This window comes from Pogoniulus pusillus, chromosome 4 (assembly GCF_015220805.1).
Source record: "Pogoniulus pusillus isolate bPogPus1 chromosome 4, bPogPus1.pri, whole genome shotgun sequence".
Taxonomy (NCBI): domain Eukaryota; kingdom Metazoa; phylum Chordata; class Aves; order Piciformes; family Lybiidae; genus Pogoniulus; species Pogoniulus pusillus.
The window spans coordinates 8542791-8614879 of NC_087267.1; the positions used below are offsets into that span (position 1 = coordinate 8542791).

General features: G+C 40.9%; 2 long non-coding RNA genes across 3 annotated transcripts; one reads left to right on the top strand and one right to left on the bottom strand.

The window, feature by feature from the left end:
* The first annotated feature begins 10362 nt into the window (after nucleotides 1–10362).
* Nucleotides 10363–12121, top strand: LOC135175077 (uncharacterized). 2 transcript variants are annotated; one of them, XR_010302216.1, is made up of 3 exons: nucleotides 10363–10431; nucleotides 11045–11251; nucleotides 11460–12121. It is a non-coding gene; the product is annotated as an uncharacterized LOC135175077 (long non-coding RNA). The 2 variants fall into 2 exon arrangements; XR_010302217.1 differs by having other exon boundaries at nucleotides 10426–10448.
* Nucleotides 12122–31957: 19836 nt separating this feature from the next.
* Nucleotides 31958–50956, bottom strand: LOC135175078 (uncharacterized). Its single transcript, XR_010302218.1, has 4 exons — nucleotides 50871–50956; nucleotides 49118–49416; nucleotides 47914–47985; nucleotides 31958–32140 (listed from the first exon to the last, which is right to left on the bottom strand). It is a non-coding gene; the product is annotated as an uncharacterized LOC135175078 (long non-coding RNA).
* Between the last annotated feature and the right edge of the window lie 21133 nt (nucleotides 50957–72089).

A 72089-nucleotide genomic window follows, 5' to 3' on the forward strand; every position in this document is an offset into this window, starting at 1 on the left:
GAGATTGGCAATGAGAATGAGAAGCTGGAGAGCAGATCATCCAAATCATGGTGAAAGTGTTCACTCAAACAGTTGGCATTCTTTTAACGAAGGGATACAAAAATTTCTGTCTTCTATAGTACTGAAATGGCAGGTATTAAAAAAGAAAACAAACCCAAAGTTACGTGGTTACTGCTTGGTAGGAGAGTTGGATTTGTAGTATTTCAGGACAAAAATAATCTAAAAAATTAATTTACTACTTAAGAAACTGATCTTAAGTTTGCACAAGACTACTAGAACAAACAGACAGATGTAAAAGACATGTGAGTAATAAGAAAATGTAACATGATTGTGCTGGTTTAAGGCTAACTGGAATATTTTACTGAGAGAAATTAAATCCTTAGCTGTGAGAAGAAAGAAAAAACTAACAACGAACTACATCACTCATTCTTCTGCTGAGAAACACAACTAGTCAAAATATAGATAAGACACTCACTTCTCACACACTTCCCAGTTAGTTCTCACTTCTTCCCCTTCTCTCTGGTGGTCTGTGTGGTTGCATCTGCCTTAAATCTTTAATCCTACCTAACTCTTTTTTTTTCCTCTAACCTTCTTGTCATCTTTTTGATATCTCACCTCAGATCTCTCCACATTTATCACGTGAGATATACAGGGACTGATCTGGTTATTTCTGAAGGGAGGGAAAGACATAGGAGCGGGGAGGAGGCTTGGGTCAGGAGCCTTCTGGCAGTCCGACTGCTTTAGGAAGTGTTTTGTATTTCTGTATTACTTTTAACTTGTATATTACTGTAAATATTTGTGTCTATTGTGTATACATATATATGCTTGTAAGTTGTGCTAAGCTGTAAATACAGCTTCCTTAACTTCCAGCTGACTGAGTCTAGTCTGGTGAATTTGGAGAGGAGGTGCAGTGATGTAACTCCCAAACCATCACAATGATGCAATATGGATTTTCCAGGACCATCACAATAGAAAAGCCTGATATCTTATTTTGATCAGATAATTGGTTTTATAAACAAAAGAAACATAATGGAGGTGTTCTATGAGGAGGTTATAAGTTAAGCACTATATCTGGTAAAAGTTGTTAGCTAAGACATAGAAGGTGAACATTAGCACCAAAGCCATAGAGCCAACAGGGAAATGGTTGAGCTATTCTTGGGTCATTGCTAAGAGGAAGTCTTAGCAAGGTGGGCTGGGAAAATGTTGCTTCTGAGTTCCTCCAGGTTATGCTGATAAATCTGGATTAATCTTCAATATAGAATCATAGAAACATAGAATCAGCCAAGATCATCCAGTCCAACCTATCACCCAGCCCTATCCAGTCAACTAGACCATGGCACCGAGTGCCTCATCCAGGCTTTTCTTGAAGACCTCAATATAGACATTTTTACATACATATATATATATATATATCTATATATATATATATATATATATATATAAATATATATATAAAATACAGGATTCTCAGGGATCCCAGACTGATAAGTACCCTGGAGCCGAGACTTTCAGCATCTACCAGTGTTATAGGTGTCCATGTAAAACAGCTACTAATTAGCACACAGACCTCAGCTGATTTCCTAGGCAATGTATAACCAAGCTATGGTCATTTCCTGTGAGTCAATGAATATTGGTTAAAACCAACATTTGCTGCCAATTAGTCCCCACAGCTGCTACCCTGCTTGTTGGCAGTGGGTTATTCCATGTCTGCTGGCTTACATCTCTCATGTGCCATTCAAATCTGGAGGCAAATTGATCACAATATAGGGCACATACAGGCAGGACATTACAACACTTGGTGCTGTGTTCCCTTTGTCCTTTTGAGCATTTAATCTCCAACACCTGTACATCATATAAAGAAATGGGCAAATCAGAGGTTTTATTACTGCAAGTTTGCAGATTTTCTGTCAGTGTCAGGTTAGGTATGAAAACAAATGCTGCATTGTATTTTCATTCAGAAATGGTTTGTTTGCAATTTTGTATACAACTTAATAGTTTAACTGTGGTATATCTACTTTTATCTACTTTTTTGCATGTAGCTTGGCCCTTTCCTCATCCATGTCCACCTTCTCTTCTGAAAGTAAATGAAGTTTCCAAATGTGCAGTGAAGAGGTAATATATTCAAGCATCACTAACTGCAATGATCCTCTGGGTTATGTCAAATCTAGCCTATGCCACCAGATTCACACTGAAGATTTCTCACCTGTGTTGTTGTCATTATGTTACTATTTCCCATCCTGTGAGACATATGGGCTGATCTTGTAAACCTGGCAGGGACAGATCTCACCTTGACTTCAGTCTTTGCAGACTCCAGCCATTGCTTTGCTAATCTGAAAAGGAGTAACAGAAAGGAGCATTGTGGTCCGACGTGATTGTCTTTAGACACAGTGTGTGTTCAGGGTTTGCAAACTTCTCTTGAACTCCAAGAGGACATGCAGAAAGAGTTTCTGACAACATATCTATCAGCAAAGAAATTATTATTATTCCTCTCCCCTCACCTTAGAATAGGGTTTCTCAGACACAGTGCCACGAGTTGTGTCCACATGTGCAGAGAATGACAATGATCTTCCTATTCTCTACCCTTCTTTCCAATAGTTCTTTTCAGTTTTACTCTTCTTAGTATGACTTTAATAATATTACTCTATAAATCACCTATAAACAACATCTGGTGTGGTGATGCTCATTTGAATCATCAGGGGATCTGATACCAGGCTTATGAAATGTATGTTGCTCATTCACCTTAAGACATGCATTGAGCACTGTCATTACATAGCAGTGATACTTAGTAGGGCATATATTCCTTGAGTATTGTTTAACATTACAGCAAAACCCAACTAAGGGCTTCCTTCCAGTAAAAGCAGTAGGTGTCAGTCCTTCTCCTGCCTACTCTTCTCCTTTCACCTCTTGTATCTGCTCCCAGATGCTTGATCTACTCCTTCTTTGTGTTGTTCTGGTACTCATCTGATCACACGGTAAGCTGGGTCCATCCACTAACCTTGCAAGGCAATAAATATTTTTGCTGGTTTGTTTGATTGGTGACTTACCTCGATTTTTTCTGCTGTTTTGCTAAATTAAATCGACCTGCCATGGCATCCACTGAGCATTGGCTTGGGCTGGTGGGAGGCCATAACTTCAGCATATGCTGTGTGTGCAGGCAGAGCAGAGGTGCAATGGAGGGCAGTAGGCTTCCCTAAGGAGGTATCAGGGAGACAGTATCTCCACCTTCCCTAACTTACATGAACCTGAAGGAAGAAATTTTACCACATTTGACATTGTGCTAAACTTGGCTTTCATTCTCTCCCCTTGAGATCCCCTTGAACTTGCTTGCTGATGCCTCCATCTTTTCATTCCAAGAGAGGGCTGATTGGATGACAACTAGAAATGCAGCACGTACATTTGGTGAACGAGGGAGGCTCATAAACAGTTTGCCTTTCATATTTTTCTAAGATAGTCATAAGTCTATCCAAGACCTCAGAAACCCTAGCATGCAACACAGCTCAAGACTCAGATGTCTCTGGCTCTAGTGTGTGCAAACACTCTGTGAAGTGCAACTTTTTGATCTGTGAACTTAAAACCAAACAAACAAACAAAAATTCAGGCAGGTTCACACTACCTGACTAAAATTGCCAAGGATGATATCAAACTGCAAGCAGACTCACTTAATATATGTGCCCAGTAGCTATTGACAAAGATATTATTCACTGTTCCTGTCTTTTCTTTTTTTCTTTTTCTTTTTTTTTGGGGGGGAGAAATCTTTCTTATTCTCTTGTGTCTTGCACAAATGTTACTTTCCATAATCCATGAGATTTAATATTGCCAGATGATGTATGCTCAAATTTCCTTCTCTGCTTAGTGATATGCAAACACTAGAGACCTCAGCCAGAAGTATATGATACAGGAAGTGACAGGATCTCTTTGATAAAGCTAAGCAAGTCCAAAGTGTTAGTCTTCTGGAGGATGTAGGCTAAAATTAGCAGTCAGGAGCAGTTCTCCACCAGTGGCACAGTACATACACAGAATGATTTACCCTTACAGCCAGCGTGTAAACCCAGAGGGGATTCTGAGGGCTCCAAGTTAAATGACCTGTTCAAAATCTAAACTTAATGTCTGTCAAGAATTTTACTCCAGATCTGAGAGCTTCCTGAATTGTTCTGTGGGATTATGTCACCACATAGTAGATGTAACTCAAAATAGTGACTCACTGTGTCCTCCTTATTTCTGAGCAGAATTCTAGCTGACTTTGTGCGTGCATACATAACACATTAAAAAATAAATGCAGATAGGGTGTCATTAATAAATACAGAGAGTATATTGGAATTATTTGCAAGTTTAAATGTCCACTTGGAATTTGCAGTTATTTCAATAATTGCTTTGGAACTAGAGACAGTTATGGCCTTGCTGAGGATGAGAATACAAATTACAGATCTGCGGTTCTAGCAGTGGCAGCCTCCTAGTTATAATGGTGGGAATTTAATCTCTAAGCACTTCATTACTGAACATGTGAGAAGTACTGCATCATCTGCACATCACTAGGCTCAGCACTCCTGAGTACTGTACTGTAGGTTTACTGACAGCATTATTGCAGATAAGCAGTAAAACATCCAGAGGATGGTATTACAGCATATTGCCATTGTTATGCATACTGTTATTGCCATACAGCTGCTACTATCCCTTCAGATTGAGTCATCCAACTGTTTGCCTGGCATCCACTCCTGCTGTGGTGCAAGTTTTCTAATACCACATGCAACTGTTTGGCAAAGTGACTGAAAACAGACCTTGAAATGGTTCTGTATTGATTTTGAGTTCTGATTTGAAACATATATGATCACCTGCTCTTGATTTTATGGTGTGGTAATGTGTTTTATAATACAACTAAATCTATTTTTAAATGCAAACAGTTTATAGCACCACAAAAGCAATTTATCATAATGATACTTAGAAAGTTTACTTTTCTTTGAAATAGACTTGAAGAACACCATTAGAAATCCCCAGATCCTAGGTTACAAAATCCCAGAAGCTACGGGAATTGTAGGAAAGGGTGAAAAAAATACTCTCCTTTTGTAGTATATTCTGAGCCCATCAGATTGGTCTGCATGTCTGCATGCAACAGAGCTTAGAAAGTCTCAGATTTGGCCATCTGGGAATCCCTGCTATATGTCCATATGTTTTAACAGGTGGAAGGGTTGCTCAGTTCTTTGCTCTTATGCTTGGAAGTAGATGGTATTTGAAGGAGCCCAAGGGTTGCCTACTGGGCTGGACCAGTTCCAGCACTCCAGCACTCTGAAACTGCAACAAATAGGGTAAGACTAAGACATTCTTCAAATCAATGTTTAACACCTTTGCAGTGAAAAGTAAGTTTCCTTCAGAAGGCATAAAGAGCAGTTACACTAAGCTCCTGCTCGCGATTGCTTTCCAATAACTGCTATGAACTCAAGGAAATAGCTTAATTGGACCTCTCTGCTCCTTTACTATAAATAATAACAACATTTGTGCTCATTTGCTGTATAGTTTCAGATTAGAAATCTATCAAAATGCACACATATTATATTATATTATATTATATTATATTATATTATATTATATTATATTATATTTTCATTATTCATGCCCAGTTTGCTGAGTAAAAGGTATAGAGAGAGGGAGAGGGAGAGGGAGAGAGAAAAATGGAAATTAGTACTGAGCAAATGTGTCAGGTAAGGTCTTTGCAAAATCTCGAGGTCAAAACCAGGAAGAAGTTCTCAGGAAACTTAGCAAGCAAGGAAGTAAAAATGACCTCAGTATTTATGAGAATCTAAACAGGAAAATATGGGTTGGTGTTTTTCTATAATTTCTGAGCATGTCTTCCTGGGCTTTTGGGTTCTTGCTGCATACTAAGGACTTGAGAACCTCCGGTTGTAGAGATGTTAAACAAGATTCCTTAGACAGGTAGGAATATCACTGCTCTCTATACAGAACTTGTAACCCTTGATCTCCTTATGCAAAAAACTCACTAGCTTTCTCTAGTCCTCAGCAACCTCCAAGACTAACTGCTAGGAGACAAGGCAGGAGATGGAAAACTTCACAGTATTTCAGATGAGGTTTACTCAAATATACATGCTCCTATCAAGCAATTTTTTTTGTTGTTGTTGTTTAAAAGCAGCTTTCAGGAGAGAAGAAAATTCTAAAAGTACTAACCAGCTCTTGACAGACTCATGCCACTGCGTTTAGTTGGACTCCTCTGAAACAGTGACAGAGCAGTCAGGGATAAAAATAAACCCATGGCTCACATTTCATTCATACTCACAAAACAAGACTCAGGATGTCCTGAGTAAGCAGTGTTTGAATGCTTGAAGTTATTTTTTATGAACTACTTTGCTGGTAGCTTATATGGCTATTAAATGAATGTCAGAAACTGCAGTTGTTTGGGTTTAGGCTAATATTCCTAAGTTATGTGAGTTTTGTGCCTCTCATGTTTCTTGTTCCTTTTACTCTCCAGGGAACAGGAAGAACTGTTCCAGTTACAATACTGTATCATTTTATCTGATTCCCAGATTCATTTCCAACTAGTTGTTCTGCCGTGCTTAGTATGCTTATTTTGTTGACATACTTTGATGCTGGACTGCAATCAGGTGCTCATGCCAGTTTCATTAGTTTTTTTGGCAGTCATTTGTGCAGATAATTATAAACTGAGGCTAATTCATTCACAGAGTCCAGCACCAGGGGCAAGAATTCTTTTTAAGGAGCATATTTTACTCTTTCTAGTGAGACAGAAAACAGCAGTTGTACCCCATTGCTCATGCAGCTTAAGGACACCCTAACACGCTTGAGGATTTTTTTTGCTGTTGTCTCCTTCTCAGCACATTAGGTCTTCAGAGAAAAGTAAGGAACATTGTGACTTGGTAATCTCTGCTTTTAATGATATTATCAGACCTGTGTTTGAGTGGTCAGTGTTAGCAACAATGAAGACTCACATATCTCTCTAGACAGATGACAATTGCCACTTCCAGCTCTGATTAGGCCAGTGGTGCGTGGGTAAATGCCCAGAGCTATGCAAGATGAGTTTAAGGTGCTCTCATCATGGTGTTCAATGAGAAACACAGAGCCTCTGGCTTCGATTACTCTTATTCTCTCTTTTTAGACCATCTCCTCTAGGTTTCCTTTTCAGACAGACACCTGAGAAATCTCAAGTTTTGGCATCCTTAACACCTAATGGCATGTACCAAAGGGTTAACTAAGTTGAAAGTCTTAAGTGTGTATGATAAATAAAGTCAAGAGTAGTTAGCATGTTTTTTTCTAGGTAATACCCACATGAAGTATCGATGGAATTTACAAGCTACTTGCCTAAGCATCAACATACTCATCAGCCCAATGTAGACACTCAGAAGGTCAGACTGTCTCCTGGCCAGGCAGTCATCAGTCAAGCAAGAGATACCAGAATAAGCCATTCCTTTATCTTTCTGAGGTTTTCTAGTACAAATCACAGTTTAAATCTCAGTGACATTACTCTTTTGAGTCCTGGAGCTACTAACTTCTAGCACGTACATTTCATTTCTATCAGTGGTTTTGTTACCTTTCACATCTTTCACAGATATCTCACAGATCAATTGTTTGTTTTCAGCATGGGCAAGTCAGTGTCACACAGTTTTGCTGCACAGAAGTGGGTGGTGGTTTACAGACAATTCCAGCACAGGATGTTTCACTTCTGCTACCCAGCAGCTATTTTCACTCCTGGTCAGGCAGCTTCCAGGCTGACCTTTTATTCAGAAAAACATTGCTGATGTTGATGTCCTTCAGACTCATCCCATTCAGTCCTACATGCCCATCTGGAGTCTTTAGGCAAGAAAAAATAAGCAATGATTGATGTGGCCAACTTTAGGGGCATATGATTGAGGCTCAGATGAGGCACCTTAGGTGCTGGTGGCATGGTGAAAAGTGCTGGAAAGCTTCCATATATACTGTCCTCAGGAGATGACCATACCATGGTTTGGATTTTAGGGCAGAACTAGTGATTTCACCTTCTAACACAAAGTGAGCAATTATAACAGTCTGCTCTCCAGATGAATTCTAGAGAACACTTTGAAAATTCAACTTATCTAAAGGAGTTCTTTTGTGTGGTGGTGGCTGACATGAACACACACACTCTGTGCCATGCGTTTTTGTTTCTGCATAGTATCTGAAATGTAATATATTACTGATCTTTTCTGTCAGCAATTTTCTTCTGGGGAAGAAATAACATTTCTCGTGGAAAGTCCTTGGCACAGGAATTATCTTCTCCTCCATAGCTCAGATTTGTAGCTTAGATAAAAAGTAACAGGTTTTCCTCAGCCTGGGCAAATGGCCCAAGAAGAAAGAATGACAGCAATAGGATGATTTGGTTTGTGCTAGTTTTTGATAGTGGTTATTCTAAAGTCTTGATAACTGTAGAAATCATAACCAGCAGAATGGTCAGCATGACAGTAAAAATAAACTAAAATTGAAAGCCTATTTTTAGGGAGCACTTGGAGCTCACTTCAGAACAAAAACGAGCTGGGAATCGCTCTACATCAACAAATGTTGTGTGATTGCACCAGTTGCAAAAAGGCTTTTAAGTGTAAATCTCTTTAAAGACTTTCCATATGGGGGAAATGTCAGCTGGGAGGACCTGGGCAAGTGTCATGGACTCTGTGGAATGTAGTCATGGACTTTGTTTGGTGAACTGGACAGCTTCCCAACTATCAGCAATCCCAATGTGGCATGAGACAAGAAATGTAATACAGAAGTTTCTATATTTGGTATAAGCCAAATGTAATCTGAGCCCTTAGAACAAGAAGGGACTCTTTACAAGGCTGATTTCTGTGGCTCCCAGACAAATAATGTGCTCATTATTCACACAGAAGTTTTACTTCTAAGGGTCTCATCCTCCCAGTCATGCATGCTTCTAAAAATTGATCTAACAGATAGGCTGGAATACCTGTCTCTTCCAAAAACAGATGGGCAGTCAAAAGCTGTTGGCCAGCCAGTCACAGAATCACAGAATCAACCAGGTTGGAAAAGATCTCTAGGATCATCGAGTCCAACCTACCACCAAACCCTTCTAATTAACTAACACATGGCACTAAGTGCCTCATCCACTCTCCTCTTAAACACCTCCAGGGATGGTGACTCCACCACCTCCCTGGGCAGCCCATTCCAATGCCAGTCACTCTTTTGGTGAATAATATAAGCTTTGCTCTTTTCCCACCCCACATTTCCCCCTTTTATCCCCCAAACCCACAGCACCTGGGTGCTGTTGCAGTCTCCTCCCACCCCAGGTGTGACCACTTTGCCCTCCCTGCTTGCTCCCCTTTATAATCAGCCCCAGAAGAGGCAGTGGCCCTAAGCTTGCCCAACTGGGCAGAGGATCCTCCTCCAGTCGCCACTGGTGAGTCTCCTACCTTGGTGTGTGCACACTGGGTGAGTGGTGGAGGTGATCAAAAAGGCCGGGGGGCCTGCTGGCCCCCCGGCTATGTAGGGCTAGGCTTGACGATTGCTCTAACATCAGCCACGGGTGCTGCCTGAGCTCCTCTGTGTTTAGCTGCTGCCTTCTGCTCTCTTATCACACTGTAGAAAGGGCAGGACTGAATCTGTGAAGCATTGAATGAGCATGGAGGGAATGTCTGAGGGTCCCTGCCAAGGTAAGTGGAACAAAACTCCAATCTCATTGGCACTCCTTTGTGTCAGAGTAGCTAAAATTCTGTTTTGTTTTGTAACAAAGCTAGAACTGGCTTTATTCACAGACTCACAGAATCAGCCAGGTTGGAAGAGACCTCCAAGCTCAGCCAGCCCAACCTAGCACCCAGCCCTGCCCAATCAGCCACACCATGGCACTAAGTGCCCCAGCCAGGCTTGGCTTCAACACCTCCAGCCACAGAGACTCCACCACCTCCCTGGGCAGCCCATTCCAATGCCAATCACTCTCTCTGCCAACAACTTCCTCCTAACATCCAGCCCAGACCTCACCTGGCACAGCTTGAGGCTGTGTCCCCTTGTTCTGTTGCTGCTTGCCTAGCAGCAGAGCCCAACCCCACCTGTCTACAGCCTCCCTGCAGGTAGCTGCAGGCAGCAATGAGCTCTGCCCTGAGCCTCCTCTTCTGCAGGCTAAACAATCCCATAGTCTTCTGGCAGAAAAGAAGGATATACAAACTGTGGCTCAGAAATTGTTAAATAAAGTATGGGTTTCAGTAATTATCACAGAAGAGGACAGAGAATTAAAAGCTAGAATCACAATTCAAGCTTAAAGAGCTATCAGATACCCAAATAACTAATGATTAGTTTCAACTTTATTCCTTTCCATTGAAACAATTTGAATTATTGTATCCACTGAATTGTACCTGTAAGGTTCTTTACTAACATTTTGATATGGCAACCAGGTACAATTCTATGTGATGATCAAATCTTCTCACCAACCACCTCTCAGGACCTATGAAGAATAAGGTATTGGGATATAATATGTGAGAGTCTTTTCATATTAAACACAGAAATTATCCACTTGTGAGTTGGGAAATAACACAGCTTAGAAACCAAATTTATATGCAGTTCATAATAGGTTTTGGCTATTATAGATCAACATATACCAGTGAAGCAAATGGAGCTACTCCAGCTGGTAGTTGTTAGGGAATGTATTTCTCCTGAATTGGACCTTTCTTCTTTAAGTATTGCATGCTGTGATAAAACCACTTAGCTTACTGTGGGACAGGAAGGTAAGTTGATTTAGAATGCTCCAAGGCCAAGATGATTTATAATCAGCATGTATTTGTGTTAAATGAAGATCTGCAAACATGGCCTGCTAATGGCCAAAGGAGGAAGTCTTGTCAAGATAGCTCTGCTTTTGCTAAAGCTGATGCTAAAGTAAAAAAACTAAACACCCACTTCCAAATCAGAGTTTTATGACCAGAGTGCCCAAGCAAAATCCTTTGTCAAATTGACTGCAATTTCAACATTAAAGTCAACTCTCTGCAGTATGTTAATGAGCCAAACTGAGTGCATGTTAAATATATATGACTATGTTGTTCAACTCTTGACTCTACTCATGCTAAACATCACCTAGAGAGCATTGACAGCTGGAGCCAGGGTATAAAACCCACAAGAAGATTTCTCAGGTCGTCAGGGTACCAGAACTGGTACCATCGCTGGTACCAGCACCTGCAGAGGCACAGCATGACCAGCACCAGCAGTTGGGTGAAAAACAAAGAGATGAAGATGGTTGATGGGCTGTGCTGCGTTTCCTCCACCCAAGGCAGAGACACTGTTCTTGGTAAGAATTACACCTTCAATATACAACTTTTGCTGCATTTCTATATTGAAGCTATTGCAAAGATTTGCATCTCTGGCTTTGTCAAATGTTACCCAAGATTTGTTAATCCTGAGATCATACTACAGGCAGTGCAATTATCACCTATTGCATCTGTTGTTTTAATAAATTAAACTATTGGATTTTCTTTAACTTTCTGGACTTGTTTCAGAGCAAGCCCTTATTGGGACGCTGGACAAAAGAAGCAAATGTTAATTTTGTGAAATAGTTCTGGTAAGAGTCCTGGGACTCTGAGAGAGGCAGAAACATGGCACATGCATCATGATTCAACAACCTGTGCATCCCCTGCCACTCATGTAGCCCCATGTGCCATCTAGTGGAAAAGGTCAAGCTTTAAAGGTAGTCAACCTGAGCTAAGAGGGTTTACAACGGGAAGGAAAAAAGGAAGAAGGGAATCTTTTATCTGAAGATCAGAACATTGCTAAGTGCAGATGTCTGGTAAATTAGTGTCAGTTTGGAACTAATAGGAAAATTATTGCTGTTATAAATAAACACCTTTGAATATTTAGTTGTATACAGAGCAATACTGTCTGAGGTGCAGAAGAACTTGTTATTCTAATTCTTGTGACTGGTCTTGATTATATAAAGGTAATATGGAGAAGGAAAAGGGTGTGAAGGAAAAGAAAAAGTAAAATTGTGAGAGAAGCTCACAGTTTGAAAGATCTTAAAGGAAGTAGTAAAAGCAATTTTTAACAACAATGTCAAGTTCCCTATTGTCTGAAATGTGCATGTAAAAGAAGATACTAAAATATAAATGTAACAAACTGTGCTAAGTATTTCAAATTGTTATGAATAAAAGAATTTTGTTTAATATTTTTCTTTTCAATTCCATTTTGTTTCCTCTCTCCAACTAGCCTGCTCCAGAGATCTATTTTCTTTCTGTTTCCCCATCACTATCAAATGCATCTCCTAAATCTTCCTTCTCTCTTCAGAGTCTTTCCTCTCTTCTGGAGTTACTTACAGATGTTCTTCTCAATCCACTCTTCCTATCTGTCTCTCTTAGGGTAAGACTGTCATTGTAGCAGTAGTTTAACTGTATCATCTACCACATAATTCCTACAGAATTCATCTTTACAGACAATTTTCTCAACCAACTTTCTCTTGACATGTAAGTTGTAGTAGAGATACATGAGATACTAGTAAATATAGGCCAGTCAGGCAAGCCTTCTCCATAGAGCCAGGATATGGTAGCAGAACCCAGAGCATCACATGCTGGGAGGAAACTTTTACCTCTCAGAAGCATTTGTGTTAACAAAAGCTTTTGTTCTGCCACCAGGCAAGCAAAATTTATTGTTACTTCAAGTAGAATAAACTAAGATCCCTCAAAAAAGAAATTTTGGACAAGACACTAATGTGTCAAAGTTCAGCACACTATTTGCTTGCATACGTGAGTCTTAGATATAAGCCATTGGCATGTGGAAGTAGTAGAATTGGCCCCATAAATGAGACATGTTTCCCCTCTTGTTAAATAATCTCAAACCATTTAAATTACTCAGAGAAAATAAAATAAAATAAAAAAGAAATATAGAGAGAAAAGTATCAAGAAATCATCTGGCCCTGACTCTATTCCCACATTTAACACCTGTGTATATTCACTGCAAATGTGTTGCTTCTGCAACTTCAGTAGTAAGGTCTGATTCATTACTTTTAACACACTAGAATAGTTGACCTGGGAAATGTAGGCAAATCCAGGAAGAAGTGATTGCTAGCAAATCCTGTATCTGCAAATACATAGAGATTTTTCCTGAGATACAGAATATGTACTCCCTATGCTGCACTACAAACAGCATATCCCTATCAAGTAAGTCTCGGCATCACTGACAGCCTCAGAGGTGTGGGAACTTCTTAAAGGATATTGTGCTAGTTTGAAGCAGGCTAGAATGTGTTGGTGAGAAAATGTAGATTATAGGCTGTGAAAGGAAAACAATGGTGATGTCTGCTTCTCTCACAATCTTGCTGAACAAGGAAGAAAGTAAACATTAGATAACACTTTCGCCATTTTGTATGCTCTTTCTGGCTGGGCACTGACTGAGCTGCATCTCCCTAACCTCACCTTCCACTCACCTTTGCTTCTTAACCTCTTGGCTGAACCTCTATTCTTCCTTAAGACTGGGGTAGGGTTGAGAGGGGCAGGGGGAAGGTACAGGGGTGGTTGAGAGCCCCTCCTGGGGACTCAGGTTTCTGGGAGGGGAGTTGTGTTCCTGTATTACCTTTTATCTTGTATATTTCTGTATATACTGTAAATATCTGCTTGTATATTGTGCTAGCTGTAAATAAATAGCTTCATTTATATTCCCAGAGCTGTCTGAGACTAGTCTGGGTGACTTCTAAAGTGTGGGGGGGGTGGGGAACACCCAAACCATCACAGATATCCTACTCAGAATCTTCCACAGTGGAAAGTGCCACTCATTTGAAAGATAGGACATGTTTATTTCCCTTTTCTGTTTTGCCTTTTAATGGATATCTTCTCTGGATAGATGAAGACATATCTGTAAGTCTTCAGACACTGTCATCAACCAAACACACAACCAAGCATTACATTTCTTAGACTTCAATCCAATCAACAAAGAATATAACATGAATTAACTTTTCTGGAAGAAAAAAACACTAGCAAAAAGTATAGAATTTAACTTATTCTAATGTCATTACTATAGTTGTCCTATATATTCTCTGGCTCTGTTACTCACTGCTTTAAAGGCATAGTTATTTAATGAGTGTACTTCAAATCTGTTAAATATGTAGAGGTGCTGCAAACATAATCCTGAGATGTGGAGATTTAGTGAGTATCCGTGTGCTGGCATGCACTGGAAAAGCTGAATGTTAGCATTTAGCACATTAGCTGGCACTAGTCATGGAGCTAGACCTTCCTTCTTGTTCTCAACAGATTGTCCATGAGCATATTTTCCACTTATGTAGGTATTTATCTCACACTTTAGAACTTCCCCAGATTATTCTTAAAGTGTGTTCCCAAGAAACCATGCCCATAAACTATGGTGTATTCCTCCCCCCTTACTCAACATGGGTGCATCATGGTAATTTTTCATCCCAAAGTTAGGGAAAATGAATTACTGTGACTGGATGAGGCACTTAGTGCCATGGTCTAGTTGACTGGCTAGGGCTGGGTGCTAGGTTGGACTGGATGATCTCGGAGGTCTCTTCCAACCTGGTTGGTTCTATGATTCTAACTGCCCACACTCATGAGAAAGGGAAAGATGCTAGTCCACACTGGGACCACGAAAATCATGATCTAAATCAGAAATGTAACTAGATTAGTTGAGGGTAATTAAAAGATGAAGTCCATGAATATTATGTTACAAAATTATTGGTATTAATTTATTATAACACACCTCAGCAGTCAGAGCAGCAAAAAAGTTAATTTGCAACTGGTTGTAATGGGCTTGGAATCAGCCTTAGTATTAGAAGAAGTTCAAATACAGTAGGAAGGAAATGTGGTACAATAAATCAGGGGGCTGATTGGGATAATGAAACACATTTCAATGAACTCCGATGGGCAAAGTATTATTACTTGCAGAGCTTATAAACAAGAGAGGAATAGATGAAATTTGCAACAGTGGTGTCATTGTCACAGTGACTTTTATTACTATAGAAATTATTTCAAAGTATGACATTTACTATGCTTCATGTTCTAGTAACTAATCTGAAGTAACTGTCTCTATTTTAGCGGGATTTGCTGTTTATCAGCACCCAAAGTATAGACTCTGTGTCTATTCCTCAACAGAACTGCTAATGCTCTATTCATCTTGTCAGCTGTGAGTCTCCTCTACATGCTAAGACCACAGAGCAGATATTCAGCACATCTGTTAACATGAAATCCAAAGAAGCTGTGGAAGTTTGCTGTTCTGCCTGCTCTGTGGGGGCCTCCTGTGGCCTGAATTAGATTGGCTCTTCCTCCTATGGCAAGGCAAAAATAGCGCTTAGGAGTTGTGAGAACACCATGGCTAATGCAAAGAACAGAGAGCGGTGCTTTGCTCCTTGTGTATTTCAAAACACGACAAGTCACGTTTTATGGGGGGTTAATTTATATATCATTTCCTTTATGCAACTGATTTTCTACTGAAATGCTCATGAATTTACAAACACAAAAGTTGACCTGCCCCAAAATAATAGTTAGAACCCCAAGAATATAAACTCGCATAGCTTTTTGACAGATGTTCTTCTCCTCTTGGGCAAAACTTACTAAGAACTGAGGAACATGGAACAATTCCTTTATTTTCACAACCCTGTGTTAATAAGCACAGAATCACAGAACCTTAGAGGTTGGAAGGGACCTCCAGAGATCATAGAGTCCAACCGCCCTGCCAAGGCAGGATACCCTAGGGTAGTCCACACAGGAATGCATCCAGGCAGGTTTTGAAAGTCTCCAGAGAAGGAGACTCCTCTGGGCAGCCTGTTCCAGTGCTCTGTCACCCTCACTGCAAAGAAGTTTCTCCTCATGTTGGGGTGAAATCTTCTATGTTCAAGTTTGTAGCTGTCTTATTGTTGTGGATCAGCAATAAAAATACTTCAATAAAATTTTTTCAGTGAAAATATTTTCACTGAAAAATGCTATTCCGCTGAAGACACACCTAGGAAGTGGGAAGTTTAGCCATTTCAAGAAGATGGTGCTAGGAAAAGTTTTCTGTCTTCAGAGCTTCATTATAGAGAGAGCGAAATCCTCAGGAGCCCCATGGTCTGGTCTGCATAGACTACATGCATTGAAACACCTTAAGGAAGATATTGCTGTGGCTGAATGAAAGAAGATTTTCATCACCTTCTCTGACACAGAAAGAGGGCAGACAGCAGTACTCAGTTCTGTGGGAATGTGGTTGCTGAGAAGGAGTTGTAAAGGCTGCCTGGAGAAGGCAAGCAGTAATTCCTTGCTCCTGCCATATGGTAAGAAAGAATATGAGGTAGAATCACTTCAGTCACCTCTGAGATGAATGCTCCAGCTGGGGGGGGTGTGGGATGGGCAGAGAGTGTGAAAAATGGTTTGCAGTTACAGTATTCTCATAATCTGAGATACTTTTAGTTTGAAAGGAAAACTCTGAATCTTTTTACTTTTTTGAATACTCACTAAGAATTTCTGGAAATAGTGCTGAAGCAAATAGGGTAGGTGAGATGTTATGTGTTGCATCCTTTAAATACATTTAAAATAGCATTACAGTAGTTTTTCATTTAACAAGATGTATGATTTCATCAATGGCTTGATTAAATGCAAATAGTAAATGCAAATAGTATCACTTTTCCTGCCGTCTGTAACAACAATTCTCCTTAGATGGCTTGCTCTGAATTGCCAGTTTCCCACTCACTGACAGTTATCTCGGGTTCTTATCCAAGAGGTTATCACAAGTAAACCTTGTGCCAATTACATTGCTTGTGTAATCTGGGTAATTGCTTTCCAAGAAATGCATACAGTCTCCTATTTTGTTTTTGTTTTTGAGGAAGGTGCATGCATAGCACTGGTAGAAGGTACAATGATACCACTGAAGAGTCACAACTGAGGACCAGTGATGCCTTGCAGGACATGAGGAATGAGCACCTCAGACATGAAACTCCTAAATCACATCTGTTGCTGAAAGTGGACTCTCATTCATTAGACATAATCCCATTTCAGATCCCACAACATGATTAGTAACACCTAATGATACTTAGGCAGCCTGTGAAACATGCTGGGTTCATGCCTTCTGTAAGGCGTTCACATCATATGTCTCCTTATTCCAAGTCACATCTGTTGAGTGCATATAACAGAAAAGGAACATGAGCACTGGACAAGTAGCACATGAGCTTCACAGCAGGGACCATTCTAACTGCTGACAAAATAAATCAATCACATTACAGGAGGTAAAGGTGAAGCCCATGGAAGTACTTGTTGGGATGCTACTATGAGTAAAAAACTGTTTGCATGTGTCTTGCTTACAGGCATTTCTATGTTGGACAACCACGTCAATGAAAGTTACGAGTGGCATAATAACAGATGTGACAGAGCACAAAATGCTACATGCTCTATCAAAACAGCCTGGAGTCCATAACTGAGGTTAGTCAAAAATAGGCAGTGTACTCCGCATGATGAAGAGGGGAAAAAAAGCCCCATCTTGCTCCTGCCTGAGAAATATCATTCATGTTGTGTATGTCTGTGTGAGAGCAAGGGTCATGTATTTCTCAGCTACAATCAGCCTGTGGAAAGTAGCAGGGCTCAGCAATCACCATGTAGCATGTGGGGACTGGCTCTAAGTGGAGTGCTGAAAACAGAAGAAACAAGCATAGAGGAAGGTCGGTTTGGTGCCCCACGGTCTTTAGTGTCTCTTTCCCACCCCCAAGGCCTCTCCTGCCAGAGAAAATTGGTGCAGTTCAAATGCTTTCAGTAAACACAACTGGCCTAACAAATGGTGGATATTAAGCGACTTAATACTCCTCTAAAGCAAAGCTTCACAATCAAGATAGAATTTTGCCTTGTCCATCTAACTGATATGTGCTCTAATCAAGTAGGAGATTGCTGTGTGTTGGGAAGCAGTGTCTCTAGACTTGTCTGGAGTCTTTCAACTGTGATAAACAGGTCTACAACCTGTACTGTGCTTGGGGTTAATACATTTCTCTAGGCTAAATGAAAAGAAGTGATAGTTGTGAATGCAGGCATTTAAAAACTCAGACAAAGCAGTTCTCCAGATGTACAGATGAAGAAGTCACAGCAAGAAGCTCCATTGACATTACTTTAGTGCCTACAGGTCCCAACCATGGACCAATGACCTCATCTACAGAAGTCACTCCAGCGAGCTGCATAATGCCACTGTGTAGTTCTCTTTATACATTGTCCAGAAAAGCTTTTGGATAGGGAGCAAAGGCATTTCAAGGAAGCTATTGTGGAGATCTCCCTTCTTAGTAACTCCTCCACAGTGCAGAATGTTAGATCTTTCCTTAGCAACCTCTCTATGGGAGATCTACCTCTTCACATTCCCCTCCTGGATTCCATGACAGCCCTTTCCCCCCCACAGCTGATCCAGTATTTACTAAAGAAAAATTTTGCCAGAAAGGGATTCTAATATTTGTGGTCCCCCCACTCTCTTCTTGTAATTAGGAACACCTTCTAGATAACACAAAGGCATCAAGAAAGAACAGAGCTAAGGAAATGCACGCTGCCAACAGACAGAGGCATATAGCAGGAGAATTTTTTTAAACAGCTGAATTACTAAAAGTCTTTAGCACCACTAAAAGTGTTTAGTGTTCTACAGATGCTTGGAGAAACGCTGCTGAAACTTTTAGAGCATCCTAAAGTTCCTCCTTTTTTCAATTTGTGATAAAAACACCACTTGTCCAACCACCTTTAAATCCTGTTAGGCTTTCATTGCAACCCAGCATCTGGCATTATGAAAGACCGTGAAGGTACTGGGATTGATCAGATCTTTACGGCTCTTACACTGCAGCCTCTGTCCGAGCCCGGCTTTCGGAGGAGCGCGTTTGCCTGCGACTTAGGTGCACCTCCGCTTCCTCTCCGGCAGAGGGCGCCGGAAGACAGCTCAGCGAGGCAGCGGCCGCTGAGCGACTCCAAACGTGCGCGGGTCCCGGCGGCCCCGCTGGCTCCACCGCTCCCCGGCAGCTCCCCGCCTGGCGGGGCTCGGGATGCGGCAGCTCACGCTTGTACGGCGCTTTGCTGAGCGGCCGCGCAACCGATGGGGCTTGAGCTAGCAGCAGCCGTGAATGTCTCGGCTGAAATTCCAGCGAGGACTAAAATGTGGCTTCCCTGTTGCTTTCTACGCGTTAGCAAAGTGTACGAAGGTGTTAAATGGGTGGTGACATCCTGCGCACAGCGGTGCCTTCCTTTAACTGAAAAGGCAGGCGTACGATTCTGGTGTCACTCCCTGGGAGAGCTGTTCTTCAAAGCCGCATGTGAAGGGAAACAAAGGAATGATACACTCGTAAAGCGATGTGAATTTTTAATTTGTTTGTTTGCTTGCTTTAAGCTTCTGAAAACCTTCACAGCTAATTTCCTTCTGCAAAGGCACAAGCAGAATAGTAACTACATGCACTCAGCAAAGACCTCTTCATACACTTTCACGTCAGAACTACTATCAAAGGAAAGCCAGCACCAGAGAGAAAGACCACCACGGCGAGCACATCTCTCTCAAATCCTATTGTTTTCTTTTAGTGACATGGACTGCTGCTGGTGAAAGAAACCAGGCAGAAGAGGCTTGAATTTAACACCTCAGCCAGAAGCTGGCACCTAACCAGCAGCCTGAATCAGCAAAGCCTTACAATGAAAGCTTCGATGTTTTCCAGAACCAGGAGGGACTTAAGCAAATGCTTATAGTTAAATAAATCTCTAAGGGCTTTGCTGCATCTGAGCAGCACTGATACACAGAGATGTCAGCCCTGGGCTTGCACCTCTTGCCAAGAGGCAAGAGAGTTTTGATCCTTAAAGGAGTAATACTGAGTTTGGTACTTCCTGGACTGAATCTGTTAGGAACATTTCACACTTGCATAAATGAGCATCCTGCAAGTTTCTTGACAATAATGCCACAAGTGAATGAGAAGTTTTCTCCCTGTTCATTGACAGGACAGTTTTAACTATGAGAAAGAAGGACACCAGGACAGCCTGAAATTCCCTACCTCATCTCAGAGGGTCAAAATATGTCTTTAATGTTTTGGTGGTGTTTTTGATCACCATGTGATTATGGAGGTTAGTTATAGAAGCAAGATGACCAACTGGCAGCTTGCTGAAGCTAATTTTCTGCACAAAATTGTTGATGAATGCAATTCTGACATGTTTTCAACATTGTCCCATTTTTCTGAAACACAAAAAAAAGAATCCTCAGTTTAAAAGAAAAAATTGTGTATCAGAATCAGGGAAGGTAAACCAGAGAATGATCCAGATATTTGTTTGATGGAGGTCAACAGATATGAACTACACAGGTACAAAAATTCCGTAGAGTTGGACAGGTTAAGGACGGAACTTGGCATCTGCAGGTGGACAAGTACTGCTACGTGTACCACAGCCATTGCCTTAGCCCATCATTCTTCCTCTCAAATTGAAACAACTAAATGCTTTGCGTATGCTGGAGGGATTTGCTAGAGGAGGAAACATTTCTTTCTCTCTAGTAGCAAATGACACCTTTGAAAAAATGGGTAATTAGTTAAGCCTGTATAACTGTGATATTATATCATAATAAAATTGATCAATTGCAGGGTGTACTCTGCTGGAGACTGGTAGAAGACATTAATTACTCACCTGGACACATTGGGAAGTTTGGTGTGCTGTGTTTGGCAGTATATCAGGGAAGCCTGTCGAATGCCTTCTGGCAAAAAAAATGGGGAAAAAAATAGCCCCATAGGGGAAAAAAAAGACTCTGTGTGTGTGTGTGTATGCATATGCACTAATAAATTGAATTATAGAGAGGATAAAGATCTAAAATGAGTTGGGTTTTTTTTCATGGCTCTAGGGAATGATACAAGATACAGCAATTTGTTTAAATAAGCATGACACTTTTTCAGATCTGGCTCACAATACCTGAGAAGCATAAATCATCAATGTTTCTTAATCTTCCAGTAATTAATGGCATTCTAGAAAGCAGGTCTTGGAGAAATATTTCCTGAAAAAACTTTAGTGACTTTTTTAATTGATGGGGATGAGAATAGAGATTTGAAAAACTGCTATGAGGAATGAAAGCAAATAACAACAAAATAAAGAATGTTTTTAGTACTGTAATTCTCCTCAAATTAAAAGAAGTAAGGTACAAAGAAAAAAAAACAGAGACAAAATACTGCAGACATGAGATGAATTGCAGGACACTCATCATGAAGAAGAAGGAGCTTTTTGGGTAACAATCATCAAAAACATACACAGGTTTTGCAATCAGCATCGACAGGGTGAAATTGTACTGTGGGAACATATAGTAAAAATAACACTAGCAGAAGGTATTCTCCTACTGCCAGATCTGCTAAGCAAATAGGAACATCATTTTGCACCAGCTGCAGCTTCCAAGTGGTCTACAAATGTGACATATGGTCCACAATGCATAGATTTGTGCTCTAATACTATGTCTGCCCCCCACTGTACCTAAGTATGTAGGACATATGCTAAATTACATTACTTAATTGTGCATTACCTGGCATCTGTAGGCATTAATTTCACATTTCTGATACAGTTTTTAATTTTAGGGATGAATTTTTCTGAATTTTCTGTGCAATCACATTTGGTTCCCACTTTAACATCACAAAGAATCAAATCTTAGTTGCAGACCTTAATTTGCTTTTATTCATTGAGCATGCAAATCTATATGTAGATTTGTTGCTTTGGCTATTTTGTTATATCTGAGATCTGATCTGGGGTGGAAATGTTTCACTGAAGCTAATAGAAGATTTCTAGGGGATTATAAGCACACAAAATAAATTAAAGTCTAAACAAGAAAGAGAGAGAAAATAGAACGGTGAAGCCTTTGTGTCTATGCATACCACTGATAGGGAATACTAAAGTCAGGGTACCTTGTACATCAGCCTAATCTTTAATAAGATGCATTGATAGTGGCATAATAAGTAAAGATTTGAATGAAAATCAGTAAAATTAAAAAGGAAGAATTGTTTTCTGACTAATGAATTCTACAATTCTATATATCCTTCATGGCTTGGCTGTTCGGTGAACTCTTCATGTTGACCTTTTTTTAGTATAGTAGAATAATTGCAGTCATGCCTGTGTTTGCATCTTTTAAATGTTGATAGATTAGTCATCATTATGAAATTGTCCCTTCTTCTGAAATATGTACCAGCAAAGTGTTTGTCTGTGTTTTCAGTGTGCTTTTGCCCCAAAGATTTAAAATTTCATGAGATGTTTGACATTAATTTATCCCACATACTGAAAATGTTGATATTTATTTTTCATGAAGGGATTCTCATTTTACTCCACAGAGGTAAAAACTTCAAAGCTACGTACTTACTTTTTGTCTGTTTTGCATATAGGAAAAGTTAGCCTATGTCCTATTTCTGCTGATAGAAAATCACATTCAGCAGAGGCCTCCTCATGTGCCTCTGTTAGCTCATAATTCCCATTCTAATCCTATAGCCTCCTAGAAGGCAAATAATTGGATTCAGCAAAGGAAAACTTTGGAAAATAGCTTAGCTTTTAAAGTCCTTTATTTTAGCAAAGTAATGACTACATTTGCATTCTCTAACATGTCTTTTAATGTGAGATTATTGATATGACAATGTGAAAGTTCTCCATGTGATTTAGCTACTACTGGAGCAGAAAATCCTATGTTGGATATGTTCTTTCTGGAAGAAAAGTCCATCTCTTCTCTCTGTCTTCCATAGTTTTCCATGCTTCATTATTTTCAACTTTTATGCAGAAATTCATCTACTCTTTGAAGAGAAAAAAGGGAATAGCAACTCTCAAAGCACTTAAACATGAAAGTGTATTTCCATTTACTCAGGTTATGTGATGTTTAGGTTGCTATATTTGGAGAGCCAGGCTATCTGCTCTAAAAAGAAAACACTCAGTCATTGTACTTAAAATTTTATTGCCATAAGATTATGTTTTGACAAAGCTTGATGTCCATTTTGCATTGCAACAAGCTATCACAGAACAATGCTGGAATGATCTAGCACATAAGAGCTAAAAATGACAACAATCTGCAGGAATTTGCATCTAAACCTGCTACCACCTTATGTATTGATCTTAATTAACAGAGCTTGACAGAGTATTTTTTTCTTCACAGGAGTGAAGGGAGTAATACATTAACCTACAGATTTGCAAGAGTCTAGGTGTATCACAGAATAGAATGTATCACAGAATCAACCAGGTTGGAAGAGACCTCCAAGATCATCCAGTCCAACCTAGCACCCTGCCCTATCCAGTCAACTAGACCATGGCACTAAGTGCCTCATCCAGTCTTTTCTTGAACACCTCCAGGGATGGTGACTCCACCACCTCCCTGGGCAGCCCTTTCCAATGCCAATCACTCTCTCTGTCAAAAACTTCCTCCTAACATCCAGCCTATACCTACCCCGGCACAACTTGAGACTGTGTCCCCTTGTTCTGTTGCTGGTTGCCTGGGAGAAGAGGCCACCTCCTACCTGGCTATAATGTCCCTTCGGGTAGTTGTAGACAGCAATGAGGTCACACCTAAGCCTCCTCTTCTCCAGGCTGCACCCCCACAGCTCACTCAGTCTCTCCTCATAGGGTTTGTGTTCCAGGCCCCTCACCAGCTTTGTTGCCCTTCTCTGGACATGTTCCAGCACCTCAACATCTCTCTTGAATTGAGGAGCCCAGAACTGGACACAGTACTCAAGGTGTGGCCTGACCAGTGCTGAGTACAGGGGCAGAATAACCTCCCTTGTCCTACTGGCCACACAGTTAATTAAGATCAATACATAAGGTGGTAGCAGGTTTAGATGCAAATTCCTGCAGATGGTTGTCATTTTTAGCTCTTATGTGCTAGATCATTCCAGCATTGTTCTGTGATAGCTTGTTGCAATGCAAAATGGACATCAAGCTTTGTCAAAACATAATCCTATGGCAATAAAATTTTAAGGACAATGATTGAGTGTTTTTATAATGGAAATTTCACTGCCTTCTTCTTATAGTCTGTCCTAAACTGAAACTATTGTTTGAGCATGCGCATGGGGTTGGAGGATGAACTGCTGTCAGAGACAGAGCAACAGCCTGTGCTTTAATCTGATCCAATAAACATGTTTAAAACCTATGAAATTATATTGGGTCATCTAATAGCATGACATGAACAAGAGTAAAGAAAGGGAGATTCTTCATTTTTGACTTATAAATTATTTTGGCTTACAATAACGTAATTAGTCTGAGGCCACCCAGACAATTAGGAGCAGAAGGTAGGATTGCTGGTTTGTTCTTCCACTATTAGACTTTTTTTTTTAGCATTGTATAACTTCCCAAGATTCAACAGGACTCTCGTTTTCTTGTAAGCTGTTGAGGAAAATGGGGAGCAGCTCAACTGTAATTCAGCCATATTTTATAATGCGTGAAGCCATATGGCAGCAACATAATTCATACCTTCTGGTCATCCATGGCAGGACTTCACTTAGGATTGCTTAGGAGCTTGGATGGTTGGAGAGTACACTGTCAAAAACAATTTTTGTCCTTATTCTCTTAGTGTGAACTGTGTCTCTTTCTTAAGGAAAGCTTTTGTATTTGTGAATTTATCTGCCCGCATGTCTCAGACTGCTGTTAAGTTGAAATACAGATCTTGGACTGGTGTTTTCAGTTGGAAGTTTTACAGGAACAATGTCAGAAAGCTTAGTTCTCATTAGGAAGTACAGTGCCTCAATAGCATGGGTCATTTGAGGATGCTGATGCATAAATATGGGATTAAATCAAATTGATATTTCCCCTTAATATTCTATCAGAATAATCTTCTTATCTCATATCATTAAATCACATAAGAACTTAAGATGACAGCTAAACACAATTAGAATTTCCTAGAGGATACAGCAGGGCATCGAATTATGTCTCTAAATAAATGTACAAGAATCATGTTCCTGCTCAAAAGGATTCTTTTCTCCAGGCATCCTGCAGTGATTAAGCAATTTGTACTAGAAAGTCATTGGCCTAACTCTCCCCTGTGCAACTGAGAGTCTTACTAGGTGGTATAGGACAACTCAAAGTCACTCCAGCTGAGACAACAACATTGAAATGTTAAAAACTGGGAAAGAGAGAGCTTTCTAATGCAACTGAAAATCCCTGACTTCATATACAACATGTGGCTAAAGGAAGGGAGAGGAACTGCTTGGTTTTTCCAGCTTTCTTTTTAATGAAGTGTGGATTACTTTTTACTTTGTTTTTGTTATCCATTTGCTGAAAGAAGGAAACGAAAACTTTTCTCCTACTATTAAAAGAAACATTCCTATTATGCTGGATAGGATGCAAAATTCTGTTAAAAAGGATATCCTCAAGGATGTTGATAGGATCCATAAGGATCTCAGGTTCTGTTCATGGGTAATGGGTGCATTTTACACAGTGCTTGTTTAAAGGAATTCCTCAGTAAATCTTGTGCTGATTTGAATTTGTTCTGCTTTCATTTTATTCCACATCTAAGCAGAAATTGTGGCAGCCTTGGAAAACAGTATTAATAGGTCCAAGTTTTCAAGAGTAGTTAATTGAGAATTCACTTTTTAAAAATAGTATTATTTTTAAAGTCTTCATTTCTGATTTTTTTTCCCAATAAATGTCAAAAAGAATATGGAAACTCTGGCCCTCAGGAATATTAGTCCCTGGAGGTAAAATTCTGGAGAAGGGAAGGCTGTCCCTTTATACAGACCAGTCAGCCTATCTCTGTCCCTGGAAAAGTGATGAAACAGCTCATTTTGGAAGTGGTTTTTAGGCCTTGGAAGATAAGGAGGTTATTGGGAATGGTCAAAATGGGTTCACCAAGGGGAAAACATGTTTCACCAATCAGCCTTTATAATGGCATGATTGGCTGGATAGATGTGTGGAGAGCAAAAGATATTGTCTACTTTAACTTCAGCAAAGCTTTCAATACTCTTTCCCATAACATCCTCACAGGTACACCTATAAAGTGTGGGTTAGATGCATGGACAGTGAGGTGGACTGAGAACTGCATGAATGCCAGGGCTCAGAGGGCTCTGATCAGTGGCACAGAGTACCTGGGGGCCTATAATTAGTGGTGTTGGCCAGGGGTCCGTAATGAGTCTAGTCTTGTTTAACATTCATCATGATCTGGATGAAGGGATAGAGTGTACCCTCAGCAACTTTGCTACTGATACAAAACTGGAGGAGTGGCTGATTCACCAGAAGACTGTGCTGATCTTAGGGGCTGACCTGCTGGAAAGCAGCTTTGCAGAGAAGGACTTGGAAGTTTTAGTGGATAACAAGCTATCTGTGGAGCAGCAATGTGCTCTTGTGGCCAAGAAAGTCAATGGTCTCCTGGGGTGCATTAAGAGAAGTGTGGCCAGCAGGTCAGGGGAGGTTCTCCTCCCTCTCCACTGTGCTTTAATGAGGACACATCTCAAGTATTTTGTCTACTTCTGGGATCTCCAGTTTAAGAAAGACAGGGAAGTACTGGGAAGACTGCAGTGGAGGACTGTGATGATGACAATTAGGGGACGGGAGAATGTTTAGGAGGGACATTGAGATGCTTGAGCGTGTCCAGAGAAGGGCGACAAGGCTGGTGAGAGACCTCGTGCACAAGCCCTACGAGGAGAGGCTGAGGGAGCTGGGATTGTTTAGCCTGGAGAAGAGGAGGCTCAGGGGGGACCTTATTGCTGTCTACAACTACCTGAGGGGTGGTTGTGGCCAGGAGGAGGTTGCTCTCTTCTCTCAGGTGGCCAGCACCAGAACAAGAGGACACAGCCTCAGGCTGCGCCAGGGGAGATTTAGGCTGGAGGTGAGGAGAAAGTTCTTCCCTGAGAGAGTCATTGGACACTGGAATGGGCTGCCCGGGGAGGTGGTGGAGTCGCCGTCCCTGGAGCTGTTCAAGGCAGGATTGGACGTGGCACTTGGTGCCATGGTCTAGCCTTGAGCTCTGTGGTAAAGGGTTGGACTTGATGATCTGTGAGGTCTCTTCCAACCCTGATGATACTGTGATACTGTGATCTTTTACATGGAAAGATTGAGAGATCTGGGGCTCTTTAGCTTGGAGATGAGATGACTGAGAAGGGATTTTATCAATGCTTACAAGTATCTAAAGGGCAGGGTGGGACAAGACTCTTTTTAGTGGTTCACAGTGACAGGACAAGGGGCAACAAGCACAAACTGGAACACAGGAGGTCCCATCTGAACATAAGGACAACTTTTTTTCCTTTGAGGGTAACGGAGCACTGGAACAGGCTGCCCAGAGAGATTTTGAAGTCTTCTTTGGAGATATCCGAAACCTCTCTGGACTTGTTCCTGTGCAGCCTGATCTAGGTCACTGCTTTAGTAGTGAGGTTAGACTAAGTGATCTCCAGAGATCACTTCCAACCGCTACTGTTCTGCAGATCCATGAAGCTAAACTGTGGTTATTCAGATGTCATTGTTTCTGAGGCCTGATCTGCAGAGTTGCAGGGGGGTGTTTCCTAGCGTGGATAATCCACATGTATGAACAAGGAGGATTTATCTAGCCAAGAACATGGGAGCTCTGTAGGCACCAGAGGGAAGCGGCTGAGGGAGCTGGGATTGTTTAGCCTGGAGAAGAGGAGGCTCAGGGGTGACCTTATTGCTGTCTACAACTACCTGAGGGGTGGTTGTGGCCAGGAGGAGGTTGCTCTCTTCTCTCAGGTGGCCAGCACCAGAACGAGAGGACACAGCCTCAGGCTGTGCCAGGGGAGATTTAGGCTTGAGGTGAGGAGAAAGTTCTTCACTGAGAGAGTCATTGGACACTGGAATGGGCTGCCCGGGGAGGTGGTGGAGTCGCCGTCCCTGGGGCACTTCAAGGCAAGGTTGGACGTGGCACTTGGTGCCATGGTCTAGCCTTGAGCTCTGTGGTAAAGGGCTGGACTTGATGATCTGTGAGGTCTCTTCCAACCCTGATGATACTGTGATACTGTAATACATGAGGTTGTGGGGAGTTGGCTGAATAGCCTAGCCACAGGAATGTCTCTATCACTGACATTTGACAGGAACATGTGGTCTTGTGGAGATCTACATCCACTGAACCTGGGTCTCACCAGGACCTAGCATCTCTTATAATGACAGAGGCCACGTTTCAAGCCTAGTTTTACAATGGAAGGGTCTCTCCATAGTACACAGAAACTGTGTCGTTAGGTGATTACTCATTCCCTCAAAGGCAGAAATCATTTTTCTCTCCCAGACTTTTGCAGCCCTGAGTCAGAGAATAAGGATGGGGTTTATTTATAATGAACCTATCTCCTAGTGCAGCTATGATGCTCATTTGTCAAACGCTCCTGACAACTTGTTAGTGCTCTGTCCACCCAGAAGGTAAACTCATCCCCACCTGCACACGCTAAATGCCTGCCCCAGCCCAGCGGGTGTTGTCTTTACGCTCTGTCAGCTCCTGCTGCCTTTTCCCGTGATTTATCAAGAGATGGCAGCAAAAACCCGTTTAACCTTTGATCTCAGTCCTTGGGCCTCTGTCTGCCACAGAACCCTAACTCACCCCATCAGCATGTGTTAGCTCCTGCTGCTGAGTGGCTTGGGAGGGCAGTGAGAATGATAGCCAGGACTAGGCGCTGCCATAGAATCACAAAAGCACAGAATGTTAGGGGTTGGAAGGGACCTCCAGAGATCAGCGAGCCCAACCTCCTCGCCAAAGCAGGATCGCCTGGGACAGGCCTCATAGGAATCCACTCAGGTGAGTTTTGAAAGCCACCAGAGAAGGAGACTCCACAGCCACTCTGGGCAGCCTGCTCAAGTGCTCCATAACGCCCAAAGGAAAGAAGCATTTCCTCACATGGAGGTGGAAGCTCTTATACCTGTTGTTCCTTGGCCTAGCACTGGGCACCACTGAAAAGACTATCACCTTCATCTTGACACCCACTCCTCAGATGTTGATAGATACTGCCAAGACTCCCTCTTAGCCTTCTCAAGCCTAAACAACCCCAAGCATGTCCCATGCACATCAGTAACCGTCATGGTGCAGTGCAACCATGCAGGCCCATGCACCATCAGGTTTCCTTGCCAGTCTCTCTGCATCCCTGTCTGCATCCTGCCTGTGGAAAGGCTCAGGCTCAGTGAAGGTCACACCCAGAGGTAGCAGGAGCTTGCAGTGCCTGACATGTAATCCAGTGACAGAGGTGCACAGCACCATAAATTAGGTGTTGTGATGGTTTGGGTGTTCCCCACCCCCCACACTTTAGAAATACCCAGATTAGACTCCGCCAGCTCTACCCTGCTTCAAACTAGCCCAGGTATCTGTGGGACTCTCACTGTGGCAGAAAACAAGGTGCTGTAAGGATAAAGCATTAGGTGAAAAGGAGTATTTCTTAAATTGAGCAGAAAAAAAACCCTAATGGGTTGAAGCACTTAAAAAATGCATGTGAAGTGTAAATTATTTGCTTTTATCATGGTGGTAACTCCCATTTTAGAAAGGATCTCAAAATGTTCAGTCTGTGCATTGCTATCACTGTACTATGTCGAAGTCCAGGGACACAGGAAAGAACTTTCTTATTCACTGTGACAAGCTGACAATTCATTTGCTGTAGTGACATTTGTGAAAGGGAAAAATTGGTAGCATGATATGTCAATAGAGACAGATAGAAAACCTATTTTTAAATAATACAGCACCAGGCCCTATTCTGAATAGTCTTTCATTTTTTCACTGAAGAAAAGCATAATTGTCAAAATAATTGGGCTTAAACTGGATGAAAAAAAAAATACTGTGGTCATTAGCAATACACCTCATTATTAAGTGTTGCAGGATGCTTTCAGAAACTGGTTTCAGATGAAGAAGTTAAGAGTCAGCTGCATTTAAAGTCAAGGGAGTTGCAGTGTCACTGCTTGCTGTTAAATGTCACTGAGGAGCTGCTAACAGGTATGAAAAAGCACTCATCTGCTTAACCCATCCAGAGGCTGCTTAAGCCACCCAGAGGCTGCTTAAGCCTCTATTAGTTGGAGATAGAGGTGGGGGGTGGCCTCTTCTCCCAGGCAACCAGCAATAGAACAAGGGGACACAGTCTCAAGTTGTGCCAGGGTAGGTATAGGCTGGATATTAGGAAGAAGTTCTTCCCAGAGAGAGTGATTTGCTATTGGAATGGGCTGCCCAGGGAGGTGGTGGAGGCACCGTCCCTGGGGGTCTTCAAGAAAAGCCTGGCTGAGGCACTTAGTGCCATGGTCTAGTTGACTGGATAGGGCTGGATGATAGGTTGGACTGGATGATCTTGGAGGTGTCTTCCAACCTGGTTGATTCTATGATTCTATGATTCTATATATATGTGTGTGTGTGTGATCTAGGCTTGAGCTCTGTGGTAAAGGGTTGGACTTGATGATCTATGAGGTCTCTTCCAACATTGGTGATTGGTGATACTGTGATACTGTGAGATATATATATATATATATATGTATATATATATATATATATATATGGAAACTTGGAGATTTAGAGGACTAAAACAGCAATGTACCATCTGAGATGGATCCACTCTCCTTTAATCTTCCTGTTGTTTTGTTGCCCTGTAATTTCATTTTAAGCAAAATGGGCAAAACCTCATTTTTCATGTTCAGGAATGTGAATGAGTATTGTCTCTGCTGGCAAAATAGAGTCCCTCCATAACAGTTCACTTCAGCTTACCTGAGATTAGAATTTGATCTCAGTAGAAACAGCAAGCAACAGAAAATAAGATCTTACATGGAAGCTTTCTGTTGTGATTAATAGTTTTATTAAATGCTAGTGTTGCTAATTTTCTGTTATCCTCTAGAGAATTATTCTGTATCAATAAAATTTGATAGAAGATAATGAAAGCACTGTTTCTAAATGGGTGGATTTGTCATTTGTCAAAAATAACAAAAATATGCAGTTCTCTTGATGGTTTATAATTTCTTATATTTTCTATCACTCTTTAACTTTATTAATCAGCTCTAATAGCAGTCACCAATGCTAGACTGAGAAGATCTAATGAAAAAGGAAATCAAATTAGTAACTGGGGAGGTGAATAAACAAACCAGAAAATGCATAGACTCCTTCAGAGGCTTGTTTCAGAGGCATGCCTGATATTTAGTGAAAATTACAGTATCCTTTTTACTTACATGACAGGACTTTCTTCCTGCCAGGCAGCTGGAAATCTAACATGTTCTGTGGAAGAGGTGTGTGTGAGCTCTGCTGCTTTGGGTCGGTCTGTGTGTTTATCTTAGAGCATCCTCCAAGCAGTCCTCTAGTTCTTTGAGTCATGACATCACTAATGAAATTGCCTCTGGAGGAAACAAATCTGAAGATAGAAGATGTTGTCTCAACACGAGGATAGGCTTCTTTACAGTGAAGGTGACAGAGCACTGTCAGGCTGCCCAGAGAGGTTGTGGAGTCTCCTTCTCAAGTTGTGCTGGGGGAAGTCTAGGCTGGATGTTAGGGGAAGTTCTTGACAGAGAGAGTGATTGCCATTGGAATGGGCTGCCCAGGGAGGTGGTGGAGGCACTGTCCCTGGAGGTGTTCAAGGAAAGACTGGATGAGGCACTTAGTGCCATGGTCTAGTTGAGTGGCTAGGGCTGGGTGCTAGGCTGGACTGGATGATCTTGGAGGTCTCTTCCAACCTGGTTGATTCTATGATTCTATTATCTGGAGATTTTCAAAACCCATCTGGATGCATTCCTGTATGGACTACCCTAGGTGATCCTGCTTTTGACAGAATGGTTGGACTCAATGACACTTGGAGGTCCTTTCCAACCTCTAACAACTTTCTGTGGTTCTGTGATCATATGTCTTTAACATTAAACATAATAGAATTTGCTCTCTTACTGGAAGGTATATATTAAGGAACAATGTTTCAGGAGAATAACTCAACTTATGCATGCTTTATATTGAAGAAGGTGTTGCTGGAAAAATAGGTTGTGCTAAAGATTGTGTTTCTTTAATAATCTATGTAAAATTTATTAGAAAATACACATTTCAACCTTAAATCTGCCACCAGATTTTTTTGTTTCTCCCATCCACATATGTCTAATGAAAAACCTTAAGAATTCAAAGAAAACTACGTAAAGACTGAAAACAAAGGATTACTTCTTTATGAGTGTGAGTTCTGCAGGTCCTTCAAAACAAAATGTTCTCAGTGAGACTTTGTGAAAGGAATTTTTGTTTCTTCAAATTGATCAATGTTAAAATGGCACTAGAGGCAAAACACACTTTTCAATATTGCTTTTACTTAGTGAACAAAGAGTGAATTAGGTACCAGAGTGACCTTTGTGTTCTTCCTTTATGCCACCAAAAACTTGTCAGCCTGTAAAAGAAAGATGGGATTAAATCAGAAGTGAAACACAAATACCAGTGCTGTATGGAAGAAAGTGAATTAGTGAGATAAAATTGACAAAAGAGAGAAAAGATTTTAGTTTCTGTTTCTGTTGACATCTGTATATTACTAAGGCCCTGTTTTGATTAATTAAATGAGGATTTGAATGATGAGTTTTTTTGAAGAAGTTATGGAGCAAGTATAACCCTAAGTAAAATTTTTTAGGGAAGATTATTTTTTTGTTGATCTGACAGAGTTGACTTAGTTCTTTGAGGGAGTCATTTATAAAAATGCTGTTGTACTGCATGGTTGAGTGAAAGAGTGATGGAATATAAAAAAAAAAAATACCTTCTCTTGTTTGTTTACTTCCTTTCTTTTATTCTGCACCACTTTTTGTTCAAGATGCTTTCTCATTTCTCTGAAGGAGTGTCTGAGTTACCCTAGCTGGCTGAGCACTGCGAGAGAAGCAAAACCCCCTTCAACTGGACAAAACCAAAACCCAAACCATTTTGGATAGAAGCAGCTGTCTTTGTGTTGAAGTAGGGCAAAGCTGTCCAGGTCACTTGATGGAGCAATTTTTCTTCCTGGCCTACTTCAGCATATGCTGAAACCAGTCATTTGCAGGAATCGCATTCATTACTTGGGCTCCGGGATGCAAACTTCACAATCCATGTGTAAAACAAGAGGAAACCTTGCCAGCTGTGACCTTTCAAAACCACTGTTTTCTTCCACCTCCCCTTCATCACTTCTGCCAAATCTTGCCAGAATTAAATAATGCTCTTTATGCAACTATTACACAACAGTTTTATGGTTAAAATCAACAAGTATCTATTAAAATTATGAACTGAATTAAAATTGCAACTCGAGATGCTTTTACAAATCATTCAAAACCCAAGCGAGTAATTCCTCTGACTCTCGTTTTGGGGGGATTCAATGCTGTGTTCAGAACAACTTGTATGTATTTGATGCCTGAAGACTTATAATGCCAATGATTAAATATATGAAGTTTCAACTCCAAACCTATAAACATATAATAATATTTCTCTGCTGTTCTAATAGTCAAGCTAGCCCTGTGATACCACAGGGAAAGCCCTTTGTAGTGCGTCTCTGCAGCAGTACAAAGGGGAGAAGACCCACAGATATTAATACTTTGTTTCAATCTGACTAGGATTCACTTTTTGGTGCTTTATTGGGTGTGCAGGTAGGTATCATAGTATCATAGTATCATAGTATCATCAGGGTTGGAAGAGACCTCACAGATCATCGAGTCCAACCCTTTACCACAGAGCTCAAGGCTAGACCATGGCACCAAGTGCCACGTCCAACCTTGCCTTAAAGTGCCCCAGGGACGGCGACTCCACCACCTCCCCGGGCAGCCCATTCCAGTGTCCAATGACTCTCTCAGTGAAGAGCTTTCTCCTCACCTCCAGCCTAAACCTCCCCTGGCGCAGCCTGAGGCTGTGTCCTCTCGTTCTGGCGCTGGCCACCTGAGAGAAGAGAGCAACCTCCTCCTGGCCACAACCACCCCTCAGGTAGTTGTAGACAACAGTAAGGTCACCCCTGAGCCATACAGTCTATGCCAATTTTGGCTCCATAAAAGCAGACTCAAGCTATAGCTGTTCGTTGCTCATGTTGTTATGGAGAGATGTGTGACGGTAGTCAGCATATGGTTTGGAAATCAGCAAAAAGAAGAAGACATAAGATTGATTTTCAAAAGGCAATCTGTCTAGGGGCCTCAGAGGCAGACATGCTGGTTTCTCCAAAGCCTGACCTCTGTGAAATGTTAAAATAAAAACGTTGAAAGTACAGGAGCATAAATGATTTTCTGATCTTCAGCTGTCTGCTCAAGGTCCAGGCCATCTGCTGGGAGTCTTACATCTATCACTTTCATTTCTTTATTTTAAGAATAAGTATTTCAAATGGCCCTGAATTTTTCATTGTAAAGATGGATATTAAAAACATGTGTTATTTTACATAGCTGAAAAGCTGGTTGATAGTTGATAACAGCCAAGTGATGAGGCATTGTAAACTAAATGCGACATAGAGAGTGTCCGGTGTTTGAGACAGAGAGGTACACTTTCTTGATTGGCAAAAACCAGTGCTGACCAAACTTCTGCCTGGTCCATTCAATGCCTTGCACTGTGTTGGGATGTCTATTTCTATTTTAATTTGTTTGCTTGTTTGTTTCAAAATCACTGCTATTTGAATCTAGTTACTGGAGGATACTTTGACCTGCCTGATATTAATTCAGGAGAGCAACAAAGCATTCATGCATGATAACTCAGGATTTACTTTGAATTAGGGTGTCACTGAGGAGACTGTTTTATAGTGGCTATCAAGATGATGTGCAACCAGCACATTGGCTTACTTGCTTTAATTTAACAGATTTGTGGCCACATATAATCATAGAATCATAGATTCAACCAGGTTGGAAGAGACATCCAAGATCATCCAGTCCAACCTAGCACCCAGCCCTAGCCAGTCAAATAGACCATGGCAGTAAGTGCTTCATCCAGTCTTTTCTTGAACACCTCCAGGGACGGTGCCTCCACCACCTCCATGGGCAGCCCATTCCAATGGGAAATCACTCTCTCTGGGAAGAACTTCCTATACATTAATGCCTGACTATCCATAGCTTAATCCAGTAAAGGTCTTTGAGGCCAACACATTATAAGCTGCACTGATTACTATTTATAGTATCTGGAGCAGTGAGGTTCCCTCCTGTGGGCATATAGACAGGAAGGAACCTTGTTACTCAACTGAAATCATGTGTCTAGGATTTTGCTAGTAAGACAAAAAGAATTGGAGGAATGACAACTGCTCTTTTCCTGTCCATGTACAGGCCTTGGTCATCTCTTTTCTTCAACTGAGGGCACTATTCTAGTTTGAAAGGAATTTCTGGTTCTTTTGGAGTAGGAAGCATTACTATCTTTCTTAAAAGAGCCTAAAGGTCTTTTCAGAAGCATGCAACCCAATACTTGTTTTAGAAAAAGGCTGATCTCACTGGTATGTAATGAGCATGTTCCAGTAGTACCAATAAGGATTCTAGTCTCATTGACTGAAGACAGGGGTTTAGGACATGCAAAGCAGAATGATATTTAACAACAGTGATGGGATTATAGGTCACAATCTGAAACTTGGATGCCTCGATTTGCCATCTCAAGGGCCAAGTTCTTGAGTAAATCTTTAGTCTGTAATCTATACAATGAAATTTTCAACACCTTCTACTCAAGCAGCCTTTCTAGGACAGAAGTAAATTTATAATTAGCATGAATTCTTATTCCATTTAATCAAATATGAACTATTTAAAAATTATCTTAGTTATATTTGAGAACCCCTTAAATAATTATTTTTAAGATGTTCCTTTTATCTTGTATCTCACTTTTCTTTGTATTTGCTTTCTAGTTTGAGTTTCAGAAAACTTAAATATGGGAGAGAAGTTTACTGTCATTACATTGCAACATTGATTGCTGGTGATGATTTCGCTGTATTTGGGGTGTCTTTTAATTCATGTAGTATCCAAGTCTGTTTTGATTAAATGCTTTAGGATAACAATCAAAGACAAAGGAGAAAACTAAATATGGAATGAGAGCTTAAAAATCACAGTCCTGGAAAATGCACATCCACCAAAATGAGCATCACTTTTTCATGTTGCAATTACTCTTTGCTGTGCATTGGAGTCTCCATTCAGTAAAACCTTGAAGAATAGTGAAAGGTTTGACAGATGAGTTGTTGAGGTAATTACTTAGTTCCTTTCCACCTCACTAGCTTTTTTTCTGATAAATGAAGGCTTAAATTCTGATTTCAACAGTTCTAATCTCAGTAGCACAATCAATTACAGTAAAATGCCTATTTTTTTTTCTAGAGTCTGAACAATTTAAGACTCCTTCCTTCCAGATGTTTATTGTTTAGGTCAAGAGATAGCATATGTGTGATAAATTTATCCAGTCACAGATGAAAAGGAAATGTAACTCTATGTGACAGGGGCATTTTTAGCTGATGCTGTTACCATTTGTATTTAAATCTCTTTTTAAGCAACAGCTGAGTATGAAATCACAGAATCATAAGACAGTTTGGGTTGGAAGTGACCTTTGGAGGTCATCTAGTCCAACTCCCTGAAATCTCATCCAACTTGACCTTGAATGTTTTCAGGGATAAGGCCCCTACCACCTCTCTGGGCAATCTGGGCCAGTGTTTTACCACCCTCATTGTAAACATTTTCTTCCATATATCTGGTCTAAATCTACCCTTGGTTTAAAACCATTACCTTTGTACAGGTTGGAAGGTGAGCTGCTGGAGAGCAGTCCTGTGGAGAGGGACCTGGGAGTCCTGGTGGATAAAAAGTTATCCATGTGACAACAATGTGCCCTTGTGGCCAAGAAGGCCAATGAGATCCTGGGGTGCATTAAGAGTGTGGCCAACAGATCAAGGGAGGTTCTCTTCCCTGTCTACTCAGCCCTGGTGAGACCTCATCCTGAGTACTGCATTCAGTATTGGGCTCTTCAGTTAAAGAGGGACATGGATCTACTGGAGAGGGTCCAGCAGAGGGCTACAAGGATGATTAGAGTGCTGGAGCACATGCTTTATGAGGAGAAGCTGAGGGACCTGGGGCGTTTTAGTCTGGAGAAGAGAAGACTGAGAGGGGATTTGGTAAATGCTTATAAATATCTGAGGGCTGGGGGTCAGGACAAGGGGGACAGGATCTTCTCACTTCCTCTCTGGGATAGGACAAGGAGCAAGGGATGTAAACTGCAGCACAGGAGGTTCCACCTTAACACAAGGGGGGAACTTCTTTACTGTAAGGGTCACAAAGCACTGGAATGAGCTCCCCAGAGAAGCTGTGGAGTCTCCTCCTCTGGAGACTTTCGAGGCCTCTCTGCACTCATTCCTCTGTGACCTGGGCTGGATTGTATGGTCCTGCTTTGACAGGGGGAGTTGTACTTGATGATCTCCTTGGGTCCCTGTGATCTTGTGACCTTTGAGTGCAACAGACCTTGCTAAGAAGACAGTTCCCAGCTTTTTCATGGCTCACTTTTATGTGCAGAAGTGCCACAGTAAGGTGTCCCAAGAGCCCTGTCTTAGACTCATGGAATTGTTTTGTTTGGAAAAGACCTTTAGGAACATTGAGTCCAAGACTATCTAACTCTTCCAAGTCTGGTGCTAAACCATGTCTCCTAGCAGCACACCTACCTGCCTTTAAAACATCTCAAGGCATGGCAATTCAATCAGCTCCATGGGAAGTCTACTCCAGTGTTTGATAACTCATCCAGTGAAAACATGTTTTCTAACATCCAATGTAAATGTCCCCTGGCACGATTCCAGACCATTCTCTTGCATTCAACCACCTTATACTGGGGGAAAGAGACTGACCTTGACCTCACTGCAACCTCCTTTTGGGTAGTTGTAGAGGACGATGAGGTCTCTTCACAGCCTTCTTCAGAATAAACAATCCCAGTTCCCTCAGTCAGTCCTCATAAGACTCTGGATCCTACACCACCTTTGTTCCCCTCTTCTGGATATGCTGCAGCAACTCAATGTCTTTTTTGTAGTGAGGGGTCCAAAATTGAACACTATGAGGTGAAGGAGAGTAGGTTGAGGCTGGATCTTAGGAAGAAGTTCTTCAGTACAAGGGTGGTGAGACTCTGGCATAGGTTGCCCAGAGTGGTTGTGAATGTCCCCTCCCTGGAGGTTTTCAAACTCAGATTGGATGAGGCCTTGAGCAGCTGAGTCCTGTTGAGACATTCCTGCTCACAGCAGGCAGATTGACATAGATGATCTCTGAAGGTCTCTTCCAACCTAAGCCATTCTATGAGTCTATGATCTATAACCCATGGGTATTTACTTCTGATTTTTTTAAAGTTCTCACTGAACAATTATTTTAATCCTCTGTAACAACAAAAATGCCTCACATTAAGATCATATTTTTGATGACAAGTAAATTATTTCAATATCTTCACTTCTTTTTATTTATTTTTTTTTACAGAGAACTGGCTAGAGTTAAAATTGTGCAATCTTTCCATTCAAGATTAACATATAAACTCAGTAAGTTATTTTAAATATTAAAATGAATGATTAGGACTCGTTTAAGGGATCCTACTGAGTAAGTGTAAGTAAATTTCTTACTGATTAAAGGAAAGGCTTAAAATAAATGTGACAGTCAAAATAAGCACAGCTGATGAGAATGAATATAACATTTCTTAGGGGTAGACTGTAGCCTGAACCTCTAGCTACTGATGACTGCAAAACTTCCTCTAGGTTTTATACTAATAAGTTCGGATACAGAACCTTTTGTCATCAATAAGTATTGAGTTAGTCTCCAAGTGGATGAAATGCATGCACACAGAGTCAACACTAATCCTCTTCTCCCCATATCTGCTCCCACATTTTCATGACAGCCTGAATTGTATCCATTGCTGTATGACAGCCTGTATAGTGGCAATCCATTGCTTTGTTGCAAGCCACTGTGCTTTACTGCTTCTTGGGATTTCCTGTGGAGTTTAACTTCCACCTTCTGAGCATATCTTCCCATGCTGAATACATTTCTTTCTTGTAGACTGTAGTAATGCCAGGACAAGCCTCTAAGGATACTACATATTTTATGTTAGATGTTTAAGGCACCTAAACAAAAACCTTAGCCAGACAGAATGCTCAGCGCAGAGGGAAAGGTTTTAGAATCATAGAATCATAGAATCAACCAGGTTGGAAGACACCTCCAAGATCATCCACTCCAACCTAGCACCCAGCCCTAGCCAGTCAACTAGACCATGGCACTAAGTGCCCCATCCAGTCTTTTCTTGAACACTCCCAGAGACGGTGCCTCCACCACCTCCCTGGGCAGCCCATTCCAATGCCAATCACTCTCTCTGGGAAGAACTTCCTCCTAACATCCAGCCTAGACTTTCCCTAGCACAACTTGAGACTGTGTCCCCTTTATGGACATCAGTTCAGGGCAGAATCTCAAATTAGGAGAAATCTGTCTCTTGCTCTGAGGGTAACCTCAGCATTTTGCTTAGGGTTGGGTAGTGATAACACTTTTTTTTCTTTCTTGTGATGCATAGAAAACTGAAAGCTATGTTGGCAATTTGTAGATAACAAATAAAAATTGCCTAAGTTAATGGTACGTGATGCAATAGCACACAAGTCTTTGGTTCTGTAGATCTGCAAGGGGTCCAAATATACCTTAATAACAATAGTGCATGTGCCAGTTTAATATTTTCCACATACATATATAGATTTTTTTCCTCCAGAGTAGCTTTCATAATTGCAATAGTCACAGTCTCAAATTTTCTCACTTTTTGACACTAGTATGTTATGATATTCTTTTCCTTCTCAACTACCACATTGCAGTATTCATTCTGTATAAACTAATGCTACTTTACAGTCTCACATAGCAGAGATTTTACTGTCGGATACTGATGAATGCTGATTGTCAAACATTTCATTAAATTCAATACTTCTCTCACGTAAGTAGGTTGAATATAAATGTCGTAGCTAAATCTAAACTTTTCAGAACTGTCTTGTAACTCTCAGCAGTGTTCTTAATATCAGGTATCAGAATACTTGATGTTTAAAGGAGCTAACATATACACACCTTGCACATTTTGTTTCAGTGAAAGGTTTTCTTCAATCATTTGCTTCAGAATTTAAAGCTTGATGAAGGCCCAGTCTAGTCCATCAGTCAGATCTCTAAAGTTTGATTATGAATCAATTCTCTCTTTACATGGAGGATATTCTTTGTATCAGGCTAAGTACACATTCCAGTATCAAGCCTGACATTCTTCTTTTAGCCCTTTGACATGTTAAATAACACAGAATTCAGACTGCAGTGTGTAAAGTGTCTTTTAAATTTCCATAGCAGAACTAGCTTATAGCTTATAGTCAAAATGATCCTGTCGAATCCATGGGCTTCTCTAGGGCTCAGCTGTGATTGCTGCAAACACAAATTCAAAACTAATACAGAGCTATAAAGTGATGCCCAGTGAGATCATTGTTAACGTTCACCTCTCATTTAATTTGCAACTTTAAGTGTGAAACCAAAAATCAGCGCTCACTTGTCAGACAAGATGCATTTATCACACATTTAGTTAGAAAATAGGTATTTCTGGATTATTTGCTCCTCGATTCACCTTGTTTATTGAAAGTAAGAATGGAATCCTATCTCACTAAAATTAAAATGATGGGCATGCCATTCTTATTTGCAACCACACATGGAGCAGTCTGTGTGAGGGTCTGAGCGCAGAGAAGGCAATGGAGGAAGTGTGAGATTGTTTTACACTCACATCTTTAGCATAAGCTGAGTAGTCAAAAATTTGGACATTAGTTGATTGCTCCTTTCCTAAAGGCCTCTCTGCCCTTTTTGTTACTCGGCTGTCTCTATCTAATTTATTTGAGGCTAATGCATCAATGGAGGGGAAAAAAACTTTTCAAAACTCTTCCAGCTTCTCAGAATAGAGACTTTGAGGAACATTGCTTATCATTGTGCATATCCTTGTTCAGGCAGATGTTGTCTGCAGGCAGTGTTTCTGCACTCTTGTAGAGCTGTCTGTAGACAAAAAATGAAAATAAAAGAGAAACTAACAATTTAATGGCATTCCAAATGAAACTGGGGAATGCACTGAAGTTTTACCATCAGTTATGACAATTATCTTCTCTGTTTTATCCTTAAGAACGTGATTGTTTTTCAGTATTCACCATTGTATTTCTTAATTTTCAAAACTATGTGACTCGGGAAATTGCATTTCTTGTTACAATTTCAGTATCAGTACAAATTAAGTGCTGGGATAGATAATTAAATGTATGTCATGCTGTTTCTAGTGAGTAGGTGAGTTCTTGACTCATGTTAAGCATTATGTTAGGCTAGGTTATTACATAGCATGTCTTTGCATATACATGGGAGAAAGATGTTTAGAATGAAGCTGCTAGTGCTAATGGAAAAGAACTGCACTGTCATGAAGTTCAACTGAAACTGTCTCCTAACCTTTCAACATACCCATCAGTAATCTTTCCATATACTCAGACAAATACTATGTTAGAGGAGAGCTGACAGTGTGTATCTGAAAGTACAAAGCAGTCCACATTTCAGTAAATAAAACTTTGTGAACTTGGAAAGCCTTGAGATTACTCATATACCTAGATAATGTTGATGTAGGAAATGTCTTAACATCAAAGTAGGAAAGACCTCTCTTAGTTCTGTCTACCACTGGGTTATTATAACTGAAGTCCTAACTCTTGAATTGTCAGAACAGGTAAATCAAATTGTTTTTAAAAGAAGTATATTTGTTCTTATAAAATTCTTTTAATTCAGAAGCATCAAATATTTTGGGCAATCTAGCTTTATGATGGATATACACATGAAGCAACAACAACTGGAAAAGATACATGACAGAAGACACATCATTTTAATAAAGTGTTAGTTAGAGTCACAAGTATTTTTTTGTTTGCCTATGCTTTAAAGTGTAGAATACCTGAACAAAATAATGAATATAAGCATATGTATGCATGCACACAGATATCCATTCCAGAAAACATCACTCTTATGAGACCAAGTTTTCTTCTTCTCCTTCATAGAATTGTTGTTTTCGTTTATTCTATTTTCACATATCAGTAGTTTAAAAGAATCATAGAATCACCCAGGTTGGAAGAGACCTCCAAGATCATCCACTCCAACCTATTGCACAGCCCTGTCCAACCAACTAGACTGTGGCACTAAGTGCCCCATCCAGTCTTTTCTTGAACACCTCCAGGGATGGTGACTCCACCACCTCCCTGGGCAGCCCATTCCAATGGCAAATATCTTTCTCTCTATGAAGAACTTCCTCCAAAGGACTGACTCTTTGTTATCTGAAACTTACTTTTGTTAGCAATGAGGCTACTTTTTCTGAAAAGGCATGCTTACATGAGAAACAGAGGAAGAAATTGATTGAAAAATCCTGTTATTAATATATTCATTTTACAAATTATAAAAGTATCTCATCTTTGCATGCATCACATTTGAAGCCCAAAAGGGAAAAGAAAGATGTTTAATATATAAAATTGTTAGATTTAAAAATTGTTATGGAAGTGGAGATGCCTAAAGGAAATGAGCATTCAATTACACCTACAGAGCTGGCTGATCCTTTTTTGTCTTTTTGTGTGGATGTGTGGAGAATGTGAAAGATATACCAAAGGCTTCTTCTTAAATGGAACAAATAACAACACCACCCCAGAGTTTATCATCTTCTCTATGGACAGAAAGTTACTTTCCTATTGCTGTTTGCATTTGAGTTCAGGACTGAGTACCAGAACAGACAAAGAGAATTAACAAAGTAGGGAAAAGTATATTGATGTGGAATAATTCTGGAAAAGTTTCAGATTACTTCATTTCCAGGTTATAGTTTTCAAATCACTGCACAGGTATGGAACCATATCTGTGCTTTGTTCTCACGTTTCATAGGAATTTTTTGCCTCTTACTAGAGCTATACGATTCTGACACTTTTCTACATGGCTTCTGTGTAACTATTTTGGTGACAAACATTAAGCCTGCTCAGAAATCTTTCCCGTCTGTAATTGTTGCTGACAGATTTCTGATCCTTAACAATGCTTCTCTTTTTGCCTGAGAAAATTTTCAAACAGACCTGTATTTTCAGTGCCCAGGACTCTTAGTGAAACCTGTTTTTGAAGGCTCTAAAAAGAAATACTGCTGATTCACTTCAGGCTAATAAAAAGTTAAAATTTAGGGCTTTAAATGTTATTTTAGTTCTTGTAAATTTTTTTTTTGGGGGAAAGAATTATTCAGATAACTGTGATATAATTATATAGATTTATTAATGGGAAATATAAAAGAAAATCTTCTTTTATATTCTTGAGCTTTGGGGTAACTAGACAAAGAAAGAATTTCGCTATTCACAACACAAATATTTTCAATGAGCACCCAACCTTTGAGGTCTCCATTTAGATTATTTGCCTGTGTGTCATATGTTAGTATTTGTTTAGACTGTACCAAGGTTTCCTGGTCTTTTATAGCAGATCATTGCAGCATAATGTGGCCACCTGGGCCAGCAGTGTGTCCAGGTAGCCAAGAGAGCCAATGGCATCCTGTCCTGCATCAGGAATGGTGTGGTCAGCAGGAGCAGGGAGGTCATTCTGCCCCTGTACTCTGCACTGGTTAGACCACACCTTGAGTACTGTGTTCAGTTCTGGGCCCCTCAATTTAAGAAGGATATTGAGATGCTTGAGCGTGTCCAGAGAAGGGCGACGAGGCTGGTGAGAGGCCTTGAGCACAGCCCTACGAGGAGAGGCTGAGGGAGCTGGGATTGGTTAGCCTGCAGAAGAGGAGGCTCAGGGGTGACCTTATTGCTGTCTACAACTACCTGAGGGGTGGTTGTGGCCAGGAGGAGGTTGCTCTCTTCTCTCAGGTGGCCAGCACCAGAACAAGAGGACACAGCCTCAAGCTACGCCAGGGGAAATTTAGGCTGGAGGTGAGGAGAAAGTTCTTCACTGAGAGAGTCATTGGACACTGGAATGGGCTGCCCGGGGAGGTGGTGGAGTCGCCGTCCCTGGAGCTGTTCAAGGCAGGATTGGACGTGGCACTTGGTGCCATGGTCTAGCCTTGAGCTCTGTGGTAAAGGGTTGGACTTGATGATCTGTGAGGTCTCTTCCAACCTGTGATAATTCTGTGCTCAATAACTAAATACAGATAACTAAAGAGGAGTGCAGGTTCTCAGAACAGTTTGGTGTGGGTACTTTTCTGGAGCTGAAGATCAGCAGCACCTCTTCAGGGCATTGCATTTTGCTCTGTGGACATAGCCCTTCACTTTTTTCCATCCCTTTCTGTCCAATCTGACTGTGCTTCCTCAAAAAATACTCATATGGAGCCATTTTTCCAGCAGCACTGAAGAACTTTGTATTGTGTAAAAAAATGCCAGCATACCAGTTTCAGTGAAGGCTGATCCAGCTTCAGACATTAGCTTCTTAATTGTACATTTCAACCAAATCATCAAACATACAGGGGGGGAAATTGTTGCATTTCTACTGATGTAGTTTGAAACTTTACCGGTTCACCAATATGAGACTTACTAATAAATTAGTATAAATAAAATGTAGTCGAGTAAGAGCACCCAAAAATGTGCTGAAGCTGAATGCATACTGTTCAAATGACTGATATCAACATCTTTGCCACCTGAAATTATTATCTCACTAAACAAAAAAATCTTATGCTGGGTCACAGTTGGCCATACTAGCAGGATTTAGATTCTTGTGGATTTAATACTTTTTCAAGGGTGAAATATGAAAATGCCCTCAAGCTTTAAAGGAGATTCAGCAAAATGTGAAGGAAACAGTCCAGGTATAATAGGTTTGCATTACTTTGCATTTAATTTTGAGAATGCCTTTAACTGCAATACAACAGAAACATTGGTTAAATATGAGAGTTCAAAAAATTCAGTGTAAGATCTGATTCCCCTTGCAGTAGCCATGAACATTCCCCAGATAATAAACCCTTAAACAGTGTGAAAGTGATGCATTACAGAGCATCACAATTATCATTTGTCCCAGACAAGTTGGTAGTGAGCGTGCATATGTTATTAGTATGTGGTCTGATATAATCTGTGAAAAACGACTTTGTGAGCACAGTCACTCCAGTAAAATGCCTTTAAATGCTTTTTATTTTCTTTGCTGTGGATGACAAGGGCAAATTTTGGATCTTTAAAAAAGTTCAAGGAAGAAAGCAGTTGAGCAGAAGGTGGTTATGCTGTGTTTATACTATCAATTATCCTAAGAGAAGGTTCTTCTTTATTCCTAAGAAAGTTTTGATATGCCTAACAGTGTCGTATGAAAACGTTGAGCATCTAGCCAAATTAATTCCCAATTTAATGCCTGTCATATAACAAATACATAGTATAGTAATTATAATATATAGAGCTAGATGAGTAAGTGCTGATTATCACAGTATCAACAAGGTTGGAAGAGACCTCACAGATCATCAAGTCCAACCCTTTACCACAGAGCTCAAGGCTAGACCATGGCACCAAGTGCCACGTCCAATCCTGCCTTGAACAGCTCCAGGGATGGCGACTCCACCACCTCCCCGGGCAGCCCATTCCAGTGTCCAATGACTCTCTCAGTGAAGAACTTTCTCCTCACCTCCAGCCTAAATTTCCCCTGGCGCAGCCTGAGGCTGTGTCCTCTTGTTCTGGTGCTGTCCACCTGAGAGAAGAGAGCAACTTCCTCCTGGCTACAACCTCCCCTCAGGTAGTTGTAGTTATTTGACAGCAGATTGCATCTCTTGTTTTTTAATGTTACAGAAACATACAAAAATTGCAAGACCCTTTTGTTCCAGTTTTTAATCCCTTTTCACATACAGACTTGTAAAAAAAGACATTTCTTAAGCAAATTCCATGGAATGTCTCCGTTTATCATGACATTCATTTGGAAGTCAATGAAGTTTGTTTCCAAGACATTCTATTTTACAAGTCCACTAAAGGAAAAGTAAGGAGGGGAAACAGTTAATGACAAAATGAGCCAATGTTATTGTGAATGGTTTGTTTTCTGAAAACAGAGCTTTAGAATCATAGAATCATAGAATCAACCAGGTTGGAAGAGACCTCCAAGATCATCCAGTCCAACCTAGCACCCAGCCCTTGCCAGACAACTAGACCACGGCACTAAGTGCCTCAGCCAGGCTTTCCTTGAACACCTCCAGGGACGGTGTCTCCACCACCTCCCTGGGCAGCCCATTCCAATGCAAATCACTCTCTCTGTCAAGAACTTCTTACGAACATCCAGCCTAGACTTTCCCTGGCAGAACTTGAGACTGTGTCCCCTTGTTCTGTTGCTGGTTGCCTGGGAGAAGAGGCCAACCCCCACCTGGCTACAGCCTCCCTTTAGGTAGTTGTAGACAGCTGCTTTAAAAGAGTAGCAAAATGATTAGAATATGAACAAGTCTGATACATAAAAAAAAAAAAGGAAAATAAAAAAACTCATTTAAAATAGAACCTTTCAAATAAAATTTATTTTTAATTTAGCTAAACATATTTTAAAGGATTACACAGCAAAAATAAATCAAAACTTTGCTTTGGATCATATTAAGCACTTCATTAAAACCTTTTTTTTCCTTCTGGTTTTCATTTCAGTAAAATAATTAATAATAATAAAAAAAAAATATATATATATATATATCTTCATGTGGAACAAAAATACATGTGAGTATATATGTATATATATTTTAAAATTGTATTTTTATTCTCTATTCATTTTCATGAGAGAAATCACTTTGCTTGAGCTGATAATACACAGCTCTCTATCTGTGTGTACCATGTCCACACTCGAAGCAGCGTATTCAGAGCTGTTGATCTATGACAGAGGGGTTCCAATGGGGACAAGTTGTAGTGAAAAGCAGGGTTGACCCCACTCTCATAAGCTCCAGTGAGCTTGTTAGCACAGATCTCTGTGCTAACATTTTAGCATTAAATATAAAAGCAAGAGAATGAGTCAGCTGGGAGAAGACCAGGGCACCAGCAGACCTCTGCAGCACTTCAAGGCAAGGCTGCAGCAGGATTTCATTGTCTGGAGAGAAGCAGAGAAGATGCAGAGATGATGACAGCAGCTTCCAGCCCTGGTGAAAGCCATCAAGGAAGTATTGCTCAGTCAGAAGGGCAAGTCAAGGCAGCCAGCAGTGATGCTGGCTCCAAAAAGTTGGGGAGCTGCTGATTTGCAACAAGCAGCTGGAGGCAAGATAACAGCTGCTCCGTGGCAGAGGGCAGATATCCATCAAAACTAACAAGTTACAGAACTAATTAAATTCCCAGCTGCTTTTAGGCAAATGAGTAACTAATTAGGATGACTTTTTCCCATCTTCAATGGTCAGAAGGCACTGGCCTTCAGACTGCACTACTTGAAACCATCTCTGGTAGCTCAGGAGGAAATCAATGAAAACAAAGACTTTCAGAGAAGGAAACTGGAAGTGCCTGATGTTAAAAGTATGATACACCACTACTTACATTAAGAGTGGGTTCAGGATTTCCTATGTCTAAAGCATCCTGATCTCAGGAATACCCCACAAATCTCTCTGTGCTTTGCCATTATTTTTTTCCAGAATAAAAATAACCAGATTTTAAAATAACACAAACAAAAAAAACCACCTCAACCGAAAAATCAAGTTTAAATGGAAATGATGGGAGAGTTACTGGCTATGTAATTTTGAGTTACTGTGTCCCACACAGGCAAACTGCAGAAAAGTATGATAATTCTTAGGTTGTAGAAGCCCACTATGATTCAGTTGCTTGAATTTGTCTCAAGGATACTTAGGATACTTGTCACTTGTATATATTAGTTAGTGATGGACAGAATAACAGCAACTTGTATATATTAGTTAGTGATGGACAAAATAACAGCAATACAAGAATAAGTGGACATTGTAGCCAAAGCAGAAGCCATTGATTGCTATAACAGCACTCTACAGATTGCTGCCACTCTGCAGATTGTGGTAATTCTGCAGGTTGTAGAATGCAATGATTGGATACTGTATTGTTTTTAACATCCTTATTGGATAACAGTGAGGTGTTGGCTATCTTGGCACAGACGACTCTCAGTTCTTTGTTCTAGATTTACTGTGCTTCTATACAAATGTTACTCAAGGCGAGCATGCCACTTTACTGTGTTTCTAACCTCAGCCTTCTTGCATCAAGGGTACACAGGGATGTGTTCTAGCTGACTCCCTTCCTCGGTTCCCACAGATACTTACATTTTTGTCTGCTTAGCAGAACAGCTTCAGGAGGGGAATGCTCACCTTGTGCATTATCCAACAGCTTAGTTGTTCAAGTAGTAATAAGGCTTGGAAAGTACTCCCCTCGAACTTCACCTGCAGGGTGAGATGGGAATGAAACTCAGCTTTCATTTTGTAGCATTAGCAAGATTTATCACAAGAAAAGAAGTTGTAGTGGGTGCAAAGAAGTTGTAGTGGGTGCAAAGAAGTTGTAGTGGGTGCAAATAAGAGCAACTAAGCCAGTGAAGAGCCTAGAGACTTATGAAGAGTGGCTGAAGGAACTGCAGCTGTTTAATCTGAGGGAGATGAGGGTGAGGGGAGACCTTATTGCCCCTCTACATGTACCTGAAAGCACAATACAGAGAGGTAAGTGTTGGTCACTTCTCCCAGCTAACTATTGATAGAACAAGGGTGAACAGTCCTAAGCAGTACCAGGGTAGGTTTAAGATAGACATTAGGAAACATTTTTTCACTGAAAGAGTAGCCAAGTGTTGGAACACCCTGTCCAGGGAGGAGGTTGAGTTACTCTCCCTGGATGTGTTTAAAGGTTGTTTAGATCTGGTGCTTGGGGATATGGTTTAGTAGTGAGCTTTGTAGAGTAGGGGTCATGGTTGGGATGTGATCACCTCAACGGTCTTTTCCAACTTGAATGATTTCATGATTCTATGATTTTAAGAGCCCAGACCTTGATCCTCAGCTGAGATTTTGGTGAAAGAGAATGTAACTCTGCTTTGCTCCATTTCATTGTTCCTGGTGTGAGTTATCCATGAGCACACCTGGAAAAAGATCTCCCAGGGAGGCAGGCATCACAGCAGCCTGTGATTGGTGTTCAGCTGTCCAGAACAGACAGTTCGTACATTGCTTCCTAGTAGAAACCTTCATATTGTGCAGGGAGATAGCTGACATGAGTTTTGATGGTGGGACAATGCTAGAGAAGAAGCTGTCTGATTGCCCTCATGGGATGTAGAGACTTAAATTCCTCCCAGTTTTGTTTGGGTATACACAATATGTTTTTGTCTGAATGCTCCCTCTAACCGATAGTGTCAATCCGCTCCTGTGAAAATAATGGTTCCTTTATGGATCCCCTGAAGGATACCAAAAAGGAAGCAAGTAATTGGTTTGAGAAAGACACTTGAATTTTATTTTGATTACATGTGCATGAGGAAAAGTTAGCAATACAGAAAAGGAAGAAGAAAAATCAAGGGGTAGAAAAAGTGAAAACAGTTACCACCATGGGTCCAGGTGATGTCTCACTGATCCTCAAGGTCTTGATTGGTGGGGAAGCTTCCAGCTCTCCCTGTTACCTCTGAATTTTATCACTTTTCCAATCCAAACATAGTAACACTTCCCCATTCAGCTGCCATGGTCAAGGCATGTTTGACTGGTGTCCGCACTGGTCTCATGGTCAGTTATGTGTGCCAGACCAAGCGGAACTTGTGGTCTCGTCTGGTTATCAGATGCTGTTGTCACAGAGCTTATGGTCTTGTAGATAAGTAGGATCTTCCTGGGATAATGGTGTGAAAACACCTTGGTAAGGCAAACACAAGCATCAGTTGTTTTGGAGTCCTGTCCATCAGAAGGCCCACAAAAACTTGTCATGGTGAGCCCCATGGATGTAGTAAGTCTGTATTAACCATTAATTCAGTTTGTGTTTTAATTAGTCATAATTCCTTGACCACATACGGACAGTCAGCTTTTGAATGGATCTTCTGCTCGTGTTCATTCACAACTTGGAATACAGGTAGTGTACTTTAGTGGTTACTTGACTCCTGAATGATATATAATTCTATATTATATATAATTTTTTTTTCATGGGTATAAAATAATTTGAATTTAGTACATGAAGAGCATGTCATAAAGTCCATTTCTTATTTCATTTTTTTAATGTGAGCTTAAAATATAGGATTTTCAGAACACTGTAGCATATGTATCATGTTCTTTCTTGCTTAGCTATTTTATTAAAGATATAACAAATCTTTGTATATATTACAGTCTGATTAGATGGCTGGGTATCTGAGCAGCACAATGCAATTTACAAATATGAGAAACATGAGGAAACCAAATTTATCTTAGAACAGCTTTAATGCTGTAATGCTAATCAGGTAGATTCAAGTTAGGTGAAAGTGTAATATCAAGCTCAGTTTCTATCAAAAGTAGAATGCAATTTAATTCATTGTTCTGCCAGTTTATCTTCATGATGCATAGAGATGCTGTGAAATTATAGCATATTAATGTCAGTGTGAAGCTATTTACATCTGCCCTGTGCTTAGGTTGCAGTATAGGATACACAAACATAGTATGCTCAGGATTTAATGAGTAATACCTTTATTATGCCCATTGACTAGCACTAAATTAGAACATAGCACCTCTGGCAGACCCATGACAGCTGCCTGAATGTAAAGTGAATTCCTTTCATCGGTGTGTTGCAATGAATGGCATGTGAATTCATAATGATCAAACACTTTTTATGCCCAAGGTATTTATCAGCTGTTCAGAATACAAAAGGTGTTTTGTACCTCATCTAGGTACCTCTGCAATGAGTAGTAATATAAGTGACAGTTAAAAGAAGAGGTGACAAAATAATTGTCTTATTCATATGTCATCTTATTGGACACCTCAATAATGGCAAAGGTTTAAATTTGGTGTTTGAGATGTGCAGGTGTCCCAGAAACCTCTAGTGCCTTACATTCACTGCTGACTCTTCCTTGTCTGTCATAACTCAAGCAGTCAGGCCGAAAGACCAAACTCAACTTTTCTCTAGGCTTTATAAATAAGGCCTGGAGACCAGAATATATTTTTGTCTCATATTGCCATACTTCAAAATGCAGAGTTCTAAGCATTTGTGCTGCATCCATACTGGTGCCAGCTGAGCACATAGTGGGTGTTAATAACAGCTATTCAAAAACCACCTCTCTGAAGTACTAAGATACATCTTTTAGATCATGACTTGTGAGGGAAGATCCACACTGCTAAGCACTTACCCAGTGTCATGTTATCCTTCTCTGAAAGGCCACATCCAACATACAGCATCTAGGATTATCGCTGAGGGGCTAAATCCAAGAGTGCTCTCCATTGGTACTTATAAACCAGCCTCCACTGTCATCTTAGTTTTGCTGGAGAAAAACATCCCTGAACACATGCCAACAGGAGTCTAACAGATACATATCAGTGAAGTAGCATGAGTTTAGAAAGACAAGCTAAATTTAGTTGGTCCTGTTGAACCACATTTCCCAACTAATGGCAACAATCTAGGAATAACTCTAATTCCTCATTGATCTTTTTGGCATTATTTTTTGGACAGTTTTATCAGCCAGAATTATGAAGGATTTCTAAATGGGATCATACACTTTTGAAGACATAATTTTTGTTTAACCTGGATTACAAGATGATTTGTCAGGTTCTGCTAATTGCCCACATACATGCGTTGACTAAGGCAAATCAATAACTTCTAATGCGCTTGATATTGGGCAAACACAGTATGAAACAGTTTTCCTTCTCAAGAATGTGCAGGCCAGTGTTTTTAATTGCCTGTCCTGTTCAGAGAAGATACAGGCTTGAAATGAATTTACAAGCAGTTCCCTATCCTTCTTCTGGGAAGAACCCAGAACTGGACACAATATTCCAGATGTGGCCTCACCAGGGCAGATAGAGGGGTGAGGAGAACCTATCTCAGCCTACTAACTTCAGCCCTTCTAATATGCTGCAGGATACCACTGGCCTTCTGGTCCATAAGGGCACATTGCAGGCTCATGGTCATCCTGGCTGAACTCTGCATTGCTTTTCTCTTTATTCAATGGCTTCCTCCAGCCTGATATTTAATGAAAAAAAAAATCTTCATTTTTATATTCAACACTGTATTTAAAACCCATTTTAGTATAATCAATGCTTTCCAGTTTGTAATGTTATATTGCTGTAATTTGGCAACAACATAAGACAAATTTGAAACCATGCACAAGTCAACTTTTAAAAACAGAAAGAACAATGCATGATCCTGATGTTTGCTCATCTTGCATAAACCAGTTGTCCTGAATAACATGGAATGATCTGAGTTTAAAACCTCAGAACCTATTTTTATTGGTATTTGATTAGCTGTGACTTATTAAGGTGCTTCGACTTGCATCTAATTAGTTCCATTTCATCCTTCAATAGATTTGCATATTGTATATATGTTATGCAAGGTTTTGCCAAGAATTTGTTCATATCAAATACTTTGATTCTTGTTCATGCATCCTCAGAGATGTTATACTTTCAGAGCCTCAAAGATGTTCAGAGATCTGCTTTTGACAGACAGTCAAAAGAATGAATTCTTACGACTACTTTAAAATGTTTCTGCCTATCACTCAGTCTGTCACTAAGGAGGATATCATGGCTCTAAAATTAATAAATATACTTTTATTTCTTCTTAAGGAAAATTAATCACCTTGTTTAGAATGGAAAGAAGTGGCAGAAAATCAGCTGATGATCTCTCATGAAGAAGCACTCATTTTAATCTCATAGAAGAGAGTTTCTTTCTGGTTGTGAAACATGTACACTTGCAGTATTGCATGTGGCTATACCAGGAATCCCTTTTAAAGGATAAAAATAGTAAAATAAATCAAGCTTTAGACCTCCTTAAAATATTGCATTTGCAATTGGTTTGAGGGCTCTCATAGATTGATTTCTTTCCAAATATCTGATCCTCATAATCTAATGAATCACACTGCTTAACAAGATTATACCATTTATTGCTATGCACAGCTAAATTTCTTGACAAGTTTAAGATTAATAAAGTTAGCAGCCCTGCATCCTCATTACTATACCCTGGAGTTTATTCTCTGAGCTTTCAATCATGCATTATTCTTCAACCTTCTATGTAACGCTGGGGTCTGCAAAAGCCTGTGAAAGATGTAGATACCAAACTGCAATCAAGCATGCAGAATCAGCAAATAATAAGCTGACTTTTGGAAAGGCTGGAGAACAGAGTGGACTGGAAGATGACAGTTTCATATTCTACTGCCTCAGCTCAGCAGTACATGATGGAGTACTTCACGTTTTAAATGCTATTTCTCTGGAAACTGGAAACCATAGAAAACAGGTAGATGTTAATCTCATCTCTGGTTAGGAAGACTACTGTACAGGTTCCTTCAAACACAAATTGCAAAGACTTTTATTGTTATGAAATTGCTAAAGGACAAGTGAAAAAGAAAAGCAGGTGAGGTACCTGAAGGAATGATGTTTATTTCAGGGAAACCTATGTCACCTCAGGCTCTATGATATATTACATTGTATTTTAAAATAAATAACATCTTATTAAATAAAATTATATGATACTATAGAAAGCATACAATACATTATCAAGAATATATGTATCACAAAATGCAGACTCTAGCAATTAAAATTTAGGGTTTGAAGAAATTATTAAGGGCTAACCTATTTCAAGGTGGTGGACATACTGGACGACTGCTTCCTCACAGAAACCTACGTAAGCTACTGGCACTGAGCTCCTCTGTCAATCAAGTGGCAATTGCTTGATTAGATACTAATAATAGCAGCTATCCAAACATTCCTCCTAGGAGTGAGTATGTCAACCTGGAAATCTCTGTATGGACTACGGAATTTGTGACTAATGTCCTACAAATATTCCATAAGAAACCAACGCACAGGTTCTGCTGAATTTTATGACCTCAGTACAGGGCTTCAAAAGATACTTTAACAGAGTTCTGTCCAGTCAGAAGTTGTATCTCCTGTTTCCTGCCCACCTGATGAAAAAGAATAGCCTTAGTGCTGCGGTACTGGGATTTGAAAGAATGACCTGTCTAGCTGTGTTTCCAAGAAAGGAACAAAAATCAATACTACAAGAGAGAGAGAGGGCAAGAGCATGTGAAGACCATTATCAGGGAAATGCCTCACAGTGGATAGTCTGCATGATAAAGCTATGTCAGAGATGAGATAGGAGGTGCCAAAGCAGAATGCAACCATCCCTCTGTTTTCAATTTGCATTAATATGCTGTGCTTTGTATAAATATATTAGATGACACACAGTAAAAGAAGGCTTCACCAAGAAGTTTTTATTCAGACATCAATCTTATTTGCTGAGAGACTGTCTAGGAACAGACCAAAATCCAATAGGACAAATAGGCTTATACATCATTACGGTGAGCAGGAGGCTAATTGGTTTGTGCTAGTTTGAAGCAAGCTAGAATGTTTTGGTAACAGAACTAGATAACGGGCAGTGAAATGAAAAACAATTGTGTCTACTTCTCTCACAGTCACGCTGAGAACTCTGGGAAGAAGAAAGTCTTATTCTCCATTTTGTTTCTCACTCTTGCTTTTGCCTTAGACCTGGTTACATCTCATTAACCCTGCTCCTACTAACCCTGCTCCCTAACCTCTTGGCTGCACCTCTTTTCTTCCTGAGAACTGGGGTAAGGTTGAGAGGGCCGGGGGAGGTGTTGGGGTGGTTTGAGAGCCCCTCCTGGGGACTCAGGTTTCTGGGAGGGGAGTTGTGCTTTTGTATTGTTTATCCTTTGTATATAACTGTATATAATTGTATATAACTGTATATATTGTAAATAGCTGCTTGTAAATTCTGCTAGCTGTAAATAAATTGCTTCATCTATATTCCCAGAGGCCGTCTGAGTTAGCTGGGGCAAATTCAAAAGTGTGGGGGGGGCGGGGTAACCCCCAAACCATCACATTTTTAATTGGCTTTCCCAACGTGGGGCTAGATATTTCAGTGAGTGGAAATTAGCTCTGGGAATTAAGATGAAGCTAATCAAGCAGCTATTGTACTTGGTGGGGATTGCTGTGTGGCCTGTTTTCTGGTTTTTTGTGTACAACTGGATCAAAGATCAAATTGGTTATTTCTTGCTTCATGTAGTTTTTAAGAAGGCTAAAGTTAAGCTTTCAAACATGTTCTGGAGCTGGGGTGATTTTATTCTTGGTTATGCTGGTTTTAGTGTCACTGAGAATATTACTAGTGATATTACAAGAGTTTTTGTCAATAATGTTACAATCAATCGAGAGTCTGCTTTATCTACTGCTCTCATGAGGGTCATCCAGCCCCAAACTGAAATGCCAAGTCCATGCAAGGATTTTTACAGGAAAGAGATTGTGGCGGGGTTGCTGTACATTATCATGGCTCTTATGATTTTAATATTCATATTAATTTTGGCATTATTGGTGAAAAATTCAAAACCAGCTTCTATAAGAACTAGGAAAAATTCTGTGTCTCAGAAGCAGTCTCTTTCACAGCAAAACAAAGGAACACAGTTATCGGCTTCCCCCTTGCCAGCCTCTCCACCCTCCTCTATAGGTTCTGGGAACACAGCCAGTGCTCCCGCCACTAACGTAAACAATGATAGCAAAAACAAAAATAATGGTCAGAGTTTAGCAGGAGCCTCAGGAGCACAGACAGGTACCCAAAATCAGAATGTTCCTAGCAAAAATGAAAACAAGTCAGGGTTGGCAGGCATCCCAGGAGGACAGGCAAACAATCCCACTAATGCTAATAATACTACTAGTGCTGGTAATGCTAGCCCAGTCAGTCCAAATCCTAATGACACCAGCTCAGCCAATTCGAACCCCCAGCCAGCAGACCAGAACCAAAATCCTCCTGTTAAAAGCAAGGCAGATTTGAACTCACAAGCTCCAGGTCAGACCCCTAAGGATACAAATGCTCCAAGTCAGACCTCCAATAATTCAAATGCTTCAGGTCTGACTCCTAAAGATTCAAACCCTCCAGCAGACACATCCAAGTCTGTTGCTGCTCAGGCCCTTCTGGCACCTGCTAAGGCAAAAGCTAAGACAAAGAGTGGTTCACAGGAGGATGTAAGACAGGGGACCTCTGGTGATCAGCAGCAAGAGGAGGAAGAGGAGGCAGTTAGTCTACGAGACCTTGTAGATGTTCTGAGACAACAATACTCAAGTGAGAGGAGCGCTGGGAGGTTAGCTGCCAGGAGAGAGGATGGTTCCAATGAGTTTAGGAATGCTATGAGGAAGATTGTGTTAGGCCCGGCACCACCAGAACAACAGGAAGAAGAGGAGGAAGATGACATCCAAGGCTCCAAGGATCCACTCAGAGAGGTCAGGGAAGTTAGGAAGGAATACACAAGGGAATCAGGTGAGCCAATCCTAAGCTGGCTAGTGAGATGCCGTGGCATTGGTGCTAATGCTCTGCAGGTAGGAGACAAGTCTGCCAAGCAGCTGGGACCACTCACTAAGGAGAGTGGAGTGGACAAACACCTGGCAAGTCCTCTTGGTAGGGTTAGCTTGTGGACACGCCTTCTGTTGGCTGTGGCTATGAGATATCCTTCCCGAGATGATTTGCCATGGGCTGCCAAGAAGTGGAACACCGTTGAGCAGGGAATTAAGCTTCTGAAGGAGTTTGCTGTGAAGGAAGTGCTTTATGGAGATCATGGCACTCATGAGCCTGACGATATTCCTTTGGGAACAGGTCTCATGAAGAAGCTGATTAAGCTTGCTCCTTCATCCTATGCTAACATCTTGGCCAGTAAGTTTCTAGCAAGGAGTGATAATGGAAGATCTTTCACTGTTGGTGAATTCACTGATCAGCTCAGGCAGATAGAGGACAGCTTGTCACATTCTGGTATAATCTGTGCCATAAAAACTATGACTTCTGAAATAAAGGGCATGAAAGATGGTTTTGAGAATACCATGAAAGAACTGAAGGAGGATCTCAAAAATCTGGTAAAAGATACCATTCCTGCATCATCTGAATGGGTGAATGTTTCTGCCATCAGGAACAGACGCCCACCTCCTGCAAGGCAATTCCAGCCTAGGAGGAGACAAATTCCACCCAGACAGCAGCAATCACGTGCGTCACTGTGGATACTTCTGCGTGACACATATGGTGAGAACATGAATAAATGGGATGGTAAACCTACTTCAGCTCTTTCAAAGAGGGTCAGGGATCTGCAGAGTGGCAGAAACAGAGGCAATAATGCCCGAAAAGTAGCTGTCACTTCTTCAGCTCCCGAGAGCAACTGCAATTGTTCCAACAGTTGCAGTTCCTCTCACAACAACACCAATCATTGTGTACACCCTACATGCCATGTTCAGCATTAGGGGTGCCCTGCCTCCAGCCAGGAGGAGGAAAGGGATAGTGGAGAGAACCGAATCTATTGGAATGTATTCATTAGGTGGCCTGGCAGTTCAAGAGTTCGGAAATACAGGGCTTTAGTTGACACAGGTGCTCAGTGTACTTTATTACCATCTAATTGTAAAGGGACAGAGTCCATTTCTATTTTTGGAATCACTGGTGGATCTCAAGAGTTAACTAAGATACAGGCTGAGATAAGTTTAACTGGTAAAGAGTGGAAGACACATACTATTGTAACTGGTCCTGATGCGCCTTGCATTTTGGGAATTGACTTTTTGAGACAAGGTTGTTTCAAAGATCCTAAGGGTCATAAATGGGCTTTTGGAATAGCATCTGTAGAGATTGAGGATGATAAATTGAAATTGTCTATTAGACCTGAACTTTCTGATGAATCTGCAGTTGTGGGACATCATGACATAGAGGATCTGGAAGTGCCAATTGCAACTCAAACTGTTCATCATAGGCAGTACAGAACTAACCGTGACTCTTTGTTGCCCATTCATCAGCTGATTCGTCAATTGGAGAGTCAGGCTGTCATCGAGAAAGCTCATTCACCTTTCAACAGTCCCATCTGGCCTGTGCGCAAACCTACGGGCGACTGGAGACTGACAGTTGACTTTCGTGCCCTCAACGAGGTGACACCACCCATGAGTGCAGCTGTGCCGGACATGCTGGAACTCCAGTATGAGCTGGAATCGAAGGAGGCTAAATGGTATGCAACCATAGACATTGCTAATGCTTTCTTCTCTATTCCCATAGCAAAGGAGTGCAGGCCTCAGTTTGCATTCACCTGGAGAGGAATCCAGTATCAGTTTAATCGTTTGCCTCAGGGGTGGAAACACAGCTCAACCATCTGTCACTCAGTCATCCACAATGCACTGGAGAAAGGTAAAGCTCCAGAGCACATCCAGTACATCGACGACATCATTGTGTGGGGCCAAACTGCTAAGGAAGTCTTTGAGAAAGGTAACAAAATCATTGACATTCTGTTGCAAGCAGGTTTTGCCATTAAGAGAGACAAGGTCAAAGGACCTGCCAGAGAGATTCAGTTTCTGGGAGTGCGGTGGCAGGATGGTCGCCGTTATATTCCTCAGGATGTGATCAACAAAGTCTCTACCATGGCTGTTCCCACCAGTAAGAAGGACACACTTTCTTTCCTTGGTGTGGTGGGATTTTGGAGACTACACATTCCTGGTTTCAGTCAGATTGTCAAACCTCTGCATGATGTGACTCGTAAGAGAAACAATTTCGAGTGGGGACCTGAACAACAAGCAGCCTTTGATCAAATCAAACGAGAAGTAGTCCATGCAGTGGGCTTGGGACCTGTGAGATCTGGTCCGGACATTAAGAACATTCTGTACACGGCTGCCAGTGACAATGGTCCAACTTGGAGTCTTTGGCAGAGAGCTCCAAATGAGACACGTGGTCGTCCACTTGGTTTCTGGGGACGTTGTTACAGAGGTTCAGAGACAAATTACACTGCAATTGAGAAAGAGATTCTAGCAGCCTATGAGGGAGTGAAAGCAGCTTCTGAAGTGATTGGAACTGAATCACAATTGCTTTTAGCTCCTAGACTGCCAGTTCTTAACTGGATGTTCAAGGGCAAAGGTTCATCACCACATCATGCCACAGATGCAACCTGGTCTAAATGGATGGCTTTGATAACCCAACGAGCACGAATGGGTAATCTTGACCGACCTGGTCTGGTGGAGGTGATCACCAACTGGCCGGAAGGCACAGACTGTTCCGAACCTCCAGAGGAGAAAATAACTCGTGCTGAGGAAGCTCCTCCCTATGGTGATCTCTCTGATCAGGAGAAGAACTATGCTTTGTTCACAGATGGTTCCTGTCGTCTTGTTGGGAACAAGCGAATATGGAAGTCAGCGGTTTGGAGTCCAACCAGGAGAGTTACCGAAACGAAAGATGGAGAAGGAGAATCCAGTCAGTTCGCTGAGGTAAAAGCTGTTCAACTTGCTCTTGATGTGGCTGAACGTGAAAATTGGCCTATCCTTTACCTCTACACCGACTCGTGGATGGTAGCCAATGCTCTGTGGGGTTGGCTGAAGGACTGGAAGAAGAATGGTTGGCAGAGGAAAGGAAAGCCTATTTGGTGTGCTGATCTATGGCAGGACATTGATGCACGGCTGGAGAGAACTCCAGTGAAGGTGCGGCACGTAGATGCACACATGCCTAAGAGCAGAGCCACTGAGGAACATCAACATAACCAGCAGGCAGATCAAGCTGCTAAGATTGCTCAAGTTGATACCAACTCTGAACTTGACATTGACCTTGATTGGAAACACCGAGGTGAGCTGTTCTTAGCTCGGTGGGCCCATGACTCATCTGGACATCAAGGCAGAGATGGAACATACCGATGGGCTCGTGATAGGTCAATTGACTTGTCCATGGACGCTATCACCCAAGTTATCTATGACTGTGACATTTGTGCTGCTATTAAGCAGGCTAAGCGAATCAAGCCCTTATGGTATGGTGAGAGATGGTCAAAGTACAAGTATGGTGAAGCCTGGCAGATTGACTACATCACTTTACCTCGATCTCGTTCTGGCAAGCAGTATGTGCTAACGATGGTAGAAGCCAGCACTGGATGGTTGGAAACCTATCCAGTTCCGCATGCTACTGCACGTAACACCATTGTTGGTTTGGAGAGACAGATCTTGTGGAGACATGGAACTCCAGAGAGAATTGAGTCAGACAATGGTACTCATTTCAAGAACAATCTTGTAAAAAACTGGGCCAAAGAGCATGGTATTGAATGGATCTATCACATACCCTACTATGCACCAGCTTCAGGGAAGATTGAACGCTACAATGGTTTGCTGAAAACCACCCTAAAAGCCATGGGGGGTGGAACTCTGAAAAACTGGGACAAACATTTAGCACAAGCTACCTGGTTGGTAAATAGTAGAGGTTCAATAAACAGAGCAGGACCTGCACAATCAGATTTGGTCCAAACAGTAGACGGTGATAAAGTTCCTGTTGTACATGAGAAGAATCTGTTAGGGAAAACTGTTTGGGTATTTTCTCCTTCGGGCAAAGGGAAACCTGTCCGAGGGGTGGTTTCTGCTGAAGGTCCTGGTCATACATACTGGGTAATGCAGGAGAATGGTGAAATCCAGTGTATTCCACAGAGAAATCTAACTTTAGCTGAGAGAGTTTAAATTCAAGCTGTTAGGAGTTTTCTGTTCTAGGTAACATCGGCGCCCAACATTGAGAGAATCTACGATAGAATCTACAGTATGTGAGCATGAACCCAACATCACCTGGGAGTCCCTGTTCTGAGCTTTTGAATCACCTACATCTGATTGAAGTGTGAAATGAACTTGTATATATTGTTTTAGTGTAAATATTGGTTTAGATTAGATTGGGTAATTCTCAGCGATACTCTGAGCGAAGTAGACAGGGGTGGATTGTGCTAGTTTGAAGCAAGCTAGAATGTTTTGGTAACAGAACTAGATAACGGGCAGTGAAATGAAAAACAATTGTGTCTACTTCTCTCACAGTCACGCTGAGAACTCTGGGAAGAAGAAAGTCTTATTCTCCATTTTGTTTCTCACTCTTGCTTTTGCCTTAGACCTGGTTACATCTCATTAACCCTGCTCCTACTAACCCTGCTCCCTAACCTCTTGGCTGCACCTCTTTTCTTCCTGAGAACTGGGGTAAGGTTGAGAGGGCCGGGGGAGGTGTTGGGGTGGTTTGAGAGCCCCTCCTGGGGACTCAGGTTTCTGGGAGGGGAGTTGTGCTTTTGTATTGTTTATCCTTTGTATATAACTGTATATAATTGTATATAACTGTATATATTGTAAATAGCTGCTTGTAAATTCTGCTAGCTGTAAATAAATTGCTTCATCTATATTCCCAGAGGCCGTCTGAGTTAGCTGGGGCAAATTCAAAAGTGTGGGGGGGGCGGGGTAACCCCCAAACCATCACATGGTTAAAACAAGGTGAGAATATAGCTCTTTCCAGCTCTTAAGAAGTGGAGGTTTTACCTTTCTGGCAGGAATTTTGAACTGTTGTGTAATTCTTCAGTTTCCTCACTGCAGTGTCACCATCTTACTCACATCTCATAGTAGCTTTGGCTCCATGCATGCACGACAAAAAATGTCTTTTGATATTAATGATTAAAAGAAGCAATTTTGTTTTAAAAAAATCCTCTTTGCTGTGTAATACAAAAATAGGTCTCCCCCTCAGCCCTGCCACAAGAAAGTGTTTTGCAGGTACATCTAAGTTGCTGCTTCATCTTTTCAGGTCTTCATAGGTGGATAAACTTTGATATTTAGAGAGATAAGCAATATTGATATGAGAGACTTCATTGCTTGAAATATATCTCTAGTTCATAAGAGACAGACTGGAAAATTAATACCTTTTTTTGCAATGACAACAGTTAGCCATTGGAATAATCTGCCATGGAAAATCACAGAGTTCTCAACATTGTATGCTGGCTTGACAGAATGCTGTGCCATCTATTCTAGACCATGTTTTCATGCTTTTACCAAAACAGTTTGGATCAAATGTTCCTTGAGGTCCCTTCCAACCTTGTATCTTAGGATTCTATAAAAATCAAATTCTAGTACTGGGAGATATTCCTCTTCTTACTTTGTCTGGATCACCACTGGGAGGTTCAGTTGAAAAGCTGTTCTTCCTATTTTTTATTTCCAATATGATTCTTTCAAAATAAAAAATTATATATATATATAAATGTATTTTTAATTGAGGTGAAATACTCTTAATTTCACAAGATATTCCTTCTTCTTTTCTGGAGTAAATTGCCAATGTTGCATTGATTTTCACTGTCTAGAAGGAAAAGTGGTCCTATACCATAGCTAGTATCACCGTATGCCTTTTTTCATAAGGTGAGAAATGACCTTCAACAGAGTAGGCAGGTAAGGGCATAACCACCCACACACCCAGTCACACATGCACTTAGCTTTTAAAACATGACCTAACTTCAGCCTAGTTCCAGCACCACACCAGGGCACCCATTTTTCCTCCTGACAAAGGGCTGAGTAGCTCTGTGTAAACCCTCTCTAAAGGAAGTATTTTTGCAGTATGAGACTTTCAAGCCTAATGTCAGAATGCAGGCATGTAGCAAACTGTGTAACAAAACACAAAGCCAAGCAAAGAAAAAGAAAGTCCAGGATGACACTGAAAAAAGTACAAATATTGCAATTAATTGTCATTCTGAAGTCAATATAACTAGGGCTAGTGCAGTCACAAGGGGTATGTTTTAATTGGTCAGCTAAGTTACTGATGCAATTAGGGTATTATAAATTCATTAAAAGGAAAAGCAACTTAATAATGTGTAGCTCAATTGAAATTATAAATGGTGCTGGGTTCAAAATTGTCACTATTAGAGAAATATATTTTTAATGTGTTCCATGAAACATGAATTTTGTGTGTCAGTGATACCCATTTGATCACACATTATTAATTATTGGTATGCTCAGGCTTAATGTGACTAAGAACTACATGCATCAGTCACACAGAGACATGTATTCAGAGGTAAGCACAAATTACTATGCTACTGCTACTCCAAATTGTGGTACAGTCATGATACTATAGTCTTTTCCTCTGTGACTCAGATGAGAAATAGAGAGGCCATAAATAAAGATGAAGTCTTGGTCAGCCCACATATTCTTCTTATGGGAACATTTTCTTTCTATATCAGCGCTATTCTGAGCTAAACTAGATTTTGTTGGTATGAAATATCACCTTTAGTTATATTTCTATAAACAGTTCTCATCTAGCAGCAGCTGCAGAATCTCTTCAGAGTTTGGGAGGTGTAAAATTTTTTTAGATAGAAGGGAATTTCTCCTAGACAACACCATTATTTGAAGAGCCTAACACTGAAATTACTCAGATATTGCTTGTTAATTAAGCCTTTTGTTCTCCATACACCATAGGAGCAAGGCTACACTCTCTGTTAAACCACAAAACTACTCTGAAGGCATGAATATGAAGATTATGAAAAAAGCAGAGTCCCAGAGGAAGTCCCAAGGAATGTTCTGGCTAGCTGAATTCTGTGACTGTGTTAATAACCATAAGTATAAGCCACATTACAGTGTGTTATACATGATACAAAGAGAGACAGGTCCCAGAGGCTGCCTTTTCCTTTGTTCATCCATCTAAAACCAGCTACAATCTGTCCTTTGCTTTGATTAAAATCCATATCTAAACTATGCTGTACATTAAAAGCATGGCTGAAAAGCACATTCTGCTTTAGAGGTTGTGGTTGAAGAAAAAAGTACCATATTCTTTGTTTTCTCAGTTTTAGTGAAAAGTTTCCAACTTGGAGAAGTAAAATCTCTGCTCTATTTGCTTGGCAGACAGCTCCAAAAAAGCATCAGCTTACCTGGCTACTAATGATTCTCACAGAGACTTCATTGTCCAACCCAGCAGGCCAGTCAAAGATGCCTTTTCAGCCAGTTCTAACAACAGAAGGAAATGTATTCATCATCATTCTGAGACTTGCATAAATGAACAGCATTCCAGAAGAGAGAAGACTAAAACTGCAGAAGATCCTGTTATCAGTGAAGGCTGAAGGACCAAATGTAAAATACTAAAGTACTAGGGGCTGCTCTAACTTTAGCACACTGTCTGAACCTGTTGTGGTGCTCCTCAGAAAGTTCTCTGATTCATCATCTTTTCTTCTGGTTGCTTTCATCTCCATTGGCCTCAAGGACGGGAGTGCTATAGGAGAGGTTCTGCTGATTCTGTGCAAGCTGAGGATTCCTTTACGTATTTGCATGCATGAGCTGCTGCATGCTATAATTTAAATCACAGAATCATTAAGGTTAGAAAAGACCTCCAAGATCAAGTCCAACCATCAACCCAACACCACCATGCCTGTTAAATGTGCCTGATGTGTCTACGTGCTTTTTTAACACCTCCCTGGGCAGCTCATTCCAGTGCCTGATCATTCTTTCATTAAATATTTTTTTCTAATAGCCAATTTAAACTTCACTTGGTGCAGACTGAGGCTATTTCTTCTTGTCTTATTGCTAGTTGCTTGGAAGAAGAGACCAACTCCCACTTCACTACCATCTCCTTTCAGGTAGCTGTAGAGAGCAATGAGGTCTCCCCTCAGGCTTTTCTTCTCCAAATGAACAAGCCCACTTCTTTCAGCCAGTTCTCACAAGATTTGTTCCCTAGACCCTTCACTAGTTTCATTGTCCTTCTCTGAACCTGTTCCAGCATCTCAATGTATTGTAATGAGGAGCCCAAAACTGAACACAGTACTCAAGGCGTGGCCTCACCAGTGCTGAGTTCAGGGGCACAATCACTTCCCTGCTCTTTCTGACCACACTGTTTCTGATTCGTGCCAGAATGCTGCTGGCCTTCTTAGCCACCTGAGAACACTGCTGGCTCATGGTCAGATGGCTATCAACCAACACCTCTAGATCTGTCTTTGTTTGGCATCTTTCCAGCCACTTTGCCCCAGGTCTGTAGTGTTGCACGAGGTTGTTGTCACCCAAGTGCAGGACCTAGCACTTGGGCTTGTTAAACCTCATACAATTGACTTCATACCATCAATCAAGTCTGTCCAGATCTGTCTGTAGGGCCCTTCTACATTCAAGCAGATCAACACTCCTGCCCAATTTGGTGTCATCTGCAAACTTACTGAGGGAGCACTTAATCCCCTCATTCAGACTGCTGCTAAAGATATTAAACAAGAATGACCCCAAAACCGAGCCCTGGGAAATACCACTGACAGGCACCTCCCCTGTTAAGAGAGATAAATAACCATGTGCTTGATCATGTGAATGATCTAAGTTAAAAATTTAGTATCTTAGCATGAATTTTCAGTGTTTAGATGATTCTCAGAAGACGCTTACAAATATTCAAATTACCTACAGAGCTTTAGGGGGGAAATTAAGAAGTAAATATTTATAACTAGGAAGGACATTGGGCCCCTTTCTTAAAGTCCATATTGTTATTCAAGAAGGCAGATTATGTCAGAAGAGGAAGTATTTATTTGTATAGCTGAGGGTTTCTGAAAAAAAAAAATCTTCTTGGTGACCAATCCCCATTCTGGTTTTAAGTTTTAAATGTTCTTAGGTCTGTAATTGCAGATGTTTGAACAGATGCTGTTAGAGAGGAACATGCAGCCACATACCTGGAACCCTACAGTGTAGATGTATTCTAAAACAGAGAAATTCAGGCAATGTCATGGGTCAGTGTAGATGGTTTATAGTACTGGTTTGAACATGATTGTTCATTAATGTTAGGTAAACTGTCAGCTAAATCTTAGCCCTTCAGAGAATGGGATTCTTGGGTTCTTCAAGTATTGTGATTCAATTTTAGCTAATGTGATATGTGATGTGTTTTGAGGACTCAGGAGGAAATCTCCATATCTTGTGTTGTTCATTTGGTGAGACACTCTGCCTTGGGCAGTCTGAGAAGAGATTTTTTGGGCTCAAGGAGTCATGATATGGCCAGCTTCTCTTCTGGCTTTTGACTACGCAGCCTTTAGCTTTTGTGACTATGTGTCTTCCTTGTACACCACCTTGCAGTCCAGACTTCCAGACATCACAGTGCTGCTATTAACAAGACAGAGTGTGCTGAGATCATGTTTCTCAGGGGTTAAAATATTATTTAAAAAAATACAAATGTGAGTAGAGAAAGGCCTCACTTTCTGGATGGCTTCTTTTTCTGAGCAAGCATGCTTCAAAGTGGTCTTGAAACATGGAATCTCTTTCTAGCAAAATATTGCCTGCTATCACTACCAATTTCAATGTCTACTCTTATTTTGATAACTTCTGAAGATGTGAATTCTAATAACACTTCCTGGCACTGAAGTCTTTCAGCTATTGCTGCTTTTTTATTTTTAATATAAAATATGTATCCTTCTGCATCCAGCTGAAACAAACTTGGGAAAAAAATACAGTAAGTATCAGTAAGTGTTCATTAAACCTGTCAGACTTGTAACTTGGGCTGTCAGCCAACAATAGGATTCAGTACTGATCTGGGGCAATTGTTTGCCCTTTTGCTGTCTCCCATGACGGTGATTATTAATCATTTATCTTATGACACCAGCAGCACACTAGCTGCTTCACATTTAAAGACTAAAGAAATTATCTCCACTTACAAAGCTTAGCATCAAAACAAAGAGTGGGAGGACGAACAGCATAAACATGACTGAGCAAGGAGGATTTACTCAGCTTTTCCTGTCCCATGACTTTTTTCATGTGGATTGTATTATTGCAGTAAAATTGATTTTTATTTTGGTGCAAATTTTACTTGCACATGACAGAATTAAGACTGACCACTATTTTCAAGTAGATAAGCTGAGGTTATCCTATATCTGGTGAGAGCAGACATTGATAACCACAGTGATGTCCTGTTCAAGAGGCTCTTCTATGAAAGAAATGCATGTAGGGGCATTTATGCATTGATTTTTCTAATGCCAGAGTTGCGTAACTCTTGCTTGTAACATCTGAGAACTCCTGGTTATTAAGGCAGTCTTTCAGAAGAAAGGAGGTGGAAATTGAACTCAGCTTTCCTAGGTCCAGCCATGAAGTTATCATAAATGGTGGATGTCACTCCCTTCAACAAAAGAGGCAGTCTGCTTAGGCTTTTAAAGAATATGATGAATTTGATGTTGAAGAATAACATATTTTTGTCTTCTCAATCCCAAATTCAGTTTCCTTCAGAACTAATTTTCTCCAGAGAGCTTAGGCTCTGGAGACAAATGGGTTTTCAAGCGCAGTTACAGGTACCATACAATGCTTAAGGGACTCCCTGCTGTTTACATCCTTTTCTGAGGTGCCTGATTCTCTTTTTCTAAAGAAAGTCATGTGCCTCAGTACACAACTGAATGTTTCATTCTGAGGGTCTAAAAATTGTACTGCTAGATTTACCTATTAGAGGTATAACTCATTCTCAGAGGAAACCTACATCTACACTCCAAGCAAGCACTATTAGAAGTAAGCATAATATTAACCAAATCAAAATTTATCCATCTGACACACTGGAATTGTTCCAGCATTGCCCTTTATACTGCCTAGATTATCAAACAGTCATTTACTAAGCAATGATAATTTATATACAGTAAGTTGCTGGTAGATCTACATCTGTGGGTACTGTGTATGCCTAGTAACACAGCCCTGTCTGATGGAAGCGCTCTGAAATAGCCAAAGGCATGAGAATCTGAGGACATCAGTTTTGCCACCACGATCTCACAAATTTATTTTAGCAGAAGGTTGCAGTTTGGATAAATGGAGACATTCCTGTTCCCATGCACGTGTGTGAGCTCTGCGTGACAATGGGTTTTAAAGCGGAGTATGACTGACGAGACACAACTTCCCAGAGCTGGTTTAACATCTTTTCCCAGTCAGGCTCTTTGACTTTCTTTACCTTCATTTGAGCTGTATTCAATTTTAAAGCATCCTCATTCAGCAGCCCAGATGTATCCTGACACAGGACAGTCTGGGAACTGTTCAACTCCCCAATGTGCAAGCCCTGTTGCTACAGCAATGTAACTTGGCTTTTAACTTCAAGTTTGTATTAATATTCCTGCTGCAATAACTGCTGGCATTTTTTCCTCTATTTATAAAAGATATGGTCAAATCACGTGGCACACCTCTAGAGATTAGCCTTGCCTGAAATGTCAGGCTCTAAAATCAGCAAGGAATAGAAGTCTTGCATTAACAAAGTGCCTCAACACTATTGTATTTTCATATTGTTGTAGTTGTGATAGACAAAACCAGCAATACAAAGATATGTGGACACCACAGTAGCCAAAGCCATTTATTGCTATAGCAGCAGTCTTTTCATGTGCCACTCTACAGATTGTAGTAACTCTACAAGTTGTGGAATACAGTGATTGGATAAAATACTGGTTTTAACATTCTTATTGGATAACAGTGAGGTGCTGGCTATCTTGGCACAGGCTACTTTCAGTTCTTTGTTCTAAATTTACTCTGCTTCTGCACAAATGATACTCAAGGCGAGCATACCAGTTTACAATGTTTCTAACCTTAATCTTCCTGTGTCAAGGCTACAGGGATGCGCTCTAGCTGACTCCTTTCCTCAGCTCCCATATTTTTATCTATCTGAATTCCTAGAATACTGGGGAGAAGTAATTCCTGAAAGAGTAACTTTAGGTGTTTGGGGGAGGGTTGATTGCACGGCTGGAGTGATATCCTCACTCTCTAACCTAACCTAACCACACTGTGGTATCTGGACAAATACCAAATACTTTTAAAGCAATCACTATGAATTAAATGCTTAGCAATGAGGAGTCAGAACAGCCACTAAAATGTTGGTTTCCTCTTAAAAAAAATTTTCATCTAGAACCCAGACTATTTTTGTAAATAGTGACTTTTTTATTTTTCACTTTAATTAAAGTTGCACTTCTGCTGAGATTGAAAGAAAGAAGCAGACCAAAGAAAGTATGCAGCAAGCCCAGGTTTGTGCATCAGAGTGGTAAAAAGTGATTTAAAATAGGGAACAAACATTGTTGAGAATCAGAAAACAGTAAAGGAAGTGCATGATAGAGAAACTGCAAAGAGCACCACTGTATTAGAATGTTTTGCAGGCACTGGGGGAAAAACAGAATTCATATAATCTTATTTTTTATCAGAAGGGAGGCATACTTATGAATACAAATACAAAACTAAGTAGGAGATAATTCTTAAGAAATATTTATGTGGCATGCTGAATGATGCTGACAGCTTCATTTCCCAATATCTGTGCATATATAATATATGTTTCTTTGACCTGCCTATAGTGTGAGGCTGTGCTATAATCAGCAGAATATCTATGCAAGTGGCGATGAAATATTCACTAAAGCAGTCAACACTGCTGAGATACAATCCAAGGTTAAGAAACGTGTAACCTTCAGACTGAAAAAAAAGCAAAGTTAACCCAGAAAATTATTTTTGTCACCTACTGAAATAAATTGAAATATCCATAAATCTAAAGTTGTTGCTTGCAATTCTCATTAAATGAATTATTGTATTCTCCACTGGCTTTCAAATAGAATCATAGAATCATAGAATCAAGCAGGTTGGAAGAGACCTCCAAGATCATCCAGGCCAACCTAGCACCCAGCCCTAGCCAGTCAACTAGACCATGGCACTAAGTGCCTCAGCCAGTCTTTTCTTGAAGACCCCCAAGGATGGTGACTCCACCACCTCCCTGGGCAGCCCATTCCAATGCCAATCACTCTCTCTGGCAAGAACTTCCTCCTAACATCCAGCCTATACCTACCCCAGCACAACTTGAGACTGTGTCCCCTTGTTCTATTGCTGGTTGCCTGGGAGAAGAGGCCACCCCCACCTGGCTACAACCTCCCTTCAGGTAGTTGTAGACAGTAATAAGATCACCCCTGAGCCTCCTCTTCTCCAGGCTGCACACCCCCAGCTCCCTCAACCTCTCATTATAGGGTTTGTGTTCCAGGCCTCTCACCAGCTTTGTTGCCCTTCTCTGGACATGCTCCAGCACCTCAACATCATTCTTGAATTGAGGGTGAAAAGGTGTAACAGCAGCTTAGTCTTCTATAATTTGGCTATGGATAAGGGGAAAAAGAAAAAAAAACCCAACTCAATTTACATTCACCACTGCATCATGTCAAAACACCATACCAACACTTTGAAAATGATTGTAGAATTTATTGGGGAAATAAATGGTTATGAGCTCTCAAAAAGCAGCAGACACGTCTTCAATAAAACAAAAAAGCCACAGTATTGATCATATTTTCTGCCAGTAGTACATGTAAAAACACCGTGAAGCAGTTTTTCATTCTTATTTGACATTATTATTATTATTTCATGCCAAAGATTCAGAAAGTTGAAATTCTTTTGACCTCATGTAGATATCTGAAAACTGGGTGTCTAGCTCAAAACAGATTACCATTGATTTGATTTATAATCAATGGAAAGAAATAGGCCTCTTTCTCAGGTGAATCATCTCATTGTCAGACAAAAGCAAGAATCAGTTTCTTCAAAATAGGTCTCTTGGGCCTCTTGAAATCCAAATATCTGCATGCGCTTTGCGAAGCGGTTGCAGGGTATGTAGGACACCCATGGCCCTGTGATATGCAGCCTAGTAACCTGAAGTGCCAAAAGTGACAGCAAACACCTGTGTTATGGCAAGTGAATCTTCCCTTGCACATCCAGTATAGGAGTCACTCTCTGGAGGACTGTTCTGTTCTCCTAGCTATATGAGGAGCCTGGGAAGATGATCATAGAATCATAGAATCAACCAGGTTGGAAGAGACCTCCAAGATCATCCAGTCCAACCTAGCACCCAGCCCTAGCCAGTCAACTAGACCATGGCACCAAGTGCCTCAGCCAGGCTTTGCTTGAAGACCTCCAGGGACGGTGCCTCCACCACCTCCCTGGGCAGCTCATTCCAATGCCAATCACTCTCTCTGTGAAGAACTTCTTCCTAACATCCAGCCTATACTTTCCCTGGCACAACTTGAGGCTGTGTCCCCTTGTTCTATTGGTGGTTCCCTGGGAGAAGAGGCCACCCCCCACCTGGCTACAACCTCCCTTCAGGTAGTTGTAGACAGCAATGAGGTCAGCCCTGAGCCTCCTCTTCTCCAGGCTAAACACCCCCAGCTCCCTCAGCCTCTCCTCATAGGGTTTATGCTCCAGGCCCCTCACCAGCTTTGCCCTTCTCTGGACACGTTCCAGCACCTCAACATCTCTCTTGAATTGAGGAGCCCAGAACTGGACACAGTACTCAAGGTGTGGCCTGACCAGTGCTGAGTACAGGGGAAGAATAACCTCCCTTGACCTACTGGCCACACTGTTCCTGATGCAGGCCAGGATGCCATTGGCTCTCTTAGCCACCTGGGCACACTGCTGGCTCATCTTCAGCTTACTGTCTATCAGTACCCCCAGGTCCATTTCTGCCTGGCTGCTCTCCAGCCACTCTGTCCCCAGCCTGTAGCGCTGCTTGGGGTTGTTGTGGCCAAAGTGCAGAACCCTGCACTTGGCCTTGTTAAATCTCATCCCATTGGCCTCTGCCCACCCATCCAGCCTGTACAGGTCCCTCTGCAGGGCTCTCCTACCTTCCAACAGATCAACACCTGCTGCTAGCTTGGTGTCATCTGCAAACTTACTGATGCTGGACTCAATCCCCTCGTCCAGATCATCAATAAAGATATCAACATCCCTCATGTATTTAAATTAGGTCCCACTTTTTATGCTAACATTCTTCCTAATAATAATGCACATAATTCTTCATATATACAAAGAAACAGGTCCTCTGCACTTTACATTTGATGCCACATTGTTAGCTTTGAGATAATTCATATCAAAAGAATCTATGCCAAATCAATTTCCTCAGGTGGCTTTCCAAAATGAGGTGTACCACAGCTGAGATTCGTGTGAGGGAAGGAGGGGATAAGTATAGTTGTTCATTAAATTGTTGCAGTATCTATTTTTTAAATTCAGAAAAGAAGGTGAAAGACACAGTAGGTATTATAGGTAAAATTAACCTCTTTAAATGTTGCCTGTGGCTTCTCTGCTTTGCTTTTCAAGATTGTCATACAGTCCAATGCTGCCCAGCTTAGGGCAGTATTATTTTACATGCTTAATTTAGGTTTACACAAAGGCAGGTGTCTCTGTAAAGTACTCTGAATTGCCTTCTAGAGAAGTCAAGTTCATGCTTTCACCCTAGACATCCAAGAGGATCAAGTTTTTTATCTCTAAGCCACATCAGCCTGATTTCATACTGAAGACAGAAGGCTTTACCTGCTCCCTTTTTCTGCCTTTTTCTGTCTACTCCGTATGTTTACGAAGGGAGGAGAAACATACACATATCCTCACTTGCCTTCTTTGGAGAACTGATTAGAATTTGCCTCTTCAGAAAATATGCTGAACAATGAAGTATAAATAAAGTAAATGTTGCTGTTTTGTTCCTATCAAATTAATTTCCTCCCATAGAAATAATTATCACTGGAGTAGGAATTCAAATCTAAGATGCCTGCATCTGACACAGGCACTCTGTTATGTCAAGTTTTCTATTTATATCCCTGGTGCAAAGAATGCTTCTTTATTTGAGGTACTGAGGGGAGAAAGCAATAGACCTGTTTCTCAGCCTCATTTCTTTGGGAGTACAAAATGGG